A 72,089-nucleotide genomic window follows, 5' to 3' on the forward strand; every position below is an offset into this window, starting at 1 on the left:
TCAAAAATTGATCAGACAATGTTCACAAATTAGACCTTATAATGTACCTCAATAACACTGGCCAGAGTGCATATCAACTTTAATCATCTAAGTGGACAGATTCTTGAGATGTTATCTCTACAAAAAAAAGATATATATTAACCAATGTTGAAAATATGAATCAAAATACACAAGAGTAATAATATAGATACGAGTAAATTTACCTTTCTCCAATCGATGGATCTCATCAAGGTCCTCTTCAGAAAACAAGTGGAGGGCCTTTCCTTTCAACCAATCTTGCGTGCAAACAAGCGCTTCCACCATTTTGGGTGTTAGACAAGTACGGTAATCACTAACGACCCTTCCACCAGTGCTGAATGCCGACTCTGAAGCTACTGTAGATGCAGGAATAGCTAACACCTCTCGAGCTATGCTTGCCAAAATAGGATATCTAGTTAAGTTGGCTTTCCACCAACCTAAGATGTCAAAATCAACTTCTTTCTTGTAAGGCATTCGAGCTTCTTTTAGATATTCTTCAATTTCATTTTTAGAATCAGAAACATGCCCGGTTTCTTGACTGTAGTGGCACCAAATATCATCGTCATCCTTCTCATGCCTGGTTTCTAGTAGACTAGATTGAGAGTAATTTGTACCACCATATTGAACATAAATTTTTCTAAATTCTGACATCAATTTGTCCTTCAGGTGTTTAGCTTTTCCGGTGCTTGCATATAAAAGGTCAATATAAAATTCAGCAAAATGCAGTTTCGCACGTGGATCAAGAACAAAAGCAATCAATAGCAAGATATTTAAGGTGTCTGGATCTCCCCAATACTTGTTGAACTTAATTTTCATCTTGTTCGCTGTCTCCATGATGTACTTATTTGTACTACTCATATGCTTGTTGATCCCTTTCCCAATGGTGAACACCTCTGCCATATATGAAGCACTTGTCACATACAAAGATCCAGACAAACGAATTGTGGATTTATAAAACAACTCAAGCAAGGGAAGCACCGATTCAACATAGTCCCAATCTCCATCTGTTATTCCATGCGTTGTTTTCTCTTCCATTTCTCGACGAAATGTGACCTCTCGTATGCTTAACTTGTGAAAGGCCTTTCTATACTTCAAGGCAACCGTCAACATTGAATACATTGAGTTCCAACGAGTGTCAACATCAAGTACAACAGCACCTTTGTATGGAATTTTCTCATCAGAAGCACATATCATGAACTTTTCCAATCTAGATGGCGAGGATTTGACCCATTTAACAGCATGACGAATCTTTGAAATAGACCCTTGTTTATCCTCCTTCAAGCCAGATTTCACAATAAGGTTTAATACATGCGTGCAACATCGCATGTGAACATAATCCCCATTTAGGACGTGATTGTCCCAAGAACTCATCATGTTATGCAAATATCGAATCATTACATCATTTGCCTTGGCATTATCCACCGTTACCGTTAATATCTTACCATACAACCCCCAATCCCTTAAATAAGTGTCAACATATTTACCTAACATGTCTCCCGTGTGACCCGTGATTTGACAAAAGTTGATGATTTTCTTGTGCAGCTTCAATTCACGATCAACAAAATGAACGGTCAAACTCATGTAGCTTAAGTTTTGATTCGATGTCCATGTATCTGTTGTCAAACTCACTCTACCACAATTCTTCAAGACTTTTTTCAATTTCCCCAACTCCTCAATATAGAGTGCCCAGATGTCACGCCTCAATGTATATCGTGAGGGGATGTCGAATCGAGGCTGCAAGATAATCAACAACTTCCTAAATTCCTCATGTTCTACAAAGCGGAAAGGGAGCTCGGCACACACAAAAGTTCTCACTAATTGCGCTCGGCAAGCCTCTTGATCAAATTTTGAACAGCTTGGAGATGAAACAACTTGACCCTTTTTAACGATTTTTCTCCTTTTACTTGATTGGGTCCCTTGGGTGTCACCATTGTTATACTTAGTGCATCTTCCTAGATGATTCCACATACCACTTGTCCCACTAATTACAATGAGCTGAGGGCAATAATTGCATTTAGCCTTTTTCTTTCCATTTTGCCTTATGTCGGGTACCTCTGTGAAATGTTCCCACACACTAGACCGCTTGTTACTAGTGTTGCCAGTAGATTGAACATCATGTTCAGCATTAGATTCAAGTTCATGTGATAGTTCATTCGACACATTGAGGTTTGTATCTTGTGGCACTGTGAAGTCTAAGATATTATCTGACATCTGTATAACAAGAAAATGGACAACAGATCAGAATGTGACAGAAATAATGAAGACCATAACTTAATTAGCAGTGGTTAGAAAAATTCACAACGAAAACACCATAACTTAATTAGCTCCTATTTTCACACAACCAGTACCTAATTTTTTGGTTATCCAAGTCTTACAAGGACTGAATTGGCTATATATATAGTCTATGTGTTTTAATGATGAGTTAATGAAAGCTTCTAGCAGCAAGTTAAAGAAGCGCATAGGTTAGGACTTAAAGAATTCATTACCAAATAACATAATCCATAAACCACTATAATTCAAGTCTTTTAACCACTATAATTCCCAAGTTGGCATTAGGATACCCAATTTTTCCCAACTGGGCAAGTTCATTCAGTAATAGAACTTGAGTTCTTCATCAGGGAGTCGCATTACCAACTCTCTCAACACCAGATTGATGAAAGACAATTGTTTTAACCTGAACTAACATTTACACACAACCAAGTACCTAGACAAACATCCATTTCCTTTAAATTCCAACATATAACCAGTACCTAGACTAACATTGAGCCTGCACTTGACAACATAGAAAAGTGGCACCAAACTTGCTAAATTCAAACTAGACTAGCAATAGCTGCAAAGAAGAACTAGAAATCGAAGGAAATGAAAATGGTGAATTCAAAAACAAGCAGTGACATACTTAACCCAAAATCAATCATACTCAAAAACCAAAATCAATCATACCCAGAAACAAAAATTAAACAAAATCATACCTATAAACAGAAATCAAACAAAATCATACACAGAAACCAAAATCAATCATACCCATAAACTAATTTGTACCTTAGGTGAAGAGTTCGCATAAGAGTTCGAAGAAGAGGTGAAGATCGCAGAAAAAAAATGGTCTCTGAAGTAGAAGTGAGAAAATCGCAGAAGAGAAAAATGCTCACTGGTCGATGGTCGAGGGTCGCTGAAGTTGGAAAATCGCAGAAGAGTGAATTGAGTGAGGTGAAGAAAGCTTCGATATCACCATCACTGGTCCCTGAAGATGAGAAATTAGGGTTTAGAAATTGAAATTGAAATTGAAATTAGGGTTTAGAAAAGGGGTAACAAAGTTCACGTTGTGTCATTGTGTGAAAAGAAGTTTTGTGTGAAAACTGATTAATTGAGTTGTAGCTTGTAATGGTTCGGTTCGGATAATACCAGTTAATTGAATCTAATAAAAGTTCGGTTCGGTTAGTAAACCATCTTCAAATAACGGTTCAATTCGGTTAACCAATGAAATGGTTCGGTTAATTTTAATATGGTTCGGTTCGGTTAACCGGTTCAGATTGGTTTTTGGTTAACTTTGCCCACCCCTAATTGAGATAGTAAAATTCTTGGAAGAATATATTGAATCACATTCTTGTTGGGTTAACATCTTCTCTATTTGATCGATAAATCTATTTGAAGATAGATTAACACAAAAGAGTCAATAGTCGAGAACCACAACATAGATATCACTTCTCAACCAAAAAAACATAACAAATTAGGTGTATTAGTTGTCTCTCTTTTTTGGTAAACATGTGTCTAAATCAATTCACTTATAAGTTATAACACTTTAATGGTTTATGTGGTTTTGTGGTGACAAAAGAAATGATTTTGTAAAATTTATTTTAGTTAAATATCGTTTTTTTTCTTGAAATATAAATTTATGCTTGAGTTTAAATACCTAATGTAAAAACGTGTTGAACAAATAATATAAGTATAAAAATAATGTTTAGACTCAAAAACCATAAATCATAACTTCAAGTTAAATTCCCTAAAAAATAAAATCAAGTTAAATCAATTATAGAGACAATTAATTTTGTCAATCTTATAATTCTGATTGAATTTATCTCAAACTTACAAAAATCAGTTTGTAAGGTGAAAATTACCACCACTTAATAAACATATATTCAAGCTTTATCTCATCAAATGTAAGAGTATTACCACATCCTCTTATGTCCACGACTGGATATCTAAAGCACCAACCAAGTGTCTCGATCATAGTAATCTGATAGCATGTGGTCCAACCTATATTCGATAAATTTGATACCATTTTAAAATTTAATTTGAGCTTTAACTCGATCTTTCAAACAGATACTTAGATTGTAAGTTGTGACCGAGACTAGTAGAGAGGGTGGATTAACTCTTTTGCACCTGTTAGGTTATTCTTAACCAAGGCCAAATTCAAATTCGAAATGAGAATAAAAGCACAGTCAACAATATCTCTATCTCCATTTCAATAATACAAGCAATTTCCACTTTATCCATACTCCTTACTTTGTTTCCATTTTAAGTTTTTCAACTGTTTTTGCAACCACTCTTCCTCTACCTATGCAGAATTTTGTCCCAATATACAAAAAGCAGGGAATCAAAAGATAAGTGGTCTATATTAGCAAAATTTAACATTTTAGATTCATACAATAAATTATGTATGTGGTCTATATTAAAAATCACATACATCATTTATTAGCAAAATTTAACATTTTAGATTCATACAATAAATTATGTATGTGGTCTATATTAAAAATCACATACATCATTTATTGAATGAAACTGAAATGTCAATTTTCGCTTATAATAATGACCAAATGATGTACTATTTAGCATGACTCTTAATTACATGGGGAACATTTACTTATTAGAAAAAATTTGCTAATTGGAAAAAACTTTCAATGAGTAATGACAATTCCTTACGAAAATATACCGAGAAATAAACAAGTTTTGTATCGTCACAAGATCAAATTTATAGTATTTAGACACAAAAACATTTATCTCTAAAATGTCCTTTTATGTGTGTGCTTAAATATTGTACTCCATATTTGTTTTCAACCTCCCACAAGGGGACGATGTCATTTTCACAAGTACACATCAATAAATTCAGTTTTTAAAAAAGAAGAAAACATAAACCTTTCAAATCCTTTATAAATTCACCTCTACCCTCATTCATATTCTCACTTCAAACCTGCAAACATAGAGATTGATTCAATATTTTTTTTCTTTTATTTTTGGGTTAATTATGTTTTTGGTCCCTACAAAATTGTGACCTTGTAAGTTTAGTCCTTACTTAATTTTAATAGCATTTTTAATCCCTACAAAAAATTTCTGCACTCAATACTAGTCCTTACTCAATCCAAATTTGTTTAATTTATGCTTAAACTCTTAAGTTTTTCAACAATTTTTTACAGGCGTGTTAAGAACGTTATTAAAAGGTCCTCCGAAAAAAATATCGCAAAAATTTGATTTCTACGTCCATATTTTTGTTACTTATATCTTAAACTTTTGTCGTTTTAAAAAATTCATATTTAATTTATTTCATGTTAAAAAATTATAGATTTTAATAAATGAACCTTTCATAGTGTTCTAAACTTGTATAAAAAGAATCGTTAAAAAATTTAAGAGTTTAAGGATAATTAAACAAAATTTATTTTAGCAGGGACTAAAATTATAAGTAAATTTTTTTTTGGAGGGATTAAAAAAGCTATTAAAATTAAGTAATGACTAAACTTAGAAGGTCGCCATTTTATAGGGACCAAAAACATATTTAACCCTTTATTTTTTTAAAGCCGCTACCCTCCTTCTCTTGCTTCTTATTTACCACTTCATTTTTACCATTTCGTTGATTAATAATACTAAGGCTACCCAGCCTTATTTAAGCCTTCCATTTCTTCAAAACGTTGAGTTCAAAATCCAAAACAAAAAATCATATTAACTTCATCTTTTTCATTGGTTTCCTTAGAATCAAGAATGTTTTTATCCATAAATTTGTGTGAATTGGTTTCATTATCTCACCGATTCTTCTGTCATTCTTCTTTCCACATGAACATAAAGAGTTCCTTTTCATCTTTTCACTTTCTCCTATTACTTTATAAAACATTTGTGTTATTTGCATACTTTTACTCTAGTTTTGATTATTGTTCTATTTTTCATTTTATGTTGTACATGTTTTTTGTATAGATAATTTACAGATATTTTGATTATCAGTAGATTCAAATTTAGTTTTTTTTTTTTCTTTCAAATCTTTGTTATAGCCCACGTTTAAAAATTGTGAAAAAATTAATTTATTACATAGAGGGCTAAACAGCCAGCAAAAGAGACAAAGATTACACCTAAATTAATGAGGTATGGACAATCTCATTACATCCGACAACAAATGAACAAAATGAGTCGAACAAGACTCAAAGAATCTAAGATCACCATTCAAAAAACACTCATAATTTGCTAACACATCATGATGCTAATTAGCTTCACGAAAAGTTGGCTGAACAACATCCTCCCACTTCAAATAAAAGAACCAAATTACCTCAAAATAAATAAATAAATAAAAGAACTAAATAAAATAAAATAATTTTTTGAATTGTTTCGATTTTTTTTTTTAAAATAACTTAATTAAGAAATCAAGTCTAACTATACTAAATGAAATATTTCAACATATATTAAAAATTGTAGTAGTATAGTTTACGAATGTATGCAAATATATCAAAAGTAATAATATTTTTAAAATTGTCCCCGTGAGCATAGAGAGATTGTAATATATAGGAGACGAAATTTAAACCCCAAATTTCTCACTTATTCATATTATTAATTAAGGAGTGAATTTCTAATCGTTAGATTATTTGACGAAAAAAAAATTGTTCCTTCAAAATTTTGTATTCTTAAAATGGAAAGAATTTAAATCAATTCATTCTATATAACAAAGTGCCAATATAAGTTGTCTTTGGTATCTCGTTGGAACTATTTTGTGTTGATGTAGTTTTCAATTTTTTGTTTTGTTAAAGCATACTGGTCTACTCCCCAAAATTAATACTCGTAGATCAACTATATCGTAAACCAAACCCCATCAACAAGTACATTCAAAAATCAAGATTAAAATCGAAGTCTTAGAACATATTATTTATTAAGTCTACCATAAATTAGACCAAAATGTAAATTAGCTATACGTTCATTAAGGGTAAACATCATACAATATTTTTTGTCCTCTCTTGTAGAAATGTAGTTAAGCAATCACATGCACGATTGACTGCGACATTCTCACATACTCTTATAATACAAAGGTGTAAGAGTTCCTGAGAACATCTCTGTCAATTGTGTATGTAACCGTGTAACCCAATTCAAGTAAGAGATGATAAACATGTCGGATGGTGTATACCACTACTGGATAATTGGTTGATTTACATTTTACTATCATTTATATTATACTTTTTACATTATGATTTAAGACTTCGATTATATTTTGATTCATGAATATACTTTGTTTTGGATCTAGTTTACATTTCAGTTTTTCTACAATTGGTTTTGATTTTTGAATTAGACATGTAGTTTGACTTATTATTGTCTATAAATAAATTCATTTTGAAGTACTTTAGTTATAACCAACTATTTTAGATAAATTACTTTTTTATTTATATTTTTATGATTTCGCTCAAGTACTTATGTCACTTCTCTCACAACCTTTTCACGTTTAATGTGTGTGAATTTCACCATTAAATTTTTTAGAAAAAAATATAGAAAGATATGAGGATTACATTAATATATTGTATCCCTTTATAACATCATTCATTCCATTTCATAGGAACTCTTGCATGACAATTGACACACACCATACCAACTAGTCAAGGTAAAATTTGTATAATAATACAAATTTAGTTTATATATATTATTTGTACTTTAACTTATTTATACTATATAAATGAGAGAATCAATTAACTCAGTTTTTTACAATTTTTGGTGAAGATACGGTGTCCAATTCACTTGCGTAATTGCTTTTAATTCGATGTGTTGTTCCTACTCAGTGAGTGAGGCTACCCTCATGGGCCAAGAGTCTTTAACAATTTTTAAACTATTGAAAATACCCCCAACGACGATAAATTATTGTTTGATCCTGAACTGGAATTAATTGTCATTTAAAGTTGTGCCTCAAGTGAACAAACAAGAGTGCAAGAGTTGGAAAACATCTCGCAAACATGCATAAGTGACCTTTCTTATTCACTCATTGGCAAACATGTGTCTCAGATTGAAAGTGAGAATGATATGAATGGTGAATAATTTGTGATGTTTACTTGTGGCAATAATATGAACAATGATCTGCGACCAAAATTACAATGAACATTTGAAAGACAATTAATAGTGTTCAACAACGAACAATAGAGGTAATTTTGGAGTATTAGGTGTATGTGAGCAAATTATACCAAAAGAGCCCTTTTCACATATTTTTTTCCCATCAAAATGACCATTTAAATCTATTCTCACCTCAAAATCTATATTTCAAAAAAAATAAATATTAGCAAACAAACACAGACTCATTGACTGAAAAAAGATTAGAATAAGAAGAAGAAGAAGAAGAAATGTGGTTGATATCTGATTGTTTTTTCCAGTTTTCTTTCCACCACGTCTTTGGTTGTTTAAATCAGTTGAATCTGTATATTAAGTTTGTGGAATTAAAAGATTAGTTAGACGCCCACAAAAAACTAATTAAAGGCCAATTTGCATCTCATCTCATCAATAAAATAAGTTAAGAGTCCTGCCAAAAACAAAGATAAGAGACGAAAAAACAAAGTATATTTATTCCAACAAATTCTCTTAGATAGATGAGTTTTTGAGGGGAGGACTTTATGTTTTCTTTTTAAAGGTATGTTTGGATACAAAGAGTTTTTTTTTGGAGGATTAAATGTTCTATTTTATATTACAAACACTACAAAATATTTTTTTTAAAACCAATCAAGTTTGATTGAAGTCTAATAATAATATGATCATTTATCAAAGTTGTTTTTTCAAAAAAAATTAATCGTAAAATATATTTTAAAATACAACTTAACCCTGCAAAACTCTCCCCTTCAAAAATCAACTCTCAAACATACCCTAGAGTTTGTAAAGTTCTGTGCAAGTAAAATAAAGTGCAGAAATGTGAATGTGCACGAAAATTAAAGTGCAAAAAAGATAATGTGCAAGAAATTAAAGTGCTATTAAAAGATAAATGACTTGAAATTTAAACAAAGTAAAGAAGAAATGACATACTTAATCATGTGTAGATTATCTACGGTTGTTTATGTGCTAGATGTGATTTCAAAATGTTGATATATAAGACCAACATGTCATAACTTATACTTTTTACATCCTAAATTATATGTCATTTTAATATTTCTTCCGCCTCAAATGAATTTCAGTTGTGTGTTGTTCTATGGAAAATAATTAATTGTGTTTGATTTTAATCGTAAAATTTGTATTATTTACTAAAAACATCCTTATTAATTGTAATTAGTAGTAGCTAAGTGGAAGTAATAAACATAATTTTCTTCCACTAATTCTTACATCTCCCATATATATATATATATATATATATATATATATATATATATATATATATATATATATTCTTACACTTTTCTTAGAGACCACAGTGAATATTTCTTCACAAAATAATAAATTGGTTCCGGACGTAATAATAAAATAATATGCACGGTGGTGGAGCTTGAGAAAAATTTAGAGTGGGCCACTAAAAACTATAATACATAAATTAAATTTTAAAACAATATTCCGTACAAAAATAAAATATTTTTTTTTAACTCATATGGTACTCTGCATCCCATACACACTTTCTAATTTTCACAACAAAAGAACGTATGCAATTGTTTGAGACAATCTCCTGGGTCCTCCTTTTAAATTTGACAATGACATAATTGATAGCTAGCACAAATATGAACCGATGAAGAAACTTCCATATAATGAAAAAGAAACATTGCCCATGATTGGATATATTCTTCATTACAACACGAAAGAATCAACCATCAGCAATTGTTTGACAAATTGAGACCATATAACCAAAATTTTAAGAAAGGAATAAATAGAAATTTCTTCCACAATTCCACATGTGGGCCCCATTCACACGCATTCATAGCACTTTCATTCACTATAAATACCCTCTACTTCTTTTATACTAAGCCTTCATGATCCAATAAAAACCCAAACCCTAGACTTAAAACAAGGTGAGAGATTAATAATATTAGAGGAAATTTATCATTTTTTTGTGAGTATAAGTAATTCAAATATGGATGCAGCAGCTGGTGGTGGTTTCAAAAACGTTACATCTCCCACTCCTTATTTCTTTGGTGGCCTAGCTCTCATGCTTGCAATTATAACATTTGCATTAATTATCCTAGCATGCTCTTGTCAAGAAAATTCTTTATCTACAAACGCTGGTCGGAATGAAGAGAAAGCTACCAAGAATGTTGAAATGGTGGTGGATTTAGAGCCTAAGATTGTTGTAATTATGGCGGGAGATACTAATCCTACATACTTGGCTAAACCTGTGTCACCAACATGTCATAGTGAAGAAATGGTTTAGAAGTATGCATATGGTTTTTTTCATGGTTTTGAATTTTCGCCGTGGATTACGTACGATGCAAATATTACAAGAAAGTACATTTGATGCAGTCGAAAGACAATTGTGGTGTCATTTCATAAACATAAAAACCTCCCTATTATGTGGCCACAATTACGGTTGCAGACGACAATTTCAAACCATGAAAGTATTTCATGATTGCAATCATTGACAAAATGGAGAGAAAATAAATAGCAGAAAGATAACTCTCATTAATGTTTTATGCCTATTGACATTTATTTGTAATATTCTTTACTCATGTTCATTTTGTGGAGTCTTTTTTTTTTTGTTGGTGGCTGGGGTTTGAACCCCGAACCTTGCATATTTTTATGCACTGTCCATAACAACAGAGCTAAGCTCACGAGGACCATTTTGTGGAGTCTTATTAGAGTATGTGTATATATATATATATATATATATATATATATATAGGTGTGATGGTTTTAGATTTTGTAGGGATGGTTTTCAAAGAATTGAATTCAGTTTGTATATAATTTATTTGTATTTGAAATTATATTATCAGAATATTTTTTTTTTTTTTTGGTCCTCGTGAACTTAGCTCAGCTGGTTGGGACAATGCATAAAATATGCAAGGTCCGGGGTTCAAACCCCGGCCACTACAAAAATAAAATAGTTTTTTTTTTATGTACAGAATATATATATTTTTTAAAACTAATAATATACTACACATTTTTTTAGAAGATAAAGATTTAGGATTTATATTGGAAAGGGAATACAATATGTTTCAATAAATAGAAGACCGACCATAAGAGAAAGGTGTGTGCTTGTCAAAAAGGCAAAATATTCTAAGCTTGAATGAACCTTGATATGATCCAATATCACACACAATCACTTTGTTTGACAAGGTATGCATCTTCACGATAACTCAAACAGCTCACAGAATAGATTGTCAAAAATCAAATAATATACCTACACAAATACAATAAAAGAGAAGTCACATAATAATGCAAACATGTTTAAATCAGATTCAATGCAATCCCTACACAAACACAAGTAATTGCTGAGTCATATGTAGGCCCATTTGTTAAAAAAAAAATATTTATACAAAAATTATTTTGATTGATAGCTTTTGTTGAAAATCATTTTTTAAAAGAAGAGATAGATATACAATTTTTTTTTTTAATTTTAAACAAACAATATATCACACTTTTCTTTGGGGTCGATCCAACATATTTAAAGGTCTAACGTAAATTTAACATTGAGGTTTTTAAAATAAATAAACAAAGCAGTATAAGACTAAAAAAATAAAAATAAGAAAAATTAAATTTTAATAGGTCTTAAGTTCAAAGTTCAAACTTCGGTCCAAGAGAATATGACACTTTGATAACTTGGCTAATTTAGCTAAGTGACCATCTATGACTATTCTACAATATCATATAATTATAATTTAATTGTATCTTTCTCCGTCTTTTAGCACAAAATCTTGAGGCATGAAACCCTAGTTTGAACTACTTGCTCTTGTACTTGCCATCATTTTCTTTAAAATCTCTAAAAATAATCTTTAAATTATTTATATCAAAATGATTTTAAGAAAAAGCTTACACACGAGCATCATTAAAACGCCAAAAGTGCTTTTCTTAAGAAGCTTAAACAAACGGGCCGGTCTGTAATTACTCTCGTACAAACTATATTCACTACATTTGAGATAGTAAAATTCTTGCAAGGATATATTGAAACATATTCTTGTGGGGAGAGGGAGCAATTAATAATAGTCAAATAAAATGCTTTTTATAGCGAAAAGGTAAACCACGAAACTCTCACGACTGTGTAAATGCACATCCTTTATTTTGGCAACTGCATGTTTGGTAAGTGGGCACTTATTTATTTATTTTTTTTGTTGCCAAAGCATTTCCCATTCTTGAAAATATCGGGACAAAAGCTTTCGCTGCATATAGTAGCTCTCATAGTCAACTGACCTAAAAACCATATGAGAGGGAGACATCACATTTCCAACCAAAATTTTAAAAAATTAGTATGCAAGTAATATAAAGCACTCACATTTAAATCCAACAATTTCATGTAAATGAAAATTAGTTGTTTGCTTATATAGACAAGTAACAGAGTTTAGATGCGGCTTACATGTTATATTCCCTTTGTCTGTCTTCTTATTAATATTCAGTCCATATTATAGAATATTATATTCTATAATATGGACTGAATATTAATAAGAAGACAGAAATATTGCCATTTTCAGACGAAATATTGGACAAAATCAGATTCATCTCAAATGTTCTTTTAATTATGGACGGAATTCAGACGAATTTATTCTTTTACAAGTGTTTCTTTTGTTTGTCCTTTGATGTTCCAATAAGAAAGATTGAAACATTTTAGGTTCATAGATAAAATTCTACCATATTTACATAAAAAAAAAAAAAAAAAGAAAGAGAGAGAGAGGATCATGAACGGTATATCCTTGGGATTGCAAACATAGTCCGGGAGAGAGTAAGGTGTGAGGCAAACTACCTTTATTATTGTCTAGATTTTTGGATATAGATTTTCACCGTTTGTATAACTCTTTGTTGGGATATATTTAAACGGCTAAGCAGTTGAGGGTAGAGACCATTCACTATGCTTAACATAATAACTTATCACGGTCCACTTAAAAACAAAGTTCAATCCAATAATTCATCAATAATAATCAGTACTTAATAACAATATCGCATAATTTATATTATTAATAATTGATAAAGTCAATCCATAATTGATTAATTAAATGATTAATATAACATTTAGATCATACAAAATTCTTTTTAACTTGAATAGGTTGACATGTAACTCGAGTATATCTCTTGCTTTAGGTGTCATATCAATTTCCTCTCCTACGTCAAAAGCCTTGTGTTCAAGCCTAAGATGGGAAAATTTATTTTTGGGTTAATTAAGTTTTTAGTCCCTATAAATATTCACAGTTTTGTTTTTAGTACCTACAAAATAAAATCATACTTTTTAGTCCCTGTGACATTTTCCTTAAGCATTTTAGGGACCAAAATTTTTGACAGGGACTAAAATGCTAATGGAAAATTTTTATAGGGACTAAAAATGCTGCTGAAAATTTTATAGGGACTAAAAAGTGTGATTTTATTTTATAGGGACTAAAAACAAAATTCTGAAAATTTACAGGGACCATTTACTTAATTAACCCTTTATTTTTTAGTAATGTAGCGTCTTTCCATGTTGTTTGTGCTTCCAATAGTCTACCATTCCAACTGACCATCCATTTTGTGATACAATTTTCTTCTTCAAAACCTCACAAAGCGAACAACTCTTCCAATTTGTCTCTCTCACTATTCTTAACCTCCAACAATTCAGATATGGTTATGCTTCTATAGCATATTTTCTAATAAATTTCTTGAGTTATGAAATATGAAATACAAGATGTATCCTTGCGTACTCTTGTAGTTTTAGCTTGTAGAAAAATGCCCCAATGTTCTTCACTATAGGAAATGAGTCAAAATTTATTGTGATCATCTTTTGAATTTTGATTGATTTGTCGCACCAGTGTATTGCATATGAGGTCTTAGCCTGAAAAACATCCAACACGTATCTCTTAAATGAAGGATCTTGCCTGAATAATCTTTTCATTTATTGTTGCGTCCGCAACCGATGGTGTTTCAGTTGGCGAAAGCCTCATCCTTATCCACCAAGTATGCCTACAAAACAACTACCTTGGTATCTCTTTGTGAAGATTGACGTAGTGCGAGTAATTTTTCCCATGCACCACTTCAAAAAATGGTGTGATTCTAGGAGATACATAGAAAGTCATACTATACTAATACCAGTCTAAGACAGACGTATGACCAATTTTGGTGTTGTTCTGAAGCAAAACAATGTAGGTAACACTTCATAGATCGATTAACAGCTTAGTTTGACAATCAATTTCTTGATGATACTGTCAAATTCATATTCAGAACTACTCCTTGTAAGTTATTTTCCAAATTAAATGGCTTACAAGGAACATTACAAGGAACGGTCTAGAAAATCAATTTCTTGTACCATCAAACAATAGATGGCTAAACATAAGTTGTTAATCAATGTATGAACTTAACTATTCTGTTTTAGTTTAGAACAAGCTCAAAACCGGTAGTATTGGCTATTTTTGGTTGAGTAATAGTACAATACAACTTTCTATGTGTTTATGGAAGATAGTCACACCCACTCCTTTGGTTTTCATAAAGGGGAGACTGAAGTAATATTATGACGGCAAAAACAGTGGATAGGAATCAGGTTCTCCGCAAACTAAAACAAATTCTGATGCAGTCCCAATAACAAATAAAAAATTATGCAGATAAAGAGAGGCTGGAATTGTCCTTTGAGATAGGTGAGTGGGTGTTCTTGAATCTGACACCTCGTAAGAAGGCATAAAAGATTAATCAAAAGCTAACCCAGGATAATTTCTCTGTTATCAATAGTGAAAAAAATTAGGTCAGTGTTTTAGAAGATGAACCTATTAGAGTCTAAAAGACTACAAGGGTGCATATGTATTGCATGTCTTATAACTTGAGAAAGTTATTTGCGATTATATTGCATAGGAATTACTACCCGAAGGGATGGAGGTTGAGGATGGCAAGACAGGTTGAGAGCTTTTGGCCTCTTGTGATTTCTTTGAAAAAGGACAACCTGTTGGCTACCATATAAACATAGGTCAAGTGGAAGGGTCGAGCATTGGTTTTCTACTACATTGGAATCAACACAAATATATCTCACAATGGAGGAGATTTTCTTTATTTAGAAATTGCAATGAGCTTGCTCAAAAAAAAAGAAATTGCAATGAGCATACTTTATAAAATAAAATAAAAAATCAGTTGAGATATTAAGTTTGGTACTTTGGTTTGTTTCACTAGAAAATTGTGAGAGTTAACTTAAAATCAGGATTCTGCAGCAAACGTGGCACAATGGCTGGGCAACGTGGCACGATGGGAGGTTTCAGTTTTGAGGCAAGACACTGGTTTTTTCGTGGCACGATGGAGGTTCAACGTGGCACGATGGTGCGCTGGCAGCAAATAACAGAAACGTATTTTCTGGTGCAGATTTGTTCCAAATTTTAAGCAAAACTTTTACTATAAATATAGACCTTGTATCAGACTATTTTGAGAGAGATAGAGGGGGCTGAAACAAGGGTTTAGAAAGGCAACAACAAAACTAGGGTTTGTTTAGAGTTTGTCTCTTTGGAACAAACACTAGGGTTTGAGGGTTGCTTCACCTTGGGAAACACTATTATGATTGAGTCTCTTGGTTACGAGAAGAGGCTGGGATTTGGGTAGAATTAGGCGGGAGACTGATTCTTGTAACTCATTACCTCTTTTGTAACGTTACTCATCATATAGTGAAACGGATGGCTGCTCTCTCCCCCAGACTAGGTCAATTTGGACCGAACTGGGTAAACAGATTTTTTGTGTTCTCTCTTCTTCTTTTCTCTCGCTGTGTTTTTTCTACTTTTGGCTTGTGATTATATCTGTTTCATACACTTAGATTTTGGTTGCTTAATTATCCCTTGCTCCACACATCAAGTTTGTTATTGGTGTGTTTTCTCATCGAATCCGCAACAATTGGCGCCCACCGTGGGGCAAGGGTCAAAGGATAATCAAGTATCATGGGTTCAAAGTTGGATATTGAGAAGTTTACCGGAGATAACGATTTTGGGTTATGGAAGGTAAAGATGGAAGCGGTGTTAATACAGCAAAAGTGTGAGAAAGCTTTGAAGGGTGAAGGTGTGTTACCGGTCACCATGTCACGAGCGGAGAAGACCGAGATGGTGGACAAGGCCAGGAGTGCCATTGTCTTGTGCCTCGGAGATAAAGTTTTGAGAGAAGTAGCAAAGGAACCAACCGCGACATCGATGTGGGCAAAGTTGGAATCTTTGTATATGACAAAGTCTTTGGCTCATCGGCAATTCTTAAAGCAACAACTCTACTCATTCAAGATGGTGGAGTCAAAGGCCATCATGGAGCAACTTACGGAGTTCAACAAAAGCCTTGATGACTTGGAGAATATTGAGGTGCAACTTGAGGATGAAGATAAAGCTATACTCTTGTTGTGTGCTCTACCGAAATCTTATTAATCGTTCAAAGATACCATGCTCTATGGCAAAGAAGGCACTGTTACCTTGGAAGAAGTTCAAACGGCTTTGAGAACCAAGGAGTTGACCAAGTCCAAGGACTTGAGAGTTCATGAAAACGGTGAAGGCCTAAGTGTCTCAAGAGGGAATGGTGGAGGTAAAGGTAACCAGAGAAAGAGTGGTAAAAAGTCAAAATCTGAATGCTTTAACTGTCACAAGATGGGTCACTTCATGAAGGATTGTCCGAAGATTAATGGTAACTCCGCACAAATTGTCACTGAGGGTTATGAGGATGCAGGTGCTCTGATGGTGTGGTTTTGTTTGGAGGATGAAGGTGATGTTGGTCACCTTGGGATTGATGCCTAGTGAAGCGGTGTTCGTCTGAAGAGACGTTAAACACTCAACATCAGCCTGGAGAGGCGGTGGTAAGAATACTCATGATCAGTCTGGAGAGGCGGAGGCAACAATACTCATGATCTACCTGTTGAGGTGGATTTTCAAGGTTCAAGACATAGTGGGATGTGCGCATTTGCTAGTTGAGGTAGAGTACACTCAGCGTGAGGTGGAGTTGAACACACCGGTAATGGTACGACTATGGAGGATCTAGGGTGTTATGCTCTATGGTGAGCAAGGGATTTCTTCATAAGGTTGAAGAATGTATAGCACAGCTTGCGGGATTACCCTAAAAAAAGGCCAAGGGTGATTGGATGCAAGGAGGCCTTCAAGGAAGCGGGAGATGTCTTGTGTTGAAGATGTCATGGTGAATGCTTGTGGAACTACCTAAAACTCCTAGTGTAGTTGGACTGCAAGGACTCTTCGAGAAGACAGAAGACGTTCCGATGGCTGAAAAGGTTGAGGTAAAGGCTTGTGGAACTACCTAAAATTCCTAGCGTAGTTGGACTGCAAGTACCTTCGAGAAGGCGGAAGACATTCCGATGGCTGAAGGGATTAGGGTGTAAACTTGTGGTGCTACTTGGTGTAGTGGGAAGCAAGGGAAAGAGCAGCAAGGTGGTTTATGGTTTGGCATCATCACTGATTTGAAGTTAAGGTGGAGAACTGTGAGAGTTAACTTAAAATCAGGATTCTGCAGCAAACGTGGCACGATGGCTGGGCAATGTGGCACGATGGGAGGTTTCAGTTTTGAGGCAAGACACTGGTTTTTCGTGGCACGATGGAGGTTCAACGTGGCACGATGGTGCGCTGGCAGCAAATAACAGAAACGTATTTTCTGGTGCAGATTTGTTCCAAATTTTAAGCAAAACTTTTACTATAAATATAGACCTTGTATCAGACTATTTTGAGAGAGATAGAGGGGGCTGAAACAAGGGTTTAGAAAGGCAACAACAAAACTAGGGTTTGTTTAGAGTTTGTCTCTTTGGAACAAACACTAGGGTTTGAGGGTTGATTCACCTTGGGAAACACTATTAGGATTGAGTCTCTTGGTTACGGGAAGAGGCTGGGATTTGGGTAGAATTAGGCGGGAGACTGATTCTTGTAACTCAATACCTCTTTTGTAACGTTACTCATCATATAGTGAAACGGATGGCTGCTCTCTCCCCCAGACTAGGTCAATTTGGACCGAACTGGTAAACAGATTTTTTGTGTTCTCTCTTCTTCATTTCTCTCGCTGTGTTTTTTCTACTTTTGGCTTGTGATTATAACTGTTTCATACACTTCGATTTTGGTTGCTTAATTATCCCTTGCTTCACACATCAAGTTTGTTATTGGTGTGTTTTCTCATCGAATCTGCAACAAAAATGAAGTACTCTTGCGAGTCAATCCATATTAGAGTCACTTAAAAACATTTATTTTGCTGAAAAGTGTGAAACTATGTATTTGAAGACAACACTAAAAAAAAGTATTTGAAGACAACATATCTATGTTTCTTTTCTTCTTTCAGACGTGTACTTGATTAAGAAAAAAAGTTCTCCCTCGAAAAAAATGCAAGAGTCGATAGCCTCATATCACAATTCAGCCTACACTCTAAAACATTACTCCGTCCGTCCCGCGATAGATGACCTATTTCACAATGTGCACTATTGACCTAACATATTTTAACCACAGTTTTTTTACTTATATACAAATTAAAGATAAATAATATCATATAAGATGTTGTTGGATTCGTCTCGATGAATATTTTTAAAACATTAAATATTCATAATTTTTTCTAATAGAGAATTGAATATATTAAGTGTCACTTAATATGGGACGGAGGGAGTACAAACAAAAACTTTCTAATGACTGCTTTAAATACAGGCGATTACTTATTCCACCTTACCTCCTTCTCACACCTCATATCAAATTTTAAAATGTTTTTGGGATTTTTTTTGAATTATATATTTTCCTATTTTTTGATGGAAAAATGTTTTTTTCACCAATTTAAATTATAAATTCCAAAATTTCATTGTTTAGTCACATTTTTTGTTTTTTAAAATTTTTCATATTCGAAAAAAAATTATATAAATTTTGTTTGATATTTAAATTTTTAGGTGGTATTTTTATATTTTATTTAATGTTTTATCAATTTTTTTTTACTTTGTTTTTTGGTTGTCTTTAAAAACAAAATTCACAATTGCTCAAACGCAAGGGGTTGTAATTTTTTTGGATCAGATTATATAATCCAAACAATGAAGGTGTTTTACAAATAGCGTGCGGGAAGAAGTTAGTGTGGCAAAAGTAATTGTTTAAAGTATATTACAATAATATTATTTAAAGATTTCAAATACTCCTTCCGTTTCAAAATACATGTCGCAATTTTGCAATGTGTACTATTCATGACTTACTTTGACCATACTTTTTAATTAATATAAAAATACAAATATTAACATGTAAAATGTTGTTTATTTATCTCGATAAATATATTTAAAATAATTTTTATAATTTTTTTACTTTAGATAATTAAAGATATTAATGGTCAAAGTTGTGCATTGACATGTGTGAAGTGGTTGACTACGACATGTATTTTGAAATAGACGGAGTAAAAAACTATTTTAAGAGAAGTTAAGTATTCCAATGGTTAATATACAATTTTCTATAAATTCTTACTATTTTAAGCTATTAAACAATGACTTTATAGTAGTATTTAATTATATTCATTAAAAAAAAGCAAAAAAAATAAAAAAAATAAGAACATGTAGAAGATGTTTCTAGAAAAAGCAATAAACTCACAGATGATAGAGGGAGGAGCATGGTGGTTTGACAACGGCAAACGCCTAATCGACGGCTATACGGTGGATGTATATGCAAATTAGTTTCTCTCACTTTGAGGTTTTAGAATGACCTATGTTAACAATTAGTTGTTAAATTAATTTTTTTCTCTTTCATATGAGTTTTGAACATCTCTAACTCCTTATTTTTTAGTTCAACTCATTTGAGCTACTCAACTCTCCTTTCCTACTTTGATGTTAATGTTTCCTCTCTAATTCTTTATAAAAGGTTGGTAATGTTAGTAGTGGATACTTAAGTCAAACTCGATATATTATGAGGTGAAGGTAAAGATTGAGATTGCTTGATCTTTTGAGAAAAATAGTTGGAAGAGGAAAATAAGAGCCTTCACTCATGCAAATGGAATCAACATTTATTTTTTCAAGTTGCTTAAACAACCAATTCTAGGAACTTATATAAAGAAAATGATGAGCATTGGCGTATATCAGATAGATTAGTAGTAGACTATAACAACCATTGTTCTGCTGTTTGTGGACGATTGAGATCGATTTGCAGAGGTTTGTTGTCGATCAAACGGTGAGGGACAAGGTTAGGTTGTTCTGTGTAACTGTGAGAGTGTCCTTGTTTACTAGTTGGAGGTAGAAAACAAGGAAGGGAAGAAAAAGACCTAATAAAAATACTACATTAATTGAACACTACAGATTATGGTACGAGACTAGGATAAATCTTACTTGATCATAGATTCAAATAAAATTTATACGTGTATACACTCATAAATAAAAATAATTAAAAGAGAGAGTGATTACTTGATGTGATTAAAAGAGAGTATCCTGTTTACTTGTTGGAGGTTGAAAACAAATGTACAGTACCAGTTGGCTTGGCTCCAGCACTGTCTGCGAAGAAAAATACCTAATTAAAATACTTCATTAATTGAACACTATAGATTATGGTACGAGACTAGGATAAATCTTATAAGATTTATGAGTGTTCACTCATAAATAAAAATAATTAAAATAGAAAATGATTACTTGATGTGATTAAATTATATCCTTTTTTAACCTTTTTTTCATTTGTGTATATTTGTTAAATAATTTTTTTTTTGGTTACATAAATAAATTTTAGGTTTAATTGCAGTTTTTTATCCTCTTATTTTCACCATTTTGAGGAATTGGTCCCCCTATTTCAAAATTCGACAGTTTTGGTCCCTCAATAATATTTGTTAACTATAAAAATGTGATGTCTCGTGGAATATGATATGAAGATGGAAAAGATCAACATCGATGAAATTGTAACAAACCTCCTTTGAAAACTTCATTTAAAACATATCATGTCACAATATTTTCGACAAAATATTTGATAGAAGGGCCAAAACTGTCGAATTTTAAAATAGAGAACCAATTTTCCAAAATGATGAAAATAGGGGATCAAAAATACAATTAAACCTAAATTTTATTTGAAACTGTACTTAAAATTAAATAAGACTTACTTACCACTAATGCATTCTAGTCTTTTATATCTCTATGTGTTTTTTTTGGGTTTTGTCTAACATACACGAACAAAATGATTTGGTATAAATTTAAGGTTTTTTTCTTCGTGATTTCGTATATTATTTGTAAGTATTTTATCGTTGTATACTATTAAATTAGATGTTGTGAACTTATTTGCAGATTTATCTTTAATATTTTTAACGATGTTAAAAATATATTTTATCAATTTAAAATAATGAATATTGTTCTTTTGTAGAAGAAAAAACTACCACATGCCTTTGGTTTCCCATTTTCATTTTCGTACAACAACACAAAGTATCCAAGGCAGATACACGGAATAGAGTTGTCAATAAAAAGGGGGTAATTTCCCAAGTAGAAGCTAGGTTCTATGTTCTACATTCAAACAAGAGATTTTAGAGCTCTCTCACCTATTTTCTCACAAAACTACGAACCCACCATCCTTACTAATCCAACCTTCACGTTCACCAACAACTTCAAACCCATTTTTCATGTGTGAGTTCTCTTCTGACTCGCTTTCTCAATAGAAAAAACATACTCTTTAACTTCACCTTCACTTCAAATTTGACACAACCACTAATAACACCAACCCTTGTAGAGTTAGATTAGATGTCATAGATTTGATCACAATTGTGTGAGATCCAACAATAGAGGGAGAAGAACCTTTTGGTATTTCCTTTACTGAAGTCTCATCCTTAGCGTGTATATCAAGGCAAAATCTATGCGAGGCAAGCTGGAAGAAAGCATGTATAGTAAACAATATGGAGCATAATAATATGAAATAAATTAACTTAGTCTAAAAAATCGTTATCAACATCATTCTCATCTTCGAAACTACCGCTACCGGTAACATATGAGGTTTAGTTTTCTTTTTACATCCAGGGTTTGACTTTGGGATGGGAGGTAGGCAGGTAGCGTGGGTTAGTGGTATGGAGGTTGGTCGTCATCATCGTCGAAGATAAAGGCATTCTACTCAAATATTCTATGAAAAAGGTAGAACTTCTTAGAGGAGAATTATTGACTAAGGTACAGAGCGAAAAATAAGAAATTATAAAATGGAGAAGACGATGTTTTTGAGAGACTAGTTTCCTTTCACAAACGTGGTCTTCTCTATGTAATTCTTTGTTTTTCACTTTGTAACCCTAGTCCAGTCTCTCTCATTGAAGAATTGCCTCTTTCTTAGTATGTTTGACGGTCAACCTTCATCAGTCAATCAATCTCCTTGTCGGCACCCACGTTAGCTCATATTGCCACCACCATTAGTACAGTCTGTGGTGGTTACAACGACAAGAATGTAGAAGATGAAGATGTTGAAAAATACTAAAAAGAATGAGGTTGTAGAGGAGTCAAAGAGGATTGTGAATTCTATATCGCTCACATGGAACTCTATTTATGGTACATCTGGCTAATTATGAATGAGACAATCTTCAAGTTACATGTTTTCGCGTCAAGGGTCATCAAAAAACATTATAATAGAAGACAAAACTCATACTTCCAATTTATCTTTTAAAACCGTCTATGCTCAAATATCACATTTTTGCGTCAAGTGTCATCGAAACAAAATATTAACTTTCCTATTTATCAAATTTATATTAAACTAAAATCATTTTCGGTTTGAGGATCATTGAGCCACATTTTCATACTTCCAGTTTAGCGAAATCCAAACAAACTCAGCTTAAAAATCATATTTCGCATCAAGGGACATCGAGGTACAAGTTCATCCTTCTCATTTATCATTTTTGTAACCATAAATGCTAAAACCTCATTTTCGCGACAAGAGTCATCGAGAAACAATATGATAGGAGAGAAAAAGCATGTGTTCAATTTACCAAATTTAAAACAAAATAGGTTCAAATATCATGTTTCGCATAAAGGGATATATAGGGACAAGTTCAACCTTCATATTTATCAAACTTCTAACCATATAGGCTAAAATCTCGTTTTCGCGACAAGCGACATTCCAATACTTTCATTTTACCGAATATGAAACCAAATAGGTTCACATATCATGTATTGCATCAAGGGCCATCGAACTTGTAACGATATTAGCTAAAATCTCGTTTTCGCAGCAAGGATCATCTTATTACTTTCTATTTACAAAATTTAAAACCAAATAGGTTCAATATTATGTTTCGCATTAAAGGACATCGAAGGACAAATTCAACCTTCATGTTTATCAAACTTCTAACCATATAGGCTAAAATCTCATTTTTGCGACAAGGGTGATTCCAATACACTTTCATTTTACCGAATAAAAAACCAAATAGTTTCATATATAATATTTTGCATCAAGGGACATCGAGGGACAAGTTCAACCTTTATCAAACTTCTAACCATATAGGCTAAAATCTCATTTTCGCATCATGTTTCGCATCAAGGGACAAGTTCAAACTTCCTATTCATCAAACTTATAGGCATATAGACCAAAATCTCATTTTCACGACAAGGTTCCTTCTAATACTTTCATTTTACCGAATACAAAACCAAATTGGGTCACATATCATGTTTCGCATTAAGGGACATCAAGGGACAAGTTCAAATTTCCTAATTATCAAACTTGTAGCCATGTAGGCCAAAATCTCATTTTCGAGACAAGGGTCATTCCAATACTTTCATTTTACTGAATACAAAACCAAATAGGTTCACATATCATGTTTTATGGTATATTAATACAAATGTGTTGTTCACTAAATCAAAAGAAGAGAACAATGGTATTCACACAATAATATTCTCTTATATAGTAGATGCATCAGAAACACAGGCGAACAATATCTAAAAATATCAAACAATAGTCACATGCATCTAAATCATGTTTTAGATCCATATTACCCTTATTTATGTCTTCAGAATTCTACTTCGAAACCAATAGAAATATGTACATATGGCGAAGAAAATAGATGCATTTGCTACTTTAGTGATGATGAAAACCTGCTAAAACCATAACTAGTCCTAAATATCAATTTTCGTATCAACCGACAAGTTCAACCTTCTTTATCAAACTTCAAAACAATGGTCATAAAGGCACATTGTCACACTTCCAATTTACTGAATTTAGACTATGCTTAAAAATGAAGTTTCACATCAACTGACATCGAGGGACAAGTTTAACATTCCCATTTATCAAATTTCTAATCAAGTTTCCAATTTTCGCGTCAAGGGTCATCAAAAAACATTATAATAGAAGACAAAACTCATACTTCCAATTTATCTTTTAAAACCGTCTATGCTCAAATATCACATTTTTGCGTCAAGTGTCATCGAAACAAAATGGGCGTCCTCTACTCTAGACGGGATCCTTGGTTGAATGTGTGTGTATCTTAGTGTTAGGTTCAGTAGGCTTTATGAATTACCTGAAAAAAGTGACTGTATCATATATGAATTCTATAGAGTGGGGGCGAATGGATAGGCTTCGCAGTGGTGTAGGAGGTTGTTTGCTTGGAGGAATAGCTGGTGGTGGAGTGTTTGCAATCCAAATATGTAACGTTAGATTTTGATTATGAGGCTTAAGTTTATTCCTTGTTTTATTGCTATATCTTAGTTCTATATGTTTTTTTATCTTCGGTTTTTCTTTGTTATGTAATTTTGTGACTTCTTTAAATCCTCTCTGATACGGCATGTGTTGGAAGGACTTTTTGCTTTGATAATATTTTTCATTTTGGCCTCTTAAAAAAGACAATAATCCTTCGAGCTTCCCTAATTATCGAACAAAAAGATGAATATGAGAAAATTAAAGATTTGGTTTTTTCTAAGGATTATTTTTATCTGGTTGTAGATAGGAAATATTGAAGACAAATATAACCAATGTGTGGTGGTGGTGGTTCTAGCATTTTATTCCTCTTATCTAATACTAACGGAAAGAAGGATACGTTCTTTTTATTGCGCTAATGTATGTAAAATGATCACTTAACACGATTCAATTTAATTTTCTCTTTATTTCCTTTGAATAATTTATTTTTAAACTAGTTAAGACAATTATGATTTCTTTTAAAAAAAAAAGACAATTATGATTAAAAATTAGATAAAAAACTTGAATATCTTTTTTGTTAGGCAACAATTTTTTACTATCATGTTCACTTTTATTTGTTAAATAATAAATCAACCATTGATAAAAAAAAAAAAAAAAAAAAAGACTAGTACTGCCTTGTGCTTCCTTTGTTTGTAGTAAAAAAAATATTAGAACAAAATCTCAGGGGTTAAATTGAGACGTGATATTCGATGAGAGCACATGGTGGAGTAAGCAGCAAGTACACATATACATACATATATCGGGCTGGTTCATGAACCAAACGAGTCGAACCATACTTAGCTCAAGTTCAACTCATTTATTTAACGAGCTTAATTTTAAACTCAAGTTTGACTCATTAGGTTCATGAACCAAGTTTAACGAATCAATTATCGAATCGAACCTCGAACTATTTTTGAGTTGGTTCGGTTCATTGTCAGCCCTACCAGCAAGACATATACAGTGTATAACCTAACAATGAAGGCAAGAGTGCAACAAGGCAAAAGTTGTGTTAGAAGTAACTAAGCAAGGTGTACGAAGGACCGATAGAGAGGATTCAATAAGTGAGATTGAATTACTATGATGTATTCCCTGATCAAGCTATTGTAGAAGATGGTGAATAATAAGACTTGGGAGCTAGTAGACAAGTCAATAAACAATAAAACTATTGACTTGTAGAGGCCAAATGATGAAGTTTCAAAGTACAAGACCTAGTTGCAAGAGGTTTTTACAACGTATTCTAGATTTCAATAAAAAATAATTGCATCAGTGGAGACAATCAGAATTGTTGTTGCTATAATAACTTGTTGAGGTTGGTTTATGTACCACCAACTAGATGTAAAGTTAGCAATTTTGAATGGACCGCTTAAGAAATAGGAATATATTTAAGGCAATCAAAAAAAGCATGCACCTAAAGCTCAGTAAAGATGCTAATTAGGAGCTGGTGAATTCTATTTTATACAAACATATTATTGGCTCACTAAGATATTTGTGTACATAAGATCTGACCTATGTTAAGGCGTTAGTTTGGTTAGCAGATTCACGGAACAATCAAAGACATGTCACCTAATGGCTAATATCTACTTAGAGACTTATGATCTATCATCTATGTGAAAGGTACCATAGATCATGGGATTCTAATTCCTAAAAGGTAGACCTATGACGCGGCGCGTGCTTTGAGCCATGCATCGTGGCACACATATGAATTTCGTAGTCCATAACTATTACGGAAAATTAGGGTTTTGTATGCCTATAAATACAAAGGCTTTGTCTCGCTTGAAAAACATGTTCTGACGACGAGAGAAAGGTGAATTCACGGTTTAGGAAGGTTACCTCGATTGGAGGAATTCCAGAGGCGACGAATCGACCAACGGTGATTTCAATTTATGTATTTATTTTCATATACTTTTGTTTATGTTTAAAATAACATGAGAAACTAAGATCTTAAGGTTAGGTCATATAGAGGAACCTCTTTGTAACGGCTTTAACTATGTAATCTATTGGTTTATTTGAAAACAATTACTCTAGATAAATTTTCATTCATTTATAACTTGTTCATAAAATGCCTTTTGTGTGTCTATGGAAGTTCATGAAATGATCCAATCTCAACTGACGACCGCTAACCTAGACCATTGGATTTGCACTAGTTATTATTCGTTTTAACTAAATTAATTGTTTCTATTTAGTTTTCCTCCAATTAAACATGTTCTTGAAAGTCGTCATGAAGATCACATGAATTAATACTATCTGACGAATTTAAGACAATGACAACGATCGCCTAATTATTTATTTTAGATTTAATTTTTCTCGGTTTATTAATAGGAATTAGTTAACATAGATTAGTGCTTGTATTAACTCCTTTGTACAATTAAGAGCCTTAAGCCTGAGAATCTAGGGAATTCTGATTATGAAAAGAAGACGTCATGTCCAACAGGGAAATAGCTACTATGATCAAATGTCTTGAAAACTTTATTTTATTTAGAGAATTTTAGGAAAGGGGCCTAATTAATAAATAAGCAGTGAAAGAAAGAGGAATCAAGGATGACCTAATCACTTTTTCTCTTTATTTGCTTCAACTCGACCATTGGCAAGTGCAACCCCCTGTTACTTAATTCTAATCTAATATTCGCAGTAGTAAGTAGGAATTTGACAATCCTTGTGGTGATGAACTTATTATAAAGATTATTACTTGACGATACGTTTAGTATACCTGCTAAATTTAGTCATTATTTTTTTTCCTTTGAGACCAAGTACATAAGCAGAAACTAGAACTTGAGTAGTGTAACACTAGATACAATTAGTTTATATACACACAAAACCTTTGAAGAAAAGGAGGTTTGATGATTTGAAGAAATTGATAGGGATGGAATCATTAGTCAATAGGAGTTAGTTGAAGTGTTGGGAGGTAATGTATATTGGTTGAGGTAATTTCTTGACAAGTAATCCATGTGTTAGTTAGTTAGTGTTGAGATTAGTTAGTTTGTTTGTTAAGTGACTTGTTTGACAAGTAATCAGTTTGTTAGCTGGTTTATGTTGAGTTTGTTAATTGGTTGAATTACTTGCTATATAAGCAATCAATCAATGTATGTCCGAAATAAAATTAACATAATTTAGATTCTCTTTTATGTGTGTGCAACTTTCACTAAATAATTACTCTTTCCATTCTAATCCCTTGATCCATTTCCTTCCAATTAATCAACTTTGAAATAACAAAGTGTTTCAAAACACTCATCAAATAAAAACATTACTCTATCATGAAACCAAATTTAAAAAGATTTTTACTTTAAGTATCTTGTGTCCTATCTCAAAATTATTATTCAGTGGATAAAAAATAAATAATAAAAATGTATTGAATGCTTTAATAATTTTTCATATAATTATCTTTGATTATTTTATTATATTTTTTAATAAATACAACTTTATTTCTAATTATATATATTATTTAAATTGTAATCATTTTACATATATTTTTAAGATTTGCCCTGAAAATAATATTATAAAGAAATTATAACAAAACACTTGCACTCTAAAATAGAATATTGAAAAAAATGAAGATCTTAGGTAAAAAATTTTAGATGTTTTTCGTATGATTTTAATATTATTTTTGTAAAAAAAATGTGAATCTTAACTTAAAATACATTTTTTGTGGTTAAAAAAACTTTGAGAAAATTACTGTTTTAAAGAAATCATGAGTAGTCAACATTAAGAATCATATGAAAAAGCACATATGAATAGATGCACATAAGTTTTTTGTCATACTGAAAATTGAATGAGAATTGTATGATGGAATACAATTTGTAAGAAGAAAATTGGTAATTGTCTTCACAAGTATGTGTTTTGTCACATGATATGGTTCCTTAATTGTGAATCTATGATGCAATGTAGATTGTCTCATGTTCGGTGGTTGAATCACAAAATTGTGAATCGTATGATGTAACATAAATTGTTTCATGTTAAGCGTTTTGTCACATGATATGGTTCCTGATAGTGCCAAACCGCAAGTGCACGGCCTATCGAAGTAATAGTAGTAAGTAGAGTATCGTTCCGCTAGGGAGTTGTTCAATCTAATTAACTTTTAGAAAATGATTAGAGGAGAAAGAAATAAGAAGTTTGAGAGTGCAGTTGTTTGAAAGTAAATAACAATAATAATAAAGAGCCTTGGGATCATTGGTTCATCATAATAACGAATCTCTTCTCAAGCAAGCCTTAAACTTTATAATTCTATGTTAATCTTAATTTCTAAGGACAAGTTTCTCTTTAGCATATCACAGCTTCTCTCGAAGTCAGTGAGTGTATCCCTCCAACAACCACACCTATTCTCATGGGTGATTGCCTTTGGGACCCTTGAAGATCGAAACTTTATGTGTCCCAAGGTTTGCTAGACTATTCTCATGTTTCGCAAACCTTGTCCAAATTCACTTGTTCGGATATCAAAGCTCCGCGTTCGCTTTATGAATTGATATCTGTGATGATGAATTAACCATTATCAAACCCTCCGCGTTCGCTTCCACAGTTTGATAATAATTAATTCATGTTAAAACGGTGAATTTAGATTAGGAATTAAGGTAACATATAATTAGGGTTTAAGGCTTGGCTTAATCCGGATTACGTCATTAGACTTACCCAACAATCCCAAGACAAAGAAGTCTACTCACTCATGTTCATCGTAGACATGGGGGAAGAAGAGAGAATGCGATAAAGTAAATTGCGAGAAACAAAGTAAAAGGAAATAAAGACTTTATTGAAATAATACTTGCAATATTCAAAGTAAAGGTGAATGTTTATGGTGGAGAGCTACTCTATTTATAGCTTTACAATTGACTTAGAAACTAAGCAACTAAAAGGGCAAAACAGTAAAGCTGCAACAGGGTAACTTGGGCTTGAAGAAAAAGCAGCAAAAGTGGCCTCTGGAGGTGGCACGGCCGTGCCACATGTTGGCACTGGCCGTGCCAAGCTTCTGACTCGGTGGGAACATATTTTTGTTCCGTATTTTCGCACTGTATTTGCTCCAGTCCTCTTTCTTTTGCTCCAAGACACCTTCCACCATATATTCGTTCCTAAAATATAATAAAAAGCAATTTAAAGTAAAATATTCAAAAAGGAAATAAATATGCAATAAAATCAAATCAAATCTTTATAAAACTAAACTAAATAATGCATTAAATTAGACTAATTATTGACTCATCAAACTCCCCCACACTTGAATCTTTGCTTGTCCTCAAGCAAAAGGCAATAGACATAGCAGCAACTAAAAGGATTAATTATGGCAATGCAATTGAAAACACAAGTCTCTTTGAAGGTTTTGTTTCAAGTACACTAATCATAATTTCAAATATTCCTCGTGATCCTATTCAACCCAACATCAAGTCTCAAGTGAGTGTGTGTGTGCAGTCCAACCTTTTTCTTGCTCCTGTATAAGACAGATATTATGAGGAATAGGTTCTCTCCTTAATGCTAAAGTAACCGAGAAAAGTCCTTTCTTCATTTCATATAAGAGTGATGGGAATTTAAGTTAAAATTGAATTAAATTAACAATTAAGCACAAGGGGATGCAGGTGCTTAGGGGTTATCTATCCTTATAGGAAGTCTTTTTGGATGTAATTGTCCTTTCCCCCTAGATTCAAAATCACCCTAGGCAGTGCTGCAAAATTTCTTTTTATTTCATCTCCGCGTAGGAAGTCTTTTTGGATGTAATTGTCCTTTCCCCCTAGCATTGATGAATTTTTTTTTTTAAAGTTCAAATTAGGGAGTCACCACCACAATTAGGAAGTTAGGGATTGTCCTTTCCCCACATGTTGGTGCCATTCTCCCGCCCCATTTAACTTTTAACAATTAAGAATATAACATTGAAGCACAATTGATTAATTTCCCACACAAACTTTATACTACTTTTACTCTAAAGACTTTAAAGGGTCTAAGTTAACATTAAAGATAGAACGTGCTCCTTAAAATACCTATTCATACACTTGCTCAAAGATTGCAACCGGGTGCTTTTCTCATTGGAGAGTTTTTTTTCAATAAAACAAGATATGGGTATAGCAAGAACACAAGAAACACAAGAACTACTTTCATGTACAAGAAACAACCTTTAAAGAAGAGACAAAACAAAAATTTTATGCCATATTTTACATTAAAAACAAGCTACTTAATCATGCCTTTCGCTATAAAAATAAAACAAAACAATAAAGTTCAAGGGAGTTCGGAAACACTACGACTCTAGACAATTTATTAGACCCCCCCCCCCCCCCCCCCCCACACACACACACACACACACACTTAGGGGAAGCATTGTCCTCAATGATTCAAAGAAAAGAGAAATAAAAGAGAAGAAGAAGAAGGAGAAGTAGAAGGAAGGGATGCGGAAAGCTCACAATGTGCCAAAAGTGCAAAAAAAAAATTGATTTTTCTGAGTCTGTAGGGTGGCACGGCCGTGCCAACATCAGCACGGGCCGTGCCATCCTTCTGGACACCGGTCTTCAGTTTTGCTTCCTTTTTCGAATCATAGTTGAACAATTACCTACAAAACAACTTAAAACAAACAAAAGCAATTAAATGTGTGGGTTGCCTCCCACGAAGCGCTCTTTTAATGTCATTAGCTTGACGAAAGATGTAAGAGTAGTTCCTCATGGAGGATCTGAGAGGGTTAGGATTGTTTCTTCTTCAACAGCTTCACCTGCATTGTAAATCTTTAGTCTTTGGCCATTAACTTTGAAAGGTCCAGTCTTTTCAGAAAAAATTTCAATTGCCCCATAGGGGTAGACAGTACGAACAGTGAACGGACCAGACCACCTTGATCTTAACTTACCTGGAAAAAGCCTTAACCTAGAGTTAAAGAGCAGCACAAGATCACCGCTCTTGAAGTTCCTTTTGAGGATATGCTTGTCATGCCAATTTTTAGTTCGTTCTTTGTAAATACGGGCATTCTCATAAGCATTTATCCTAAGTTCCTCTAACTCACTTAATTGAAGTTTTCTCTTATGACCGGCTAACTTTGGGTCCAAGTTGAGGCTTCTTATTGCCCAATAAGCTTTGTGCTCAAGTTCAACCGGAAGGTGACAAGATTTTCCATAAATTAGTTTAAAAGGTGTCATTCCAATTGGAGTTTTGTAAGCTGTTCTATAAGCCCAAAGAGCATCGTCGAGCTTACTTGACCAATCCTTCCTAGAGTTTGAAACTGTTTTTTCAAGAATGACTTTTATTTGTCTATTGGAGACCTCAACTTGTCCACTAGTTTGTGGGTGATAGGGTGTAGCAATTTTGTGTTTCACTCCATACTTTTGTAAAAGTTTTTCGAAAAATTTAGAGATGAAATGAGACCCGCCATCACTTATTACAACCCTTGGCACTCCAAACCTTGGAAAGATAATCTTTTTGAAAAACTTTATAACAACATGTGCATCATTAGTGGGAGAGGCAACAGCCTCAACCCATTTGGACACATAGTCAACCGCCACCAGTATGTATTGATTTCCAAAAGAGGAGGGGAAATGCCCCATGAAATCAACACCCCATACATCGAAAATTTCGACTTCAAGAATGTTGTTTAAGGGCATTTAATTCCTCTTAGTGATGTTACCGGTGCGCTGACATCTGTCACATTTAGAAACGAATTGATGCACATCCTTGAAAAGTGATGGCCACCAGAAACCAGATTGAAGAATTTTGAAAGAAGTCTTTTGAGTACTGGCGTGGCCACCGTAAGAAGAGGAGTGGCAGTGGGTTAGAATACTACTTACCTCGTTTTCAGGAATGCATCTTCTGAAGATCCGATCCGAGCCTCTTTTGAAAAGGTAAGGTTCATCCCAATAGTAATGTTTGAGGTCATGGAAGAACTTCTTCTTTTGTTAGTAGCTCAATCCAGGTGGTAGTACTCCAGCTCCAAGAAAGTTAACAAAATCTACATACCAAGGTGCGTTAGTTTGTGCCAATAAGAAGAGTTGGTCATCCGGGAATGAATCATCCAGGGGCAACTCATTCTCATTGGTTTCCCTAAGGCGAGACAAGTGATCAGCTACAACATTTTCGGTACCCTTTTTATCTTTTATTTCAAGGTCAAATTCTTGGAGGAGCAAAATCCACCGGATCAACCTCGGCTTGGCATCTTTCTTGTTTAACAAATATTTTATTGCCGAGTGATCTGTGTAAATGATGATTTTTGATCCTACCAAGTATGGCCGAAATTTGTCAATGGCATAGACTACCGCTAACAATTCTTTTTCTGTTGTGGCATAGTTTACCTGTGCCCCATCAAGGGTCTTTCTTGCATAATAAATGGCATGCATCTTCTTGTCTTTTCTTTGTCCCAACACAGCCCCTACCGCATAGTCACTAGCATCACACGTTATTTCGAAAGGTAAGTTCCAATCCGGTGGTTGTATGATTGGAGCAGTGACCAAAGCTTCTTTCAACCTGCAAAATGCTTTTAGGCATGCATCATCAAACACAAAATCTGTATCCTTAAGGAGCAAGCTTGTTAGTGGCTTAGTTATTGAAGAAAAATCTTTTATGAAACGGCGGTAAAATCATGCATGCCCTAGGAAACTTCTTACTTCCTTTACCGAGTTAGGAGGAGACATTTTTTCAATAATTTCAATTTTTGCTTTGTCCACCTCTATACCCCGTTCAGAAACTAAGTGTCCTAGGACAATTCCTTCTCTTACCATGAAGTGACACTTCTCCCAATTCAACACTAAGTTCACCTGTCCACATCTTTCCAAAATTTTTTCCAGGTTAGTCAAACAATTATCAAAACTAGATCCATGCACAGAGAAATCATCCATGAAGACTTCCATTATATTTTCAACAAAATCAGAAAAAATAGACATCATGCATCTTTGAAAAGTAGCGGGGGCATGCAAAGACCAAAAGGCATTCTCCTATAGGCAAAGGTATCAAAGGGGCATGTGAAAGTGGTTTTCTCTTGGTCATTAGGGTGAATAGGTATTTGGAAGAATCCGGAATACCCATCTAAGTAACAAAAGTGTGAATGCTTAGCTAACCTTTCTAACATTTGGTCTATAAAGGGGAGTGGGAAGTGATCTTCACGGGTTGCCTTGTTAAGCTTCCTATAGTCAATACACATTCTCCAACCGGTGACGGTTCTAGTTGCAATGGATTCATTTTTATCATTCTTAATAACTGTGAGACCACCCTTTTTAGGTACTACTTGAACCGGGCTAACCCATTTGGAATCAGAAATTGGGTAGAGAACACCTGCATCTAGGAGTTTTAAGACCTCTTTTTTCACAACTTCTTTCATGTCAGGGTTCAACCTTCTTTGGTGTTCAACGGAGGGCTTATAGTCCTCCTCAAGTAATATCCTATGTGTGCATAATGAGGGGTTTATTACTTTAATGTCGTCGATGGTATAACCTATAACTTTAGGATACTTCTTGAGGACATAAAGCAACTTTTCAGTTTCAACCTCATTTAGATTTGCATTCACAATAACAGGGTAAGTTGAATTAGGGCCTAAGAATTCATACCTCAAGCTTGGTGGGAGTGGTTTAAGCTCCACCTTTGGTGCCTCTTTTGGTGGAAGGGCTGGTTCTTCTCCCATTAGTTCCTCCACGCCCATATCTTCCATAGGAGGAGTTTCATCCAACAACTTCTCATACTCTTCGGCATCTCTATCTAGCTTTGTACCTGCATCACTAACCAAGTATACCTCCAAACCATCATGTGTAGTTGATGCTAATGAGCATTCTTTCACACAATGGTCAATTATATCTAGCATGCAATAAGAGTCTTTGATGGAAGGATTTTTCATTAGTTTAGCGAGTTCGAATTCAACGGTTTCCTTACCAACATTAAATGCCAACTTACCATGCTTAACATCAATTATGGCTCCTGCGGTAGCAAGGAAGGGCCTTCCCAAAAGTATCGGTACTTCGCTGTCCTCCTCTATTTCCATGACAACAAAATCTGCAGGGATATATATTTCTCCTACCTTGACAGGGACATCCTCTATGATTCCAGCTGAGTACTTAATGGAATGGTCTGCTAATTGTAAGGTCATTCTTGTTGACTTAAGTTCCCCCAATCCCAACCTTTCGTAAAGAGGATAAGGCATTAAATTGACACTTGCTCCTAAGTCACACATTACCTTTTTTACCATTTCAGGGCCTATGACACAAGGTATGGAGAAACTTCTTGGGTCTTTAAGCTTTGGTGGCAATTTATTTTGGATGATGGCACTACACTCTTCCATAAGGTTCACCGTTTCACTCTCCTCAATTTTCCTCTTTTTTGAAAGAATTTCTTTTAAAAATTTAGCATAGGTAGGCATTTGAGTTAGGACATCGGTGAAGGGAACATCAATGTAGATTTTATTCATCATTTCAATGAACTTTTTAAATTGCTCATCAAGCTTAGACTTTGCAAATCTCTGAGGGAAAGGAATTTTTTGTTTGAAGGGAGGTGGTGTAACTTCTTCACTTTGTGGTTTCTCACTCTCTTCTCTAGTCATCTCACTTTGTGGTTTACTAGTCTTTTCCTCAACCTCACTAGGCTTGACTCTTAAGGGGTCCTCTAATTGCTTACCACTCCTAAGCGTAACGGCGTTCATTCTAGGTTGGCAAAATTCTTGAACAACTAGAGAGAGCTGAGTCTCTAAGATTTTGTTGTGAGAGGAAATCGAGTCTATTTTTGATGTAAGTGTAACAAAAGAGTCATTCAAAAGTCTAGTTTGATTCGCAAGCTCCTTGAGCTGTTCGGATTGGTTAAAAAGAAAATTTTCCATTAAAAGTTCGAGATTAGACTTTTGAATAACCTTTTGATCAATTGCATAACTTGGTGGTGTTGTTTCTTGAACCAAGGGATTGGGGCTTTGGTTAAAACTTACCCCTTGGTTGTTTTGACGGAGGAAGGAAACGGATGAGAAATTCTTGCTTTAATTGGTCCCATGAGGTGATAGAACCAACTCTTAGGGAATGGAACCAATTAAGAGCCTTGTCTTTTAGAGAAAAAGGGAAGAGATGCAGTCTTAAAGTTTCTTGGTTTTTCTTATATGTTACAGTGAGCCGCCAAAAAGTTGAGATGTGGAGATTGGGATCCTCATCGGGGGATCCCGAAAAATAATTTTGTTGCACCATCTTAAGTTGGACAGGCTTAATTTCAAAGTCTTCACCCTCAACCGTTGGATACACAATAATAGCATATGGCTCTTCCGTTGAAGGAGTCACGTATTCTTTAAGAGCACATTTTTCAGCCATGTTGGTGTTATTTTTGTGCTTTCCAAGAAGTTAATGGTGAAGGAAAACTAAAAATAAAAAGAGAAAGAAGAGATAAAGAAGAAGAGAGAATTCTAATCACTAAAAAAAAGTTAACCAAATTAGTTAACTCCCCGACAACGGCTCCAAAAACTTGATAGGGCCAAACCGCAAGTGCACGGCCTATCGAAGTAATAGTAGTAAGTAGAGTATCGTTCCGCTAGGGAGTTGTTCAATCTAATTAACTTTTAGAAAATGATTAGAGGAGAAAGAAATAAGAAGTTTGAGAGTGCAGTTGTTTGAAAGTAAATAACAATAATAATAAAGAGCCTTGGGATCATTGGTTCATCATAATAATGAATCTCTTCACAAGCAAGCCTTAAACTTTATAATTCTATGTTAATCTTAATTTCTAAGGACAAGTTTCTCTTTAGAATATCACAGCTTCTCTCGAAGTCAGTGAGTGTATCCCTCCAACAACCACACCTATTCTCATGGGTGATTGCCTTTGGGACCCTTGAAGATCGAAACTTTATGTGTCCCAAGGTTTGCTAGACTATTCTCATGTTTCGCAAACCTTGTCCAAATTCACTTGTTCGGATATCAAAGCTCCGCGTTCGCTTTATGAATTGATATCTGTGATGATGAATTAACCATTATCAAACCCTCCGCGTTCGCTTCCACAGTTTGATAATAATTAATTCATGTTAAAACGGTGAATTTAGATTAGGAATTAAGGTAACATATAATTAGGGTTTAAGGCTTGGCTTGATCCGGATTACGTCATTAGACTTACCCAACAATCCCAAGACAAAGAAGTCTACTCACTCATGTTCATCGTAGACATGGGGGAAGAAGAGAGAATGCGATAAAGTAAATTACGAGAAAGAAAGTAAAAGGAAATAAAGACTTTATTGAAATAATACTTGCAATATTCAAAGTAACGGTGAATGTTTATGGTGGAGAGCTACTCTATTTATAGCTTTACAATTGACTTAGAAACTAAGCAACTAAAAGGGCAAAACAGTAAAGCTGCAACAGGGTAACTTGGGCTTGAAGAAAAAGCAGCAAAAGTGGCCTCTGGAGGTGGCACGGCCGTGCCACATGTTGGCACTGGCCGTGCCAAGCTTCTGACTTGGTGGGAACATATTTTTGTTCCGTATTTTCGCACTGTATTTGCTCCAGTCCTCTTTCTTTTGCTCCAAGACACCTTCCACCATATATTCGTTCCTAAAATATAATAAAAAGCAATTTAAAGTAAAATATTCAAAAAGGTAATAAATATGCAATAAAATAAAATAAAATCTTTATAAAACTAAACTAAATAATGCATTAAATTAGACTAATTATTGACTCATCAGTTCCTTAATTGTGTAATATTTAAATGAATTTTGTTTGGGAGTTAGCTATAAGAAAAAAAGAGGAATCACTCATCTTGCTTGTGAGAGTATTTTTAAGTGGAGAGGGAAAAAAATATGAATATATAGTATTTATTATGAGCAGAGAATACAAGTTGGGATAATATATACTCTCTCCTTTTCATGTCTTTTCTTCTTCATTAATTCTAAAAACCCTCTCTCACTTCCCCTCAAAACTTAAAAACATACACCCTCCGGTCACTATTATAGCAAAAAACAACATTTTAGAATTTTAGATTCACTCATTTAATGATGTATTTGGTCTTTATTATATACCACATACATCATTAAATGAATGAATTCAAAATGTTGTTTTTTGCTTATAATAGTGACCGGAGGGTGTATTGTTTATTATATGCATGGGCCGGGGTTCGAACCCTGGACACTTCACTTCTCCACAATTAAATTATGTGAGGTCTAACCACCAGGCTATTTGACAAATATATATATATATATATATATATATATATATATATATATAAACATATTGTTTATTGATCACTAACAAATTTTTGTTGTTGTGCTTCCGTGGGATACGGAGCTCCTAACATCAATCTTACCTTTTTAAAAAAAAAAAAAAAGAAAGAAAAGATTTCTTTTACAAATTTGAACAAAAACAAATACAAAAATCAGTATTTTTATTCAAAAAAAAAAATACAAAAATCAGTATTTCTAAAATACTAACCGATGATCGATCTATAAAGAGAACTGAATTATTGTATCAATGGTCAAATTTCATAATTTAACGAAATTGAATTTAATAATTCGATCATATGATCTGGTCTCTATAAAAAGTTGTCTTTTGTATTCGATTTGATTGAAACAAATTACTTTGGTCTTTGAAAAGTTTAAAACAAAATTAACACTAAATAGAAGCACAATTTTTTTAATAGTCTATATCATCATTATATAATGGCAACTTAAGAGTTTTTTTAAAGATAAAGGCAACTTAAGAGTTAAACTATCATATAATAACTATTTCCCTATAAAATTACCCTATAACTACTTTTTTGTCAGACTTTTCTTTTCTGATAAATTTTTTAAATGCCTTATACAACGAAGAGCAAATCAACGAATAATAAGAACTTTTCCACGAAATACCCATTTTTGAGTTTTTTTTAATATTAAAACAGTAATATTTATAACTGAATTGTATTGTGTTGTGGTTTTCGTGGTTATTTATTTTGTGTGATATAGCAACCCTGGATAAATTTACCCCTATCAACTCAATTTTTTATTTTTATTTTAAATTTCAATCTAAATATACGTCACAACTATAAGGAATTTGAAAACTAACTATCTAATTTAGACAAACATTTTCTATTACAAATTTTTCCTTAATTATATAGCAGTTTTTTTTTTTGTTTCAATTTAAAACCATGTTAAGTTAATTATGTTAGATACAATAGATATTTTGGCCAATCACATAGAAGATAACACTGTATCCCCTTCTAAATTCATAGAATAAGGACGAAATACGACATTTCAATTGCTCGGCACATGGGTGAGGTCGCATAAAAATCATGTGCTCGACACATTGGACGACATGATATAAAGACGAGAGGTTTAAATGTGAGGTTACAAAAGGTAGTTTTATGGGGCAGTTTCCACTTGTATAAAATGAAGGTTTATCTTCAGAAAAGAGATCACTTTTTCACAAACACAAAAACACATCACCCTTCTTGGATCTACACTAGACACGTAGAAACGTGGGAACCGGTAAACCTAACTCGGTCTACCTTTTTAATCATCACTCTCTGTTTTTCTCTGGAAGAAGTTGATAAAAAACGATGGTGTGTTGCGGTGCAACAAGAAAATTCATGACACGTTTGTTCATTAACACATATGTCAAATTACAGTTAGGGCATTTTCCTTTCTCCATATAACATGCCGAAATTTCTAAAACGAGTATAATGCTTTCTATTTGGTGATATCTTAAATTTAATATAATTCTGTGCACTTTTTTGAAACAAGTCTAATGCTTCCTCTTTAGATGATATCTTAATTTAGTAAGAGTTTAGAAAATTCATGACATGTTAAGATGTTAAAAATAGAAATTTTGTGTTGAAACTTGTATATTTAATATTAAATATAAGATTTTTGAATAAATAATTGTTGTTTTCCAAGAAAAAGTTACTACTATTAGTTGTTTTAACGGTGAATTCTAGGGTGAGGGTCCAATTAAGTCCCTCACCGGTGGAAAATTAGGGAGTCACCACCACAATTAGGAAGTTAGGGATTGTCCTTTCCCCCACATGTTGGTGCCATTCTCCCGCCCCATTTAACTTTTACAATTAAGAAGATATAACATTAAAACACAATTGATTAATTTCCCACACAAACTTATACTACTTTTACTCTAAAGACTTTAAAGGGTCTAAGTTAACACTAAAGATAGAACGTGCTCCTTAAAATACCTACTCATACATTTGTTCAAAGATTGCAACCGGATGCTTTTCTCATTGGAGATTTTTCACAATAAAACAAGATATGAGTATAACAACAACAAAGAATAAAGTTCAAGGGAGTTTGGAACACTACGACTCTAGACACTTCATTAGCGCCCCCCCCCCCCCCCCCCCCCCCCCGAATAGCAGAAAAATTGATGCTTGAAGGCCTGGAGGCTGGCACGGCTGTGCCAATCCTAGCACGGGCCGTGCCATCATTCTGCCAAAATGGTGAATTTTTGAGGTTTTATACAGGCACGGCCGTGCCAATGTTAGCACGGGCCGTGCCACCTTTCTGGCTCCCATCTTCAATTTTTTTCTTGCTTTCTCGAATCATGGTCGGACAATTACCTACAAAACAAAGGGAAATAACGGAAAAACAATTAAATTCGTGGGTTGCCTCCCACACAGCGCTCTTTTACCGTCATTAGCTTGACAAAAGAAAGATTTTAAGGCGGGTCAATAAGTTTCCAAACAGCCACTACTTCAGTTCCTTCTCCTGCATTATAAACTTTTAGCCTTTGCCTGTTAACCTTGAATGGTCCTGTTTTTTCAGAAAAGATTTCAATAGCCCCATAGGAATAGACTTTACGGACTTGAAACGGACCAGACCACCTAGACCTTAGTTTTCCTGGGAAGAGCTTCATCATAGAGTTAAAGAGTAGTACAAGGTCACCAATTCTGAAGTCCTTCTTAAGGATATGCTTATCATGCCATTTTTTTGTTCTTTCTTTATAAATGCGAGCATTCTCATAGGCATCTATCCTAAGTTCTTCTAACTCACTTAATTGAAGTTTCCTTTTTTGACCGGCTAAATTCGGGTCCAAGTTAAGGTTCCTTATTGCCCAATAAGCCTTGTGCTCAAGCTCAACCGGAAGGTGACAAGATTTCCCATAAATTAGTTTTAAAGGAGTCATTCCAATGGGAGTCTTGTAAGCCGTCCGATAGGCCCAAAGAGCATCATCAAGCTTACTTGACCAATCTTTCCTAGAGATAGAAATTGTTTTTTCAAGAATGTCTTTTATTTGTCTATTTGAGACCTCAACTTGTCCACTAGTTTGTGGGTGATAGGGTGTCACAACTTTATGTCTCACTCCATATTTTTGCAAAAGTTTTTCAAAATGTTTAGAAACGAAGTGAGACCCTCCATCGCTTACTACAACCCTTGGCACCCCAAACCTTGGAAAGATAATCTTTTTGAACAATTTCATAACTACATGTGCATCATTGGTTGGTGATAAGTGTTCAAAAGTGATATGTTTCATATGGTAGTTTAGGCATTTTAGTGACTTGTTTTGCAAGATTCTCCATGGAAAACTCCAAATATTATGCAAATATGTCATTTATGCTTTTGAACCTTATTCTACCCTTTTTGTGCAGGAAAATACAAGCAAGGAACAAGGAACGTCAAAATTCAAGGAAGCCACGCTATTAGCGCATCATACGCTATTAGCGTGATCAAGAGATGCCAAGTTCCAGAGAGATACGCCAATAGCGTACCTGGGGTGTGATTCCTGCAGCACAATTGAAGAACACGCTATTAGCGTGTTCCAAGCTAATAGCGTAATTGGTCCAGAGAGGTACGCCAATAGCGTACCTGGAGCGAAGCAGAAGCTGGGTTTGAAGAAATACGCTATTAGCGTAATCTACGCTATTAGCGTAAAAGCTCCAGAAGACTACGCTAATAGCGTAACCATGGCGAAGAAAACAGGGCAAGGACCAACGTGGCACACTCCAATTGGCCAGATTATAGGCCGACTTACCACGCTATTAGCGTGAATTGCGCTATTAGCGCAGGTACAAAAACACAGCCCATTTAAATAGCACTTTTACCTCTCTTTTAGGTCATTCACTATTCCATTAGATATTTTTATACATTCTAAGAGAGAGGTCAGAGCTATTTCCAAGAGAGAAACACAAAGCAAGTGGTTTAGGAGTAGATTCAACTCAAGATCACTTTGGACACGAAGGATCTTGACATGGAATCTTCATCTTTCCTTCATCCTTTGCATAGTATACATGTCTATGTGTAGCTATCATCTACTTTGTAGTATTGAGGTAAGAAACAAGCTATTATGTAATCTTTTGATCTTTTAATGTATAAGGTTCTAGCTTAATGATTCAATATTATTGTTATTCTTATGTTTAATGCTTTCAATGAGATTCAAGATGATTTGGACACGAACTCTTGAATCTAGAACTAGAATAACAATCTATCTTATGTTATATCACTCTTGACAAGTTTGTAAACCTTTGATAATCACTTTTAAATCAAGAACTTAATGCTTTCGGATACTTAATCAGGCTAGACACGGTCGATTAAGTTATCCGATCGACTTTGTTATCGTTTAAGGGATTTGGACACGAATGTTTAAACGCTAACTTAGAAATAACGATATCGCTCTGGACACGAAGGATGTTGTAGAAATGATTGTGATAATATTGGTTATAAAGCTAGAGTCTGTTAATCGATCGAGAGATTACTGCTGTTATGCTTGCTTGTCATCTTATACCGCAAGCGAAATAGTTCGATCTTCTCTCGTTTTTACTTTTATGTCATTTTTGGATATAGTGTTACAAACAAACATTTTATAAACGATACCTTAATATGAAAGATTGTGAAAATGCTTATGATTAACGCAACTCCCTGCGGAAAACGATCCTATATATACTCACGTGTACATAGTTATATGACATGTAGAAATTCTACATCAGTTGGGGAGGCAATGGCTTCAACCCATTTGGACACATAGTCAACAACCACCAATATGTATTGATTACCAAAAGAAGAAGGAAATGGCCCCATGAAATCAATACCCCATACATCAAAAATTTCAACTTCAAGGATGTTGTTTAAGGGCATTTCATTCCTTTAGTAATATTACCTATGGATCTAAAACATGATTTAGATGCATGTGACTATTGTTTGATATTGTTAGATATTGTTCGCCTGTGTTTCTGATGCATCTACTATATAAGAGAATATTATTGTGTGAATACCATTGTTCTCTTCTTTTGATTTAGTGAACAACACATTTGTATTAATATACCATAAAACATGATATGTGAACCTATTTGGTTTTGTATTCAGTAAAATGAAAGTATTGGAATGACCCTTGTCTCGAAAATGAGATTTTGGCCTACATGGCTACAAGTTTGATAATTAGGAAATTTGAACTTGTCCCTTGATGTCCCTTAATGCGAAACATGATGTGTGACCCTATTTGGTTTTGTATTCGGTTAAATGAAAGTATTAGAAGGAACCTTGTCGCGAAAATGAGATTTTGGTCTATATGCCTATAAGTTTGATGAATAGGAAGTTTGAACTTGTCCCTTGATGCGAAACATGATGCGAAAATGAGATTTTAGCCTATATGGTTAGATAAAGGTTGAACTTGTCCATCGATGTCCCTTGAAGCAAAATATGATATATGAAACTATTTGGTTTTGTATTCTGTAAAATGAAAGTGTATTAGAATGACCCTTGTCGCAAAAATGAGATTTTAGCCTATATGGTTAGAAGTTTGATAAACATGAAGGTTGAATTTGTCCCTCGATGTCCTTTGATGCGTAACATAATATTGAACCTATTTGGTTTTAAATTTTGTAAATAGAAAGTAATGAGATGATCCTTGCTGCGAAAACGAGATTTTAGCTTATATCGTTACAAGTTTGATAAATATAAAGGTTGAACCCTCGATGGCCCTTGATGCGAAACATGATATGTGAACCTATTTCGTTTCATATTCGGTAAAATGAATGTATTGGAATGTCCCTTGTCGCGAAAACGAGATTTTAGCCTATATGGTTAGAAGTTTGATAAATATGAAGGTTGAACTTGTCCCTCTATATCCCTTTATGCGAAACATGATATTTGAACCTATTTTGTTTTAAATTTGGTAAATTGAACACACGCTTTTTCTCTCCTATCATATTGTTTCTCGATGACTCTTGTCGCGAAAATGAGGTTTTAGCATTTATGGTTACAAAAATGATAAATGAGAAGGTTGAACTTGTACCTCGATGTCCCTTGATGCGAAATATGATTTTTAAGCTGAGTTTGTTTGGATTTCACTAAACTGGAAGTATGAAAATGAGGCTCAATGATCCTCAAACCGAAAATGATTTTAGTTTAATATAAATTTGATAAATAGGAAAGTTAATATTTTGTTTCGATGACACTTGACGCAAAAATGTGATATTTGAGCATAGACGGTTTTAAAAGATAAATTGGAAGTATGAGTTTTGTCTTCTATTATAATGTTTTTTGATGACCCTTGACGCGAAAATTGGAAACTTGATTAGAAATTTGATAAATGGGAATGTTGAACTTGTCCCTCGATGTCAGTTGATGTGAAACTTCATTTTTAAGCATAGTCTAAATTTAGTAAATTGGAAGTGTGACAATGTGCCTTTATGACCATTGTTTTGAAGTTTGATAAAGAAGGTTGAACTTGTCGGTTGATACGAAAATTGATATTTAGGACTAGTTATGGTTTTAGCAGGTTTTCATCATCACTAAAGTAGCAAACGCATCTATTTTCTTCGCCATATGTACATATTTCTATTGGTTTCGAAGTAGAATTCCGAAGACATAAATAAGGGTAATATGGATCTAAAACATGATTTAGATGCATGTGACTATTGTTTGATATTGTTAGATATTGTTCGCCTGTGTTTCTGATGCATCTACTATATAAGAGAATATTATTGTGTGAATACCATTGTTCTCTTCTTTTGATTTAGTGAATAACACATTTGTATTAATATACCATAAAACATGATATGTGAACCTATTTGGTTTTGTATTCAGTAAAATGAAAGTATTGGAATGACCCTTGTCTCGAAAATGAGATTTTGGCCTACATGGCTACAAGTTTGATAATTAGGAAATTTGAACTTGTCTCTTGATGTCCCTTAATGCGAAACATGATATGTGACCCTATTTGGTTTTGTATTCGGTAAAATGAAAGTATTAGAAGGAACCTTGCCGCGAAAATGAGATTTTGGTGTATATGCCTATAAGTTTGATGAATAGGAAGTTTGAACTTGTCCCTTGATGCGAAACATGATGCGAAAATGAGATTTTAGCCTATATGGTTAGATAAAGGTTGAACTTGTCCCTCGATGTCCCTTGAAGCAAAATATGATATATGAAACTAATTGGTTTTGTATTCTGTAAAATGAAAGTGTATTGGAATGACCCTTGTCGCAAAAATGAGATTTTAGCCTATATGGTTAGAAGTTTGATAAACATGAAGGTTGAATTTGTCCCTCGATGTCCTTTGATGCGTAACATAATATTGAACCTATTTGGTTTTAAATTTTGTAAATAGAAAGTAATGAGATGATCCTTGCTGCGAAAATGAGATTTTAGCTTATATCGTTACAAGTTTAATAAATATAAAGGTTGAACCCTCGATGGCCCTTGATGCGAAACATGATATGTGAACCTATTTCGTTTCATATTCGGTAAAATGAATGTATTGGAATGTCCCTTGTCGCGAAAACAAGATTTTAGTCTATATGGTTAGAAGTTTGATAAATATGAAGGTTGAACTTGTCCCTCTATATCCCTTTATGCGAAACATGATATTTGAACCTATTTTGTTTTAAATTTGGTAAATTGAACACACGCTTTTTCTCTCCTATCATATTGTTTCTCGATGACTCTTGTCGCGAAAATGAGGTTTTAGCATTTATGGTTACAAAAATGATAAATGAGAAGGTTGAACTTGTACCTCGATGTCCCTTGATGCGAAATATGATTTTTAAGCTGAGTTTGTTTGGATTTCGCTAAACTGGAAGTATGAAAATGTGGCTCAATGATCCTCAAACCGAAAATGATTTTAGTTTAATAAAAATTTGATAAATAGGAAAGTTAATATTTTGTTTCGATGACACTTGACGCAAAAATGTGATATTTGAGCATAGACGGTTTTAAAAGATAAATTGGAAGTATGAGTTTTGTCTTCTATTATAATGTTTTTTGATGACCCTTGATGCGAAAATTGGAAACTTGATTAGAAATTTGATAAATGGGAATGTTGAACTTGTCCCTCGATGTCAGTTGATGTGAAACTTCATTTTTAAGCATAGTCTAAATTTAGTAAATTGGAAGTGTGACAATGTGCCTTTATGACCATTGTTTTGAAGTTTGATAAAGAAGGTTGAACTTGTCGGTTGATACGAAAATTGATATTTAGGACTAGTTATGGTTTTAGCAGGTTTTCATCATCACTAAAGTAGCAAATGCATCTATTTTCTTCGCCATATGTACATATTTCTATTGGTTTCGAAGTAGAATTCCGAAGACATAAATAAGGGTAATATGGATCTAAAACATGATTTAGATGCATGTGACTATTGTTTGATATTGTTAGATATTGTTCGCCTGTGTTTCTGATGCATCTACTATATAAGAGAATATTATTGTGTGAATACCATTGTTCTCTTCTTTTGATTTAGTGAACAACACATTTGTATTAATATACCATAAAACATGATATGTGAACCTATTTGGTTTTGTATTCAGTAAAATGAAAGTATTGGAATGACCCTTGTCTCGAAAATGAGATTTTGGCCTACATGGCTACAAGTTTGATAATTAGGAAATTTGAACTTGTCTCTTGATGTCCCTTAATGCGAAACATGATATGTGACCCTATTTGGTTTTGTATTCGGTAAAATGAAAGTATTAGAAGGAACCTTGTCGCGAAAATGAGATTTTGGTGTATATGCCTATAAGTTTGATGAATAGGAAGTTTGAACTTGTCCCTTGATGCGAAACATGATGCGAAAATGAGATTTTAGCCTATATGGTTAGATAAAGGTTGAACTTGTCTCTCGATGTCCCTTGAAGCAAAATATGATATATGAAACTAATTGGTTTTGTATTCTGTAAAATGAAAGTGTATTGGAATGACCCTTGTCGCAAAAATGAGATTTTAGCCTATATGGTTAGAAGTTTGATAAACATGAAGGTTGAATTTGTCCCTCGATGTCCTTTGATGCGTAACATAATATTGAACCTATTTGGTTTTAAATTTTGTAAATAGAAAGTAATGAGATGATCCTTGCTGCGAAAATGAGATTTTAGCTTATATCGTTACAAGTTTAATAAATATAAAGGTTGAACCCTCGATGGCCCTTGATGCGAAACATGATATGTGAACCTATTTCGTTTCATATTCGGTAAAATGAATGTATTGGAATGTCCCTTGTCGCGAAAACGAGATTTTAGTCTATATGGTTAGAAGTTTGATAAATATGAAGGTTGAACTTGTCCCTCTATATCCCTTTATGCGAAACATGATATTTGAACCTATTTTGTTTTAAATTTGGTAAATTGAACACACGCTTTTTCTCTCCTATCATATTGTTTCTCGATGACTCTTGTCGCGAAAATGAGGTTTTAGCATTTATGGTTACAAAAATGATAAATGAGAAGGTTGAACATGTACCTCGATGTCCCTTGATGCGAAATATGATTTTTAAGCTGAGTTTGTTTGGATTTCGCTAAACTGGAAGTATGAAAATGTGGCTCAATGATCCTCAAACCGAAAATGATTTTAGTTTAATATAAATTTGATAAATAGGAAAGTTAATATTTTGTTTCGATGACACTTGACGCAAAAATGTGATATTTGAGCATAGACGGTTTTAAAAGATAAATTGGAAGTATGAGTTTTGTCTTCTATTATAATGCTTTTTGATGACCCTTGACGCGAAAATTGGAAACTTGATTAGAAATTTGATAAATGGGAATGTTGAACTTGTCCCTCGATGTCAGTTGATGTGAAACTTCATTTTTAAGCATAGTCTAAATTTAGTAAATTGGAAGTGTGACAATGTGCCTTTATGACCATTGTTTTGAAGTTTGATAAAGAAGGTTGAACTTGTCGGTTGATACGAAAATTGATATTTAGGACTAGTTATGGTTTTAGCAGGTTTTCATCATCACTAAAGTAGCAAATGCATCTATTTTCTTCGCCATATGTACATATTTCTATTGGTTTCGAAGTAGAATTCCGAAGACATAAATAAGGGTAATATGGATCTAAAACATGATTTAGATGCATGTGACTATTGTTTGATATTGTTAGATATTGTTCGCCTGTGTTTCTGATGCATCTACTATATAAGAGAATATTATTGTGTGAATACCATTGTTCTCTTCTTTTGATTTAGTGAACAACACATTTGTATTAATATACCATAAAACATGATATGTGAACCTATTTGGTTTTGTATTCAGTAAAATGAAAGTATTGGAATGACCCTTGTCTCGAAAATGAGATTTTGGCCTACATGGCTACAAGTTTGATAATTAGGAAATTTGAACTTGTCTCTTGATGTCCCTTAATGCGAAACATGATATGTGACCCTATTTGGTTTTGTATTCGGTAAAATGAAAGTATTAGAAGGAACCTTGTCGCGAAAATGAGATTTTGGTGTATATGCCTATAAGTTTGATGAATAGGAAGTTTGAACTTGTCCCTTGATGCGAAACATGATGCGAAAATGAGATTTTAGCCTATATGGTTAGATAAAGGTTGAACTTGTCTCTCGATGTCCCTTGAAGCAAAATATGATATATGAAACTAATTGGTTTTGTATTCTGTAAAATGAAAGTGTATTGGAATGACCCTTGTCGCAAAAATGAGATTTTAGCCTATATGGTTAGAAGTTTGATAAACATGAAGGTTGAATTTGTCCCTCGATGTCCTTTGATGCGTAACATAATATTGAACCTATTTGGTTTTAAATTTTGTAAATAGAAAGTAATGAGATGATCCTTGCTGCGAAAATGAGATTTTAGCTTATATCGTTACAAGTTTAATAAATATAAAGGTTGAACCCTCGATGGCCCTTGATGCGAAACATGATATGTGAACCTATTTCGTTTCATATTGGGTAAAATGAATGTATTGGAATGTCCCTTGTCGCGAAAACGAGATTTTAGTCTATATGGTTAGAAGTTTGATAAATATGAAGGTTGAACTTGTCCCTCTATATCCCTTTATGCGAAACATGATATTTGAACCTATTTTGTTTTAAATTTGGTAAATTGAACACACGCTTTTTCTCTCCTATCATATTGTTTCTCGATGACTCTTGTCGCGAAAATGAGGTTTTAGCATTTATGGTTACAAAAATGATAAATGAGAAGGTTGAACTTGTACCTCGATGTCCCTTGATGCGAAATATGATTTTTAAGCTGAGTTTGTTTGGATTTCGCTAAACTGGAAGTATGAAAATGTGGCTCAATGATCCTCAAATCGAAAATGATTTTAGCTTAATATAAATTTGATAAATAGGAAAGTTAATATTTTGTTTCGATGACACTTGACGCAAAAATGTGATATTTGAGCATAGACGGTTTTAAAAGATAAAATGGAAGTATGAGTTTTGTCTTCTATTATAATGCTTTTTGATGACCCTTGACGCGAAAATTGGAAACTTGATTAGAAATTTGATAAATGGGAATGTTGAACTTGTCCCTCGATGTCAGTTGATGTGAAACTTCATTTTTAAGCATAATCTAAATTTAGTAAATTGGAAGTGTGACAATGTGCCTCTATGACCATTGTTTTGAAGTATGATAAAGAAGGTTGAACTTGTCGGTTGATACGAAAATTGATATTTAGGACTAGTTATGGTTTTAGCAGGTTTTCATCATCACTAAAGTAGCAAATGCATCTATTTTCTTCGCCATATGTACATATTTCTATTGGTTTTGAAGTAGAATTCTGAAGACATAAATAAGGGTAATATGGATCTAAAACATGATTTAGATGCATGTGACTATTGTTTGATATTGTTAGATATTGTTCGTCTGTGTTTCTGATGCATCTACTATATAAGAGAATATTATTGTGTGAATACCATTGTTCTCTTCTTTTGATTTAGTGAACAACACATTTGTATTAATATACCATAAAACATGATATGTGAACCTATTTCGTTTTGTATTCAGTAAAATGAAAGTATTGGAATGACCCTTGTCTCAAAAATGAGATTTTGGCCTACATGGCTACAAGTTTGATAATTAGGAAATTTGAACTTGTCCCTTGATGTCCCTTAATGCGAAACATGATATGTGACCCTATTTGGTTTTGTATTCGATAAAATGAAAGTATTAGAAGGAACCTTGTCGCGAAAATGAGATTTTGGTCTATATGCCTATAAGTTTGATGAATAGGAAGTTTGAACTTGTCCCTTGATGCGAAACATGATGCGAAAATGAGATTTTAGCCTATATGGTTAGATAAAGGTTGAACTTGTCCCTCGATGTCCCTTGATGCAAAATATGATATATGAAACTATTTGGTTTTGTATTCGGTAAAATGAAAGTGTATTGGAATGACCCTTGTCGCAAAAATGAGATTTTAGCCTATATCGTTAGAAGTTTGATAAACATGAAGGTTGAATTTGTCCCTCGATGTCCTTTGATGCGTAACATAATATTGAACCTATTTGGTTTTAAATTTTGTAAATAGAAAGTAATGAGATGATCCTTGCTGCGAAAACGAGATTTCAGCTTATATCGTTACAAGTTTGATAAATATAAAGGTTGAACCCTCGATGGCCCTTGATGCGAAACATGATATGTGAACCTATTTGGTTTATCTCCCTTGTCGCGAAAACGAGATTTTAGCCTATATGGTTAGAAGTATGATAAATAAGAAGGTTGAACTTGTCCCTATATATCCCTTTATCCGAAACATGATATTTGAAGCTATTTTGTTTTAAATTTGGTAAATTGAACACATGCTTTTTCGCTCGTATCATATTGTTTCTCGATGACTCTTGTCGCGAAAATGTGGTTTTAGCATTTATGGTTACAAAAATGATAAATGAGAAGGTTGAACTTGTATTAATGTCCATTGATGCGAAATATGATTTTTAAGCTGAGTTTGTTTGGATTTTGCTAAACTGGAAGTATGAAAATGTGGCTCAATGATCCTCAAACCGATAATGATTTCAGTTTAATATAAATTTGATAAATAGGAAAGTTAATATTTTGTTTCGATGACGCTTGACGCAAAAATGTGATATTTGAGCATAGACGGTTTTAAAAGATAAATTGGAAGTATGAGTTTTGTCTTCTATTATAATGTTTTTTGATGACCCTTGACGCAAAAATTGGAAACTTGATTAGAAATTTGATAAACGGGAATGTTGAACTTGTCCCTCGACGTCAGTTGATGTGAAACTTCATTTTTAAGCATAGTCTAAATTCAGTAAATTTGAAGTGTGACAATGTGCCTCTATGACCATTGTTTTGAAGTATGATAAAGAAGGTTGAACTTGTCGGTTGATACGAAAATTGATATTTAGGACTAGTTATGGTTTTAGCAGGTTTTCATCATCACTAAAGTAGCAAATGCATCTATTTTCTTCGCCATATGTACATATTTCTATTGGTTTTGAAGTAGAATTCTGAAGACATAAATAAGGGTAATATGGATCTAAAACATGATTTAGATGCATGTGACTATTGTTTGATATTGTTAGATATTGTTCGTCTGTGTTTCTGATGCATCTACTATATAAGAGAATATTATTGTGTGAATACCATTGTTCTCTTCTTTTGATTTAGTGAACAACACATTTGTATTAATATACCATAAAACATGATATGTGAACCTATTTCGTTTTGTATTCAGTAAAATGAAAGTATTGGAATGACCCTTGTCTCAAAAATGAGATTTTGGCCTACATGGCTACAAGTTTGATAATTAGGAAATTTGAACTTGTCCCTTGATGTCCCTTAATGCTTAACATGATATGTGACCCTATTTGGTTTTGTATTCGATAAAATGAAAGTATTAGAAGGAACCTTGTCGCGAAAATGAGATTTTGGTCTATATGCCTATAAGTTTGATGAATAGGAAGTTTGAACTTGTCCCTTGATGCGAAACATGATGCGAAAATGAGATTTTAGCCTATATGGTTAGATAAAGGTTGAACTTGTCCCTCGATGTCCCTTGATGCAAAATATGATATATGAAACTATTTGGTTTTGTATTCGGTAAAATGAAAGTGTATTGGAATGACCCTTGTCGCAAAAATGAGATTTTAGCCTATATCGTTAGAAGTTTGATAAACATGAAGGTTGAATTTGTCCCTCGATGTCCTTTGATGCGTAACATAATATTGAACCTATTTGGTTTTAAATTTTGTAAATAGAAAGTATTGAGATGATCCTTGCTGCGAAAACGAGATTTCAGCTTATATCGTTACAAGTTTGATAAATATAAAGGTTGAACCCTCGATGGCCCTTGATGCGAAACATGATATGTGAACCTATTTGGTTTATCTCCCTTGTCGCGAAAACGAGATTTTAGCCTATATGGTTAGACGTATGATAAATAAGAAGGTTGAACTTGTCCCTATATATCCCTTTATCCGAAACATGATATTTGAACCTATTTTGTTTTAAATTTGGTAAATTGAACACATGATTTTTCGCTCGTATCATATTGTTTCTCGATGACTCTTGTCGCGAAAATGTGGTTTTAGCATTTATGGTTACAAAAATGATAAATGAGAAGGTTGAACTTGTATTAATGTCCATTGATGCGAAATATGATTTTTAAGCTGAGTTTGTTTGGATTTTGCTAAACTGGAAGTATGAAAATGTGGCTCAATGATCCTCAAACCAATAATGATTTCAGTTTAATATAAATTTGATAAATAGGAAAGTTAATATTTTGTTTCGATGACGCTTGACGCAAAAATGTGATATTTGAGCATAGACGGTTTTAAAAGATAAATTGGAAGTATGAGTTTTGTCTTCTATTATAATGTTTTTTGATGACCCTTGACGCAAAAATTGGAAACTTGATTAGAAATTTGATAAACGGGAATGTTGAACTTGTCCCTCGACGTCAGTTGATGTGAAACTTCATTTTTAAGCATAGTCTAAATTCAGTAAATTTGAAGTGTGACAATGTGCCTTTATGACCATTGTTTTGAAGTTTGATAAAGAAGGTTGAACTTGTCGGTTGATACGAAAATTGATATTTAGGACTAGTTATGGTTTTAGCAGGTTTTCATCATCACTAAAGTAGCAAATGCATCTATTTTCTTCGCCATATGTACATATTTCTATTGGTTTCGAAGTGGAATTCTGAAGACATAAATAAGGGTAATATGGATCTAAAACATGATTTAGATGCATGTGACTATTGTTTGATATTGTTAGATATTGTTCGCCTGTGTTTCTGATGCATCTACTATATAAGAGAATATTATTGTGTGAATACCATTGTTCTCTTCTTTCGATTTAGTGAACAACACATTTGTATTAATATACCATAAAACATGATATGTGAACCTATTTGGTTTTGTATTCAGTAAAATGAAAGTATTGGAATGACCCTTGGCTCGAAAATGAGATTTTGGCCTACATGGCTACAAGTTTGATAATTAGGAAATTTGAACTTGTCCCTTGATGTCCCTTAATGCGAAACATGATATGTGACCCTATTTGGTTTTGTATTCGGTAAAATGAAAGTATTAGAAGGAACCTTGTCGAGAAAATGAGATTTTGGTATATATGCCTATAAGTTTGATGAATAGGAAGTTTGAACTTGTCCCTTGATGCGAAACATGATGCGAAAATGAGATTTTAGCCTATATGGTTAGAAGTTTGATAAAGGTTGAACTTGTCCCTCGATGTCCCTTGATGCAAAATATGATATATGAAACTATTTGGTTTTGTATTCGGTAAAATGAAAGTGTATTGGAATGACCCTTGTCGCAAAAATTAGATTTTAGCCTATATCGTTAGAAGTTTGATAAACATGAAGGTTGAATTTGTCGTTCGATGTCCTTTGATGCGTAACATAATATTGAACCTATTTGGTTTTTAATTTTGTAAATAGAAAGTAATGAGATGATCCTTGCTGCGAAAACGAGATTTTAGCATATATCGTTACAAGTTTGATAAATATAAAGGTTGAACCCTCGATGGCCCTTGATGAGAAACATGATATGTGAACCTATTTGGTTTCATATTCGGTAAAATGAAAGTATTGGAATGTCCCTTGTCGCGAAAATGAGATTTTAGCCTATATGGTTAGAAGTTTGATAAATATGAAGGTTGAACTTGTCCCTCTATATCCCTTTATGCGAAACATGATATTTGAACCTATTTTGTTTTAAATTTGGTAAATTGAACACATGCTTTTTCTCTCCTATCATATTGTTTCTCGATGACTCTTGTCGCGAAAACGAGGTTTTAGCATTTATGGTTACAAAAATGATAAATGAGAAGGTTGAACTTGTGCCTCGATGTCCCTTGATGCGAAATATGATTTTTAAGCTGAGTTTGTTTGGATTTCGCAAAACTGGAAGTATGAAAATGTGGCTCAATGATCCTCAAACCGAAAATGATTTTAGTTTAATATAAATTTGATAAATAGGAAAGTTAATATTTTGTTTCGATGACACTTGACGCAAAAATGTGATATTTGAGCATAGGCGGTTTTAAAACATAAATTGGAAGTATGAGTTTTGTCTTCTATTATAATGTTTTTTGATGACCCTTGACGCGAAAATTGGAAACTTGATTAGAAATTTGATAAATGGGAATGTTGAACTTGTCCCTCGATGTCAGTTGATGTGAAACTTCATTTTTAAGCATAGTCTAAATTCAGTAAATTGGAAGTGTGACAATGTGCCTTTATGACCATTGTTTTGAAGTTTGATAAAGAAGGTTGAACTTGTCGGTTGATACGAAAATTGATATTTAGGACTAGTTATGGTTTTAGCAGGTTTTCATCATCACTAAAGTAGCAAATGCATCTATTTTCTTCGCCATATGTACATATTTCTATTGGTTTCGAAGTAAAATTCTGAAGACATAAATAAGGGTAATATGGATCTAAAACATGATTTAGATGCATGTGACTATTGTTTGATATTGTTAGATATTGTTCGCCTGTGTTTCTGATGCATCTAATATATAAGAGAATATTATTGTGTGAATACCATTGTTCTCTTCTTTTGATTTAGTGAACAACACATTTGTATTAATATACCATAAAACATGATATGTGAACCTATTTGGTTTTGTATTCAGTACAATGAAAGTATTGGAATGACCCTTGTCTCGAAAATGAGATTTTGGCCTACATGGCTACAAGTTTGATAATTAGGAAATTTGAACTTGTCCCTTGATGTCCCTTAATGTGAAACATGATATGTGACCCTATTTGGTTTTGTATTCGGTAAAATGAAAGTATTAGAAGGAACCCTGTCGCGAAAATGAGATTTTGGTCTATATGCCTATAAGTTTGATGAATAGGAAGTTTGAACTTCTCCCTTGATGCGAAACTTGATGCGAAAATGAGATTTTAGCCTTATATGGTTAGATAAAGGTTGAACTTGTCCCTCGATGTCCCTTGAAGCAAAATATGATATATGAAACTATTTGGTTTTGTAATCTGTAAAATGAAAGTGTATTGGAATGACCCTTGTCGCAAAAATGAGATTTCAGCCTATATCCTTAGAAGTTTGATAAACATGAAGGTTGAGTTTGTCCATCGATGTCCTTTGATGCGTAACATAATATTGAACCTATTTGGTTTTAAATTTTGTAAATAGAAAGTAATGAGATGATCCTTGCTGCGAAAACGAGATTTTAGCTTATATCGTTACAAGTTTGATAAATATAAAGGTTGAACCCTCGATGGCCCTTGATGCGAAACATGATATGTGAACCTATTTGGTTTCATATTCGGTAAAATGAAAGTATTGGAATGTCCCTTGTCGCGAAAACGAGATTTTAGCCTATATGGTTAGAAGTTTGATAAACATGAAGGTTGAATTTGTCCTTCGATGTCCTTTGATGCGTAACATAATATTGAACCTATTTGGTTTTAAATTTTGTAAATAGAAAGTAATGAGATGATCCTTGCTGCGAAAACGAGATTTTAGCATATATCGTTACAAGTTTGATAAATATAAAGGTTGAACCCTCGATGGCCCTTGATGCGAAACATGATATGTGAACCTATTTGGTTTCATATTCGGTAAAATGAAAGTATTGGAATGTCCCTTGTCGCGAAAACGAGATTTTAGCCTATATGGTTAGAAGTTTGATAAATATGAAGGTTGAACTTGTCCCTCTATATCCCTTTATGCGAAACATGATATTTGAACCTATTTTGTTTTAAATTTGGTAAATTGAACACATGCTTTTTCTCTCCTATCATATTGTTTCTCGATGACTCTTGTCGCGAAAATGAGGTTTTAGCATTTATGGTTACAAAAATGATAAATGAGAAGGTTGAACTTGTACCTCGATGTCCCTTGATGCGAAATATGATTTTTAAGCTGAGTTTGTTTGGATTTCGCAAAACTGGAAGTATGAAAATGTGGCTCAATGATCCTCAAACCGAAAATGATTTTAGTTTAATATAAATTTGATAAATAGGAAAGTTAATATTTTGTTTCGATGACACTTGACGCAAAAATGTGATATTTGAGCATAGGCGGTTTTAAAAGATAAATTGGAAGTATGAGTTTTGTCTTCTATTATAATGTTTTTTGATGACCCTTGACGCGAAAATTGGAAACTTGATTAGAAATTTGATAAATGGGAATGTTGAACTTGTCCCTCGATGTCAGTTGATGTGAAACTTCATTTTTAAGCATATTCTAAATTCAGTAAATTGGAAGTGTGACAATGTGCCTTTATGACCATTGTTTTGAAGTTTGATAAAGAAGGTTGAACTTGTCGGTTGATACGAAAATTGATATTTAGGACTAGTTATGGTTTTAGCAGGTTTTCATCATCACTAAAGTAGCAAATGCATCTATTTTCTTCGCCATATGTACATATTTCTATTGGTTTCGAAGTAAAATTCTGAAGACATAAATAAGGGTAATATGGATCTAAAACATGATTTAGATGCATGTGACTATTGTTTGATATTGTTAGATATTGTTCGCCTGTGTTTCTGATGCATCTACTATATAAGAGAATATTATTGTGTGAATACCATTGTTCTCTTCTTTTGATTTAGTGAACAACACATTTGTATTAATATACCATAAAACATGATATGTGAACCTATTTGGTTTTGTATTCAGTAAAATGAAAGTATTGGAATGACCCTTGTCTCGAAAATGAGATTTTGGCCTACATGGCTACAAGTTTGATAATTAGGAAATTTGAACTTGTCCCTTGATGTCCCTTAATGTGAAACATGATATGTGACCCTATTTGGTTTTGTATTCGGTAAAATGAAAGTATTAGAAGGAACCCTGTCGCGAAAATGAGATTTTGGTCTATATGCCTATAAGTTTGATGAATAGGAAGTTTGAACTTCTCCCTTGATGCGAAACTTGATGCGAAAATGAGATTTTAGCCTTATATGGTTAGATAAAGGTTGAACTTGTCCCTCGATGTCCCTTGAAGCAAAATATGATATATGAAACTATTTGGTTTTGTATTCTGTAAAATGAAAGTGTATTGGAATGACCCTTGTCGCAAAAATGAGATTTCAGCCTATATCCTTAGAAGTTTGATAAACATGAAGGTTGAGTTTGTCCATCGATGTCCTTTGATGCGTAACATAATATTGAACCTATTTGGTTTTAAATTTTGTAAATAGAAAGTAATGAGATGATCCTTGCTGCGAAAACGAGATTTTAGCTTATATCGTTACAAGTTTGATAAATATAAAGGTTGAACCCTCGATGGCCCTTGATGCGAAACATGATATGTGAACCTATTTGGTTTCATATTCGGTAAAATGAAAGTATTGGAATGTCCCTTGTCGCGAAAACGAGATTTTAGCCTATATGGTTAGAAGTTTGATAAATATGAAGGTTGAACTTGTCCCTCTATATCCCTTTATGCGAAACATGATCTTTGAACCTATTTTGTTTTAAATTTGGTAAATTGAACACATGCTTTTTCTCTCTTATCATATTGTTTCTCGATGACTCTTGTCGCGAAAATGAGGTTTTAGCATTTATGGTTACAAAAATGATAAATGAGAAGGTTGAACTTGTACCTCGATGTCCCTTGATGCGAAATATGATTTTTAAGCTGAGTTTGTTTGGATTTCGCAAAACTGGAAGTATGAAAATGTGGCTCAATGATCCTCAAACCGAAAATGATTTTAGTTTAATATAAATTTGATAAATAGGAAAGTTAATATTTTGTTTCGATGACACTTGACGCAAAAATGTGATATTTGAGCATAGACGGTTTTAAAAGATAAATTGGAAGTATGAGTTTTGTCTTCTATTATAATGTTTTTTGATGACCCTTGACGCGAAAATTGGAAACTTGATTAGAAGTTTGATAAATGGGAATGTTGAACTTGTCCCTCGATGTCAGTTGATGTGAAACTTCATTTTTAAGCATAGTCTAAATTCAGTAAATTGGAAGTGTGACAATGTGCCTTTATGACCATTGTTTTGAAGTTTGATAAAGAAGGTTGAACTTGTCGGTTGATACGAAAATTGATATTTAGGACTAGTTATGGTTTTAGCAGGTTTTCATCATCACTAAAGTAGCAAATGCATCTATTTTCTTCGCCATATGTACATATTTCTATTGGTTACGAAGTAAAATTCTGAAGACATAAATAAGGGTAATATGGATCTAAAACATGATTTAGATGCATGTGACTATTATTTGATATTGTTAGATATTGTTCGCCTGTGTTTCTGATGCATCTACTATATAAGAGAATATTATTGTGTGAATACCATTGTTCTCTTCTTTTGATTTAGTGAACAACACATTTGTATTAATATACCATAAAACATGATATGTGAACCTATTTGGTTTTGTATTCAGTAAAATGAAAGTATTGGAATGACCCTTGTCTCGAAAATGAGATTTTGGTCTACATGGCTACAAGTTTGATAATTAGGAAATTTGAACTTGTCCCTTGATGTCCCTTAATGCGAAACATGATATGTGACCCTAGTTGGTTTTGTATTCGGTAAAATGAAAGTATTAGAAGGAACCTTGTCGCGAAAATGAGATTTTGGTCTATATGCATATAAGTTTGATGAATAGGAAGTTTGAACTTGTCCCTTGATGCGAAACATGATGCGAAAATGAGATTTTAGCCTATATGGTTAGAAGTTTGATAAAGGTTGAACTTGTCCCTCGATGTCCCTTGATGCAAAATATGATATATGAAACTATTTGGTTTTGTATTCGGTAAAATGAAAGTGTATTGGAATGACCCTTGCGCGAAAATGAGATTTTAGCCTATATCGTTAGAAGTTTGATAAACATGAAGGTTAAATTTGTCCTTCGATGTCCTTTGATGCGTAACATAATATTGAACCTATTTGGTTTTTAATTTTGTAAATAGAAAGTAATGAGATGATCCTTGCTGCGAAAACGAGATTTTAGCATATATCGTTACAAGTTTGATAAATATAAAGGTTGAACCCTCGATGGCCCTTGATGCAAAACATGATATGTGAACCTATTTGGTTTCATATTCGGTAAAGTGAAAGTATTGGAATGTCCCTTGTCGCGAAAACGAGATTTTAGCCTATATGGTTAGAAGTTTGATAAATATGAAGGTTGAACTTGTCCCTCTATATCCCTTTATGCGAAACATGATATTTGAACCTATTTTGTTTTAAATTTGGTAAATTGAACACATGCTTTTTCTCTCCTATCATATTGTTTCTCGATGACTCTTGTCGCGAAAATGAGGTTTTAGCATTTATGGTTACAAAAATGATAAATGAGAAGGTTGAACTTGTACCTCGATGTCCCTTGATACGAAATATGATTTTTAAGCTGAGTTTGTTTGGATTTCGCAAAACTGGAAGTATGAAAATGTGGCTCAATGATCCTCAAACCGAAAATGATTTTAGTTTAATATAAATTTGATAAATAGGAAAGTTAATATTTTGTTTCGATGACACTTGACGCAAAAATGTGATATTTGAGCATAGGCGGTTTTAAAAGATAAATTGGAAGTATGAGTTTTGTCTTCTATTATAATGTTTTTTGATGACCCTTGACGCGAAAATTGGAAACTTGATTAGAAATTTGATAAATGGGAATGTTAAACTTGTCCCTCGATGTCAGTTGATGTGAAACTTCATTTTTAAGCATAGTCTAAATTCAGTAAATTGGAAGTGTGACAATGTGCCTTTATGACCATTGTTTTGAAGTTTGATAAAGAAGGTTGAACTTGTCGGTTGATACGAAAATTGATATTTAGGACTAGTTATGGTTTTAGCAGGTTTTCATCATCACTAAAGTAGCAAATGCATCTATTTTCTTCGCCATATGTACCTATTTCTATTGGTTTCGAAGTAAAATTCTGAAGACATAAATAAGGGTAATATGGATCTAAAACATGATTTAGATGCATGTGACTATTGTTTGATATTGTTAGATATTGTTCGCCTGTGTTTCTGATGCATCTACTATATAAGAGAATATTATTGTGTGAATACCATTGTTCTCTTCTTTTGATTTAGTGAACAACACATTTGTATTAATATACCATAAAACATGATATGTGAACCTATTTGGTTTTGTATTCAGTAAAATGAAAGTATTGGAATGACCCTTGTCTCGAAAATGAGATTTTGGCCTACATGGCTACAAGTTTGATAATTAGGAAATTTGAACTTGTCCCTTGATGTCCCTTAATGTGAAACATGATATGTGACCCTATTTGGTTTTGTATTCGGTAAAATGAAAGTATTAGAAGGAACCCTGCCGCGAAAATGAGATTTTGGTCTATATGCCAATAAGTTTGATGAATAGGAAGTTTGAACTTCTCCCTTGATGCGAAAATTGATGCGAAAATGAGATTTTAGCCTTATATGGTTAGATAAAGGTTGAACTTGTCCCTCGATGTCCCTTGAAGCAAAATATGATATATGAAACTATTTGGTTTTGTATTCTGTAAAATGAAAGTGTATTGGAATGACCCTTGTCGCAAAAATGAGATTTCAGCCTATATCCTTAGAAGTTTGATAAACATGAAGGTTGAGTTTGTCCATCGATGTCCTTTGATGCGTAACATAATATTGAACCTATTTGGTTTTAAATTTTGTAAATAGAAAGTAATGAGATGATCCTTGCTGCGAAAACGAAATTTTAGCTTATATCGTTACAAGTTTGATAAATATAAAGGTTGAACCCTCGATGGCCCTTGATGCGAAACCTGATATGTGAACCTATTTGGTTTCATATTCGGTAAACTGAAAGTATTGGAAAGTCCCTTGTCGCGAAAACGAGATTTTAGCCTATATGGTTAGAAGTTTGATAAATATGAAGGTTGAACTTGTCCCTCTATATCCCTTTATGCGAAACATGATCTTTGAACCTATTTTGTTTTAAATTTGGTAAATTGAACACATGCTTTTTCTCTCCTATCATATTGTTTCTCGATGACTCTTGTCGCGAAAATGAGGTTTTAGCATTTATGGTTACAAAAATGATAAATGAGAAGGTTGAACTTGTACCTCGATGTCCCTTGATGCGAAATATGATTTTTAAGCTGAGTTTGTTTGGATTTCGCAAAACTGGAAGTATGAAAATGTGGCTCAATGATCCTCAAACCGAAAATGATTTTAGTTTAATATAAATTTGATAAATAGGAAAGTTAATATTTTGTTTCGATGACACTTGACGCAAAAATGTGATATTTGAGCATAGACGGTTTTAAAAGATAAATTGGAAGTATGAGTTTTGTCTTCTATTATAATGTTTTTTGATGACCCTTGACGCGAAAATTGGAAACTTGATTAGAAGTTTGATAAATGGGAATGTTGAACTTGTCCCTCGATGTCAGTTGATGTGAAACTTCATTTTTAAGCATAGTCTAAATTCAGTAAATTGGAAGTGTGACAATGTGCCTTTATGACCATTGTTTTGAAGTTTGATAAAGAAGGTTGAACTTGTCGGTTGATACGAAAATTGATATTTAGGACTAGTTATGGTTTTAGCAGGTTTTCATCATCACTAAAGTAGCAAATGCATCTATTTTCTTCGCCATATGTACATATTTCTATTGGTTTCGAAGTAAAATTCTGAAGACATAAATAAGGGTAATATGGATCTAAAACATGATTTAGATGCATGTGACTATTTTTGATATTGTTAGATATTGTTCGCCAGTGTTTCTGATGCATCTACTATATAAGAGAATATTATTGTGTGAATACCATTGTTCTCTTCTTTTGATTTAGTGAACAACACATTTGTATTAATATACCATAAAACATGATATGTGAACCTATTTGGTTTTGTATTCAGTAAAATGAAAGTATTGGAATGACCCTTGTCTCGAAAATGAGATTTTGGTCTACATGGCTACAAGTTTGATAATTAGGAAATTTGAACTTGTCCCTTGATGTCCCTTAATGCGAAACATGATATGTGACCCTAGTTGGTTTTGTATTCGGTAAAATGAAAGTATTAGAAGGAACCTTGTCGCGAAAATGAGATTTTGGTCTATATGCATATAAGTTTGATGAATAGGAAGTTTGAACTTGTCCCTTGATGCGAAACATGATGCGAAAATGAGATTTTAGCCTATATGGTTAGAAGTTTGATAAAGGTTGAACTTGTCCCTCGATGTCCCTTGATGCAAAATATGATATATGAAACTATTTGGTTTTGTATTCGGTAAAATGAAAGTGTATTGGAATGACCCTTGTCGCAAAAATGAGATTTTAGCCTATATCGTTAGAAGTTTGATAAACATGAAGGTTGAATTTGTCCTTCGATGTCCTTTGATGCGTAACATAATATTGAACCTATTTGGTTTTTAATTTTGTAAATAGAAAGTAATGAGATGATCCTTGCTGCGAAAACGAGATTTTAGCATATATCGTTACAAGTTTGATAAATATAAAGGTTGAACCCTCGATGGCCCTTGATGCGAAACATGATATGTGAACCTATTTGGTTTCATATTCGGTAAAGTGAAAGTATTGGAATGTCCCTTGTCGCGAAAACGAGATTTTAGCCTATATGGTTAGAAGTTTGATAAATATGAAGGTTGAACTTGTCCCTCTATATCCCTTTATGCGAAACATGATATTTGAACCTATTTTGTTTTAAATTTGGTAAATTGAACACATGCTTTTTCTCTCCTATCATATTGTTTCTCGATGACTCTTGTCGCGAAAATGAGGTTTTAGCATTTATGGTTACAAAAATGATAAATGAGAAGGTTGAACTTGTACCTCGATGTCCCTTGATGCAAAATATGATTTTTAAGCTGAGTTTGTTTGGATTTCGCAAAACTGGAAGTATGAAAATGTGGCTCAATGATCCTCAAACTGAAAATGATTTTAGTTTAATATAAATTTGATAAATAGGAAAGTTAATATTTTGTTTCGATGACACTTGACGCAAAAATGTGATATTTGAGCATAGGCGGTTTTAAAAGATAAATTGAAAGTATGAGTTTTGTCTTCTATTATAATGTTTTTTGATGACCCTTGACGCGAAAATTGGAAACTTGATTAGAAATTTGATAAATGGGAATGTTGAACTTGTCCCTCGATGTCAATTGATGTGAAACTTCATTTTTAAGCATAGTCTAAATTCAGTAAATTGGAAGTGTGACAATGTGCCTTTATGACCATTGTTTTGAAGTTTGATAAAGAAGGTTGAACTTGTCGGTTGATACGAAAATTGATATTTAGGACTAGTTATGGTTTTAGCAGGTTTTCATCATCACTAAAGTAGCAAATGCATCTATTTTCTTCGCCATATGTACATATTTCTATTGGTTTCGAAGTAAAATTCTGAAGACATAAATAAGGGTAATATGGATCTAAAACATGATTTAGATGCATGTGACTATTGTTTGATATTGTTAGATATTGTTCGCCTGTGTTTCTGATGCATCTACTATATAAGAGAATATTATTGTGTGAATACCATTGTTCTCTTCTTTTGATTTAGTGAACAACACATTTGTATTAATATACCATAAAACATGATATGTGAACCTATTTGGTTTTGTATTCAGTAAAATGAAAGTATTGGAATGACCCTTGTCTCGAAAATGAGATTTTGGCCTACATGGCTACAAGTTTGATAATTAGGAAATTTGAACTTGTCCCTTGATGTCCCTTAATGTGAAACATGATATGTGACCCTATTTGGTTTTGTATTCGGTAAAATGAAAGTATTAGAAGGAACCTTGTCGCGAAAATGAGATTTTGGTCTATATGCCTATAAGTTTGATGAATAGGAAGTTTGAACTTCTCCCTTGATGCGAAACTTGATGCGAAAATGAGATTTTAGCCTTATATGGTTAGATAAAGGTTGAACTTGTCCCTCGATGTCCCTTGAAGCAAAATATGATATATGAAACTATTTGGTTTTGTATTCTGTAAAATGAAAGTGTATTGGAATGACCCTTGTCGCAAAAATGAGATTTCAGCCTATATCCTTAGAAGTTTGATAAACATGAAGGTTGAGTTTGTCCATCGATGTCCTTTGATGCGTAACATAATATTGAACCTATTTGGTTTTAAATTTTGTAAATAGAAAGTAATGAGATGATCCTTGCTGCGAAAACGAGATTTTAGCTTATATCGTTACAAGTTTGATAAATATAAAGGTTGAACCCTCGATGGCCCTTGATGCGAAACATGATATGTGAACCTATTTGGTTTCATATTCGGTAAAATGAAAGTATTGGAATGTCCCTTGTCGCGAAAACGAGATTTTAGCCTATATGGTTAGAAGTTTGATAAATATGAAGGTTGAACTTGTCCCTCTATATCCCTTTATGCGAAACATGATCTTTGAACCTATTTTGTTTTAAATTTGGTAAATTGAACACATGCTTTTTCTCTCCTATCATATTGTTTCTCGATGACTCTTGTCGCGAAAATGAGGTTTTAGCATTTATGGTTACAAAAATGATAAATGAGAAGGTTGAACTTGTACCTCGATGTCCCTTGATGCGAAATATGATTTTTAAGCTGAGTTTGTTTGGATTTCGCAAAACTGGAAGTATGAAAATGTGGCTCAATGATCCTCAAACCGAAAATGATTTTAGTTTAATATAAATTTGATAAATAGGAAAGTTAATATTTTGTTTCGATGACACTTGACGCAAAAATGTGATATTTGAGCATAGACGGTTTTAAAAGATAAATTGGAAGTATGAGTTTTGTCTTCTATTATAATGTTTTTTGATGACCCTTGACGCGAAAATTGGAAACTTGATTAGAAATTTGATAAATGGGCATGTTGAACTTGTCCCTCGATGTCAGTTGATGTGAAACTTCATTTTTAAGCATAGTCTAAATTCAGTAAATTGGAAGTGTGACAATGTGCCTTTATGACCATTGTTTTGAAGTTTGATAAAGAAGTTTGAACTTGTCGGTTGATACGAAAATTGATATTTAGGACTAGTTATGGTTTTAGCAGGTTTTCATCATCACTAAAGTAGCAAATGCATCTATTTTCTTCGCCATATGTACATATTTCTATTGGTTTCGAAGTAAAATTCTGAAGACATAAATAAGGGTAATATGGATCTAAAACATGATTTAGATGCATGTGACTATTGTTTGATATTGTTAGATATTGTTCGCCTGTGTTTCTGATGCATCTACTATATAAGAGAATATTATTGTGTGAATACCATTGTTCTCTTCTTTTGATTTAGTGAACAACACATTTGTATTAATATACCATAAAACATGATATGTGAACCTATTTGGTTTTGTATTCAGTAAAATGAAAGTATTGGAATGACCCTTGTCTCGAAAATGAGATTTTGGTCTACATGGCTACAAGTTTGATAATTAGGAAATTTGAACTTGTCCCTTGATGTCCCTTAATGCGAAACATGATATGTGACCCTAGTTGGTTTTGTATTCGGTAAAATGAAAGTATTAGAAGGAACCTTGTCGCGAAAATGAGATTTTGGTCTATATGCATATAAGTTTGATGAATAGGAAGTTTGAACTTGTCCCTTGATGCGAAACATGATGCGAAAATGAGATTTTAGCCTATATGGTTAGAAGTTTGATAAAGGTTGAACTTGTCCCTCGATGTCCCTTGATGCAAAATATGATATATGAAACTATTTGGTTTTGTATTCGGTAAAATGAAAGTGTATTGGAATGACCCTTGTCGCAAAAATGAGATTTTAGCCTATATCCTTAGAAGTTTGATAAACATGAAGGTTGAGTTTGTCCATCGATGTCCTTTGATGCGTAACATAATATTGAACCTATTTGGTTTTAAATTTTGTAAATAGAAAGTAATGAGATGATCCTTACTGCGAAAACGAGATTTTAGCTTATATCGTTACAAGTTTGATAAATATAAAGGTTGAACCCTCGATGGCCCTTGATGCGAAACATGATATGTGAACCTATTTGGTTTATCTCCCTTGTCGCGAAAACGAGATTTTAGCCTATATGGTTAGAAGTTTGATAAATAAGAAGGTTGAACTTGTCCCTATATATCCCTTTATCCGAAACATGATATTTGAACCTATTTTGTTTTAAATTTGGTAAATTGAACACATGCTTTTTCTCTCTTATCATATTGTTTCTCGATGACTCTTGTCGCGAAAATGAGGTTTTAGCATTTATGGTTACAAAAATGATAAATGAGAAGGTTGAACTTATACCTCGATGTCCCTTGATGCGAAATATGATTTTTAAGCTGAGTTTGTTTGGATTTCGCTAAACTGGAAGTATGAAAATGTGGCTCAATGATCCTCAAACCGAAAATCATTTTAGTTTAATATAAATTTGATAAATAGGAAAGTTAATATTTTGTTTCGATGACCCTTGACGCAAAAATGTGATATTTGAGCATAGACGGTTTTAAAAGATAAATTGGAAGTATGAGTTTTGTCTTCTATTATAATGTTTTTTGATGACCCTTGACGCGAAAATTGGAAACTTGATTAGAATTTTGATAAATGGGAATGTTGAACTTGTCCCTCGATGTCTGTTGATGTGAAACTTCATTTTTAAGCATAGTCTAAATTCAGTAAATTGGAAGTGTGACAATGTGCCTTTATGACCATTGTTTTGAAGTTTGATAAAGAAGGTTGAACTTGTCGGTTGATACGAAAATTGATATTTAGGACTAGTTATGGTTTTAGCTGGTTTTCATCATCACTAAAGTAGCAAATGCATCTATTTTCTTCGCCATATGTACATATTTCTATTGGTTTCGAAGTAGAATTCTGAAGACATAAATAAGGGTAATATGGATCTAAAACATGATTTAGATGCATGTGACTATTGTTTGATATTGTTAGATATTGTTCGCCTGTGTTTCTGATGCATCTACTATATAAGAGAATATTATTGTGTGAATACCATTGTTCTCTTCTTTTGATTTAGTGAACAACACATTTGTATTAATATACCATAAAACATGATATGTGAACCTATTTGGTTTTGTATTCAGTAAAATGAAAGTATTGGAATGACCCTTGTCTCGAAAATGAGATTTTGGTCTACATGGCTACAAGTTTGATAATTAGGAAATTTGAACTTGTCCCTTGATGTCCCTTAATGCGAAACATGATATGTGACCCTAGTTGGTTTTGTATTCGGTAAAATGAAAGTATTAGAAGGAACCTTGTCGCGAAAATGAGATTTTGGTCTATATGCATATAAGTTTGATGAATAGGAAGTTTGAACTTGTCCCTTGATGCGAAACATGATGCGAAAATGAGATTTTAGCCTATATGGTTAGAAGTTTGATAAAGGTTGAACTTGTCCCTCGATGTCCCTTGATGCAAAATATGATATATGAAACTATTTGGTTTTGTATTCGGTAAAATGAAAGTGTATTGGAATGACCCTTGTCGCAAAAATAAGATTTTAGCCTATATCGTTAGAAGTTTGATAAACATGAAGGTTGAATTTGTCCTTCGATGTCCTTTGATGCGTAACATAATATTGAACCTATTTGGTTTTTAATTTTGTAAATAGAAAGTAATGAGATGATCCTTGCTGCGAAAACGAGATTTTAGCATATATCGTTACAAGTTTGATAAATATAAAGGTTGAACCCTCGATGGCCCTTGATGCGAAACATGATATGTGAACCTATTTGGTTTCATATTCGGTAAAGTGAAAGTATTGGAATGTCCCTTGTCGCGAAAACGAGATTTTAGCCTATATGGTTAGAAGTTTGATAAATATGAAGGTTGAACTTGTCCCTCTATATCCCTTTATGCGAAACATGATATTTGAACCTATTTTGTTTTAAATTTGGTAAATTGAACACATGCTTTTTCTCTCCTATCAAATTGTTTCTCGATGACTCTTGTCGCGAAAATGAGGTTTTAGCATTTATGGTTACAAAAATGATAAATGAGAAGGTTGAACTTGTACCTCGATGTCCCTTGATGCAAAATATGATTTTTAAGCTGAGTTTGTTTGGATTTCGCAAAACTGGAAGTATGAAAATGTGGCTCAATGATCCTCAAACCGAAAATGATTTTAGTTTAATATAAATTTGATAAATAGGAAAGTTAATATTTTGTTTCGATGACACTTGACGCAAAAATGTGATATTTGAGCATAGGCGGTTTTAAAAGATAAATTGAAAGTATGAGTTTTGTCTTCTATTATAATGTTTTTTGATGACCCTTGACGCGAAAATTGGAAACTTGATTAGAAATTTGATAAATGGGAATGTTGAACATGTCCCTCGATGTCAGTTGATGTGAAACTTCATTTTTAAGCATAGTCTAAATTCAGTAAATTGGAAGTGTGACAATGTGCCTTTATGACCATTGTTTTGAAGTTTGATAAAGAAGGTTGAACTTGTCGGTTGATACGAAAATTGATATTTAGGACTAGTTATGGTTTTAGCAGGTTTTCATCATCACTAAAGTAGCAAATGCATCTATTTTCTTCGCCATATGTACATATTTCTATTGGTTTCGAAGTACAATTCTGAAGACATAAATAAGGGTAATATGGATCTAAAACATGATTTAGATGCATGTGACTATTGTTTGATATTGTTAGATATTGTTCGCCTGTGTTTCTGATGCATCTACTATATAAGAGAATATTATTGTGTGAATACCATTGTTCTCTTCTTTTGATTTAGTGAACAACACATTTGTATTAATATACCATAAAACATGATATGTGAACCTATTTGGTTTTGTATTCAGTAAAATGAAAGTATTGGAATGACCCTTGTCTCGAAAATGAGATTTTGGTCTACATGGCTACAAGTTTGATAATTAGGAAATTTGAACTTGTCCCTTGATGTCCCTTAATGCGAAACATGATATGTGACCCTAGTTGGTTTTGTATTCGGTAAAATGAAAGTATTAGAAGGAACCTTGTCGCGAAAATGAGATTTTGGTCTATATGCATATAAGTTTGATGAATAGGAAGTTTGAACTTGTCCCTTGATGCGAAACATGATGCGAAAATGAGATTTTAGCCTATATGGTTAGAAGTTTGATAAAGGTTGAACTTGTCCCTCGATGTCCCTTGATGCAAAATATGATATATGAAACTATTTGGTTTTGTATTCGGTAAAATGAAAGTGTATTGGAATGACCCTTGTCGCAAAAATAAGATTTTAGCCTATATCGTTAGAAGTTTGATAAACATGAAGGTTGAATTTGTCCTTCGATGTCCTTTGATGCGTAACATAATATTGAACCTATTTGGTTTTTAATTTTGTAAATAGAAAGTAATGAGATGATCCTTGCTGCGAAAACGAGATTTTAGCATATATCGTTACAAGTTTGATAAATATAAAGGTTGAACCCTCGATGGCCCTTGATGCGAAACATGATATGTGAACCTATTTGGTTTCATATTCGGTAAAGTGAAAGTATTGGAATGTCCCTTGTCGCGAAAACGAGATTTTAGCCTATATGGTTAGAAGTTTGATAAATATGAAGGTTGAACTTGTCCCTCTATATCCCTTTATGCGAAACATGATATTTGAACCTATTTTGTTTTAAATTTGGTAAATTGAACACATGCTTTTTCTCTCCTATCAAATTGTTTCTCGATGACTCTTGTCGCGAAAATGAGGTTTTAGCATTTATGGTTACAAAAATGATAAATGAGAAGGTTGAACTTGTACCTCGATGTCCCTTGATGCAAAATATGATTTTTAAGCTGAGTTTGTTTGGATTTCGCAAAACTGGAAGTATGAAAATGTGGCTCAATGATCCTCAAACCGAAAATGATTTTAGTTTAATATAAATTTGATAAATAGGAAAGTTAATATTTTGTTTCGATGACACTTGACGCAAAAATGTGATATTTGAGCATAGGCGGTTTTAAAAGATAAATTGAAAGTATGAGTTTTGTCTTCTATTATAATGTTTTTTGATGACCCTTGACGCGAAAATTGGAAACTTGATTAGAAATTTGATAAATGGGAATGTTGAACATGTCCCTCGATGTCAGTTGATGTGAAACTTCATTTTTAAGCATAGTCTAAATTCAGTAAATTGGAAGTGTGACAATGTGCCTTTATGACCATTGTTTTGAAGTTTGATAAAGAAGGTTGAACTTGTCGGTTGATACGAAAATTGATATTTAGGACTAGTTATGGTTTTAGCAGGTTTTCATCATCACTAAAGTAGCAAATGCATCTATTTTCTTCGCCATATGTACATATTTCTATTGGTTTCGAAGTACAATTCTGAAGACATAAATAAGGGTAATATGGATCTAAAACATGATTTAGATGCATGTGACTATTGTTTGATATTGTTAGATATTGTTCGCCTGTGTTTCTGATGCATCTACTATATAAGAGAATATTATTGTGTGAATACCATTGTTCTCTTCTTTTGATTTAGTGAACAACACATTTGTATTAATATACCATAAAACATGATATGTGAACCTATTTGGTTTTGTATTCAGTAAAATGAAAGTATTGGAATGACCCTTGTCTCGAAAATGAGATTTTGGCCTACATGGCTACAAGTTTGATAATTAGGAAATTTGAACTTGTCCCTTGATGTCCCTTAATGTGAAACATGATATGTGACCCTATTTGGTTTTGTATTCGGTAAAATGAAAGTATTAGAAGGAACCTTGTCGCGAAAATGAGATTTTGGTCTATATGCCTATAAGTTTGATGAATAGGAAGTTTGAACTTCTCCCTTGATGCGAAACTTGATGCGAAAATGAGATTTTAGCCTTATATGGTTAGATAAAGGTTGAACTTGTCCCTCGATGTCCCTTGAAGCAAAATATGATATATGAAACTATTTGGTTTTGTATTCTGTAAAATGAAAGTGTATTGGAATGACCCTTGTCGCAAAAATGAGATTTCAGCCTATATCCTTAGAAGTTTGATAAACATGAAGGTTGAGTTTGTCCATCGATGTCCTTTGATGCGTAACATAATATTGAACCTATTTGGTTTTAAATTTTGTAAATAGAAAGTAATGAGATGATCCTTGCTGCGAAAACGAGATTTTAGCTTATATCGTTACAAGTTTGATAAATATAAAGGTTGAACCCTCGATGGCCCTTGATGCGAAACATGATATGTGAACCTATTTGGTTTCATATTCGGTAAAATGAAAGTATTGGAATGTCCCTTGTCGCGAAAACGAGATTTTAGCCTATATGGTTAGAAGTTTGATAAATATGAAGGTTGAACTTGTCCCTCTATATCCCTTTATGCGAAACATGATCTTTGAACCTATTTTGTTTTAAATTTGGTAAATTGAACACATGCTTTTTCTCTCCTATCATATTGTTTCTCGATGACTCTTGTCGCGAAAATGAGGTTTTAGCATTTATGGTTACAAAAATGATAAATGAGAAGGTTGAACTTGTACCTCGATGTCCCTTGATGCGAAATATGATTTTTAAGCTGAGTTTGTTTGGATTTCGCAAAACTGGAAGTATGAAAATGTGGCTCAATGATCCTCAAACCGAAAATGATTTTAGTTTAATATAAATTTGATAAATAGGAAAGTTAATATTTTGTTTCGATGACACTTGACGCAAAAATGTGATATTTGAGCATAGCCGGTTTTAAAAGATAAATTGGAAGTATGAGTTTTGTCTTCTATTATAATGTTTTTTGATGACCCTTGACGCGAAAATTGGAAACTTGATTAGAAATTTGATAAATGGGAATGTTGAACTTGTCCCTCGATGTCAGTT

General features: G+C 33.2%; 2 protein-coding genes and 1 pseudogene across 3 annotated transcripts; 1 reads left to right on the forward strand and 2 right to left on the reverse strand.

The window, feature by feature from the left end:
* The first annotated feature begins 10,196 nt into the window (after window positions 1-10,196).
* Window positions 10,197-11,109, forward strand: LOC146899320 (protein GLUTAMINE DUMPER 5 pseudogene; annotated as a pseudogene). The gene has a single exon (XR_015022115.1). The product of XR_015022115.1 is annotated as a protein GLUTAMINE DUMPER 5 pseudogene (transcript).
* A 21,595-nt stretch (window positions 11,110-32,704) lies between these two features.
* LOC146899321 (uncharacterized) lies at window positions 32,705-36,073 on the reverse strand. The gene is made up of 4 exons (XM_085736745.1): window positions 35,704-36,073; window positions 34,042-35,501; window positions 33,098-33,316; window positions 32,705-32,890 (listed from the first exon to the last, which is right to left on the reverse strand). The coding sequence occupies exons 1-4, from the start codon at window positions 36,071-36,073 to the stop codon at window positions 32,705-32,707; spliced, it is 2,235 nt and encodes a 744-aa protein (XP_085592871.1).
* Window positions 36,074-40,384: 4,311 nt separating this feature from the next.
* LOC146899322 (uncharacterized) lies at window positions 40,385-40,852 on the reverse strand. Its single transcript, XM_085736746.1, has one exon. The coding sequence runs from the start codon at window positions 40,850-40,852 to the stop codon at window positions 40,385-40,387; it is 468 nt and encodes a 155-aa protein (XP_085592872.1).
* Window positions 40,853-72,089: the final 31,237 nt, after the last annotated feature.

The sequence above is a fragment of the Medicago sativa genome, chromosome 8 (assembly GCF_051527215.1).
Source record: "Medicago sativa cultivar Bolivia chromosome 8, Bolivia_mono, whole genome shotgun sequence".
Classification (NCBI taxonomy): Eukaryota; Viridiplantae; Streptophyta; class Magnoliopsida; order Fabales; family Fabaceae; genus Medicago; species Medicago sativa.

Coding starts and splice junctions, on each gene's coding strand:
- LOC146899321 (XM_085736745.1), bottom strand. CDS start 36,073: ATGGCTGAAAAATGTGCTCTTAAAGAATACGTGACTCCTTCAACGGAA. Junction 35,502..35,703: donor TCCGTCAAAACAACCAAGGG/GTAAGTTTTAAC, acceptor CATCAAAAATAG/ACTCGATTTCCTCTCACAAC. Junction 33,317..34,041: donor CAATTTCTGATTCCAAATGG/GTTAGCCCGGTT, acceptor TTGCTCCTTAAG/GATACAGATTTTGTGTTTGA.
- LOC146899322 (XM_085736746.1), bottom strand. CDS start 40,852: ATGACTCCTTTAAAACTAATTTATGGGAAATCTTGTCACCTTCCGGTT.